Genomic DNA, 60,948 nt, shown 5'->3' on the forward strand with positions numbered 1-60,948 from the left:
CTTTTGGTCGCTGATTTGATGAGAATCATACGAAAGTGTGTAAGTGCTGATGAAGTTTGCTATATCTGCAAAGGTAAATGGGTATCTATCTCCAGAATACCTGCTTCGTCTAAGAAAGAGAGACAAAAGTCAAAATGCCTAATATCGCTGTCGGGAGAAAGGACACTGGGATTCAGAGTGCCCTACGAGTAAAGAGAAGAAACAGAAACAAAACGAAACAGAGAAGAGGGATTCAGAAGAAGAAGAAATTGAAGATGATGAAGAACGTGTGCCAGTAAAGACATGGAAACGGAAAATTGACAATGTGAGCCGATGCGTTGGCCCTGATGTGAAATTTCACACTACCTTCTAAAAGAGAATAGACCAGAAAGAAAACGTAAGTGTCTCTTAGTCTTGACATTCTATAATAAGGATGACTTTTTGTTTTTTACTCACACTTTTTTACTCACCCCTCTCTATCCCTCTGGAACATGTTTTAGTTAGAATTGAAATGAAAGGATGTTTTCCTTCACGCACGCTCTTTAGGCATGCAAGTCGGTAAACAATAGTCAGTCTATTCATCCATCATTTTGTGTCTTGATGTTTCCTAAATCAGACACTGATGCCATAAAATAACGGGTTAAATGGGTTTTGTAGTGTAGGGGGTGGGGTGGGGTGTAGGTGCTTGGCAGAGTTGGTCATTGCAGGTGAGGGTTTAGATGCTTTCAAAAAACTTTTTCTTCTTCACTTTGTGTTAATGGAATATAATGGGTTATTTTCTTCATTCTATGTTGATAGTATATATAAAGGGTTATTTCTTCACTCCGTGTGGATAGTGTATAATGCTTTTCTTCTTCCCTCTGTGTGGTTAGTATATTATGGCTTTTATCCTCTTCCCTCTTTGAGGATAGCGTATATTGGCTTATTTACTTCTTCTTCCCTCTGCGTAGGTTGTAGATATGGGGTTTATTTTTTACATCTCACCTCCATGTGGATAGTAGCCATGGGATTTGTATTCTTCCTCTTCCATGTGTAGATAGTATATTTGGGGTTAGTATTATCTCCCTTCTGTGTGGATGGTATATTTAGGTTTTTGTTCCTCTTCCCTGTGTGTGTGTGTGTGTGTGTGTATTCGTGTACGTTATGTAAATCGTATATTTGGTTGTTTTTTTCTTCTTCCTCCCGAGTGTAGATGGTATATTTGGGGTTTGTCCGCGTTAGCGACGTTGTGTGGATAGTATATTTAGGAATTGTATGCGTTCGGGTAGTTTGTATGGATAGTATATTTGGTTTTGTTTTCCCTCCCTTCCATGTGGATAGTATATTTTGAGTTTGTATGCGTTAGCGACGTTGTGTGGATAGTATATTTGGGGTTTGTATGCGTTCGCGTACATTTGTGTGGATATTATATTTGGGATTTGTATGCGTTAGAGACGTTTTGTGGATAGTATATTTGGGGTTTGTATGCGTTCGCGTACGTTTTTGTGGATAGTATATTTGGGGTTTGTATGCGTTCGCGTACGTTTGTGTGGATAGTATATTTGGGGTTTGTATGCGTTCGCGTACGTTTGTGTGGATAGCATATTTGGGGTTTGTACGCGTTAGCGACGTTGTGTGGATAGTATATTTGGGGTTTGTATGCGTTAGTGACGTTGTGTGGATAGTATATTTGGGGTTTGTATGCGTTCACGTACGTTTGTGTGGATAGTATATTTGGGGTTTGTATGCATTAGAGACGTTGTATGGATAGTATATTTGGGGTTTGTACGCGTTAGCGACGTTGTGTGGATAGTATATTTGGGGTTTGGAATGCGTTCGCGTACGTTTGTGTGGATAGTATATTTGGGGTTTGTATGCGTTCGTGTACGTTTGTGTGGATAGTATATTTGGGGTTTGTATGCGTTAGAGACGTTGTGTGGATAGTATGTTTGTAGTTTGTATGCGTTCGCGTACGTTTGTGTGGATAGTATATTTGGGGTTTGTATGCGTTAGCGACGTTGTGTGGATAGTATACTTGGGGTTTGTATGCGTTCACGTACGTTTGTGTGGATAGTATATTTGGGGTTTGTATGCGTTAGAGACGTTGTATGGATAGTATATTTGGGGTTTGTACACGTTAGCGACGTTGTGTGGATAGTATATTTGGGGTTTGGAATGTGTTCGCGTACGTTTGTGTGGATAGTATATTTGGGGTTTGTATGCGTTAGAGATGTGTGGATAGTATGTTTGTGGTTTGTATGCGTTCGCGTACGTTTGTATGGATAGTATACTTGGGGTTTGTACGCGTTAGCGTACGTTTGTATGGATACTATATTTTAATTTTGGTTTTATTCTTCGATCTGTTGTGTGTGTGTGTGTGTAGGAACGTCTGGATAGTATATTTGTTGGGTTTTTCCTCTTCCCTGTGTGAATAGTATATTTTGGGTTTGTTTTTTATTCTTCACTCTGTGGTGTGCATGTGTGTGTGTGTGTGTGTGTATTGGTCTCTGTTTGTCCCTATAAAACTCCCTTTATCCCTATCAAATACATTCTACCTACCTACCTACAGTAGCGCGTATTCAGGTCAGCCACTTGCAACACTGTTGCCATTTATCCCCTAGTTTCCAGTACAGTGACGTCACTGACGCTGGAAATTTTGATACTATAAATATGGACTTGGGGTTTTCCACTGGTTGTAGCTATACATATGTACTAGAGTTCATAAACAGGAACGTCACTCAAGCTGAGGCTATAAAAAGATAGTGGGGTTTTCCAAAGGAATAACCCACAAGTTGTAGTATAAATAGATAGTGGGATTTCATATGAATTTTAGCTGATTATAGCTATAAATAGATACATGGGTGTTTATCCACGATCGTCACACAAGTTGATATTGTAAGTAGTTACTAATTTTATCCATTTTAGTCTAAACCATTGTAACTTAATTTTCGGGAATATGTTTATTTTCCTTTAAATTCTGGGACAATTTCGTCATTTTAGCGTTACTTTTAGTCACATCCATTTTGTCGTTGAGCATTTCCTTGATTATAGCTATTTATAGCATCATTACAATCATGCAAATTTTTGAACCCCCCAGCAAGATTTCAGGTCTTGGTAATGCTTTATATATAAATCTCACGCTTGTACTAGTGTATGTATGTCTCTGTCTCTGTTGTGTTTGACCCTCTACCATCATTGTCCCTAGACAATCCCACCATGTTCAATTCCCCTTGACGCTATACAGACCCACCATGTTCAATTTCCATATGTTAAATTCCCCTAGTCCCTAGACAGACCCACACTCTATTCCCATGGTCAATTCCCCTTGTCCCTAGAGTGACCCAGCAATTTTTCCTATGTTCAATTTCCATTGACGCTAGACAGTCCCACGATTTATTCCATGTTAAATTCCCCTTGTCCCTAGACAGACCCAAACATCAGTTCCATGTCAAATTCCCCTTGTCCCTAGATAGACCCACACTCTATTCCCCCATGTTAAATTCCCTTTGTCCCTAGAGTGACCCACGATTTTTCTCCATGTTAAATTTCCATTGTCCCCAGAGTGACCCAAGGGGTCCTGTAATGGTAATTCCCATTGTCCCTAGGGCGACCCCATTCACTACTCACCTAAATGCTGAATTCATGAAGAGAATATTTCATTCCGTACCAAGAAAAAATTAATTTAATTTCAACCTCTTTTATCCTATACAATGGTTTGTGCAATTCGACAACAGTTGAAGTGTACTCAAAAATAAGTTATTGGTTTGCAGCAGATATTACATCTTTGGAAAGGACAAAAATGTTTTACTGTGGTATCAGATTAGTTGGTTGAATTAAATAACATACAGAAACAGATATATGTATCACATGCTTACCTCCTTGAAAGCAGATTTTAAGTAAATTGAGTTTCCCCGTAAATACTCACCCAATCACATTAATGTTTTAGGGATATAAGCCTGCTACATCGCGAATCATACCCTACTACAAGACAAAGATAGTCTTTTCCTATATCGTAGAGAGAAAGGGCAATAACTCTTGCCCATTACCTCCCCTTGTACCGCCGTGCGTCGCTAGGTTTTAAGCTGAGCGATCTACTAACGAAGATGTTCGCATGGCGAGGTGGTTGGGAAGATTTTTAAGAAATGTCATTGCGTAAGTATTCTATAAGAAACACAGTTTACTTATTTGCTTTCTCCTTCACACACGTTTCCCAGTCGCAATACTGTTAGGAGAATAGGTAATATGAGAGGGAATGCTGACCATCCAATCTCTACCATGGGTAACCTTCTACGGAATGATGCCTGGATTATCCATGCTAACGATAATCCATTCTCCTAATTACATTAGCAACACATCCTAGGGTCACTTATCTGTGAACCCTATATATGGTGTAGAAAATAATTATTGAACTCTTATTTAGAAAATTTCTCTGGTGAATACAGCGAAGGGCCGATTCGCGAGGTAGTAGGCTTATATCCCCCTAACGTTAATGTGATTGGGGAATGTATTTAAAGGAGAAACAGCATTTTGTTGTCAGAAGGTCAACGTATGACATGCAAAATAGCCTAATGGGTACTTCCACAGCTGTGCTAAATGGACAGAACCACCCAAGCTATTGTCAATCTATCAAGTAACCTGTACAATGTTGGGTGTCTGTATTGGACTGCCTTTACCATTTAAAGTCCTCTATGCCAATTAACTGTATAAACTGCCTTTCATGATAGTTGTCCACGAGCATTCAGCATAACTGTTTACTGCTTACATAGAATAGGGGCATATACTTTAGTTTGAAGAAAGGTGTCTTTTTTCATCCTTGTACAATTTACTGGAATTTGTAATTTTATGCATATTACCATTTCAGAGGGTTTGGCGGACAAAAATTGTATGGCACATCATATTTTTAATTCACATCAACGAAATATGTTTCTTCACATGTTTTGTGGCAATAACCAGTTTTATTTGTGATTCGATTAAAATGTACCAGTGAAAGTATTGTTTAGGACAACTACACTCTGTCTCCAATGATAAGATCTGTTCGCCAGCCTCTCATATTTTGCTGCACAGTAGAAGGAAGGTAGGCTTATTATCAGAAAGAAAATTCCTTGGTAAATACTAGCCAGCATCACCAATCAGGGGTCACGCTACCAGGTGAAATGGGTGATTAGGCTGTCTAAAATGATGTAAACTTCACCTTCTTCAGTTTGAAAAGTGAAAATGACTTCATCCGGTGATTTTTCAGCTACTTAATGCGTGACCATAATCCATGACTTTGGAGATGCTCCCTCGACCTAGCCAGGAAGTTCCAGTGTTAGGTTGCAGCCCAAATCAAAATGTATTATATGCATCAAATAGTACAATATGCATCAAATAGTACAATATGCATCAAATAGTACAATGAAATGCTCAGGCAAATGAATTCTTGCACATTCAGAGGCACATGTTTTAATAGCCATAAACCCTCTTCCTGAGCACGTTATCGAGTCACAATTTCTCCAAGGTATCATTTCATTATGACAATATACCAACTTGTGTTTTGAAACTGAAGCATCTATATATAAATAACAATGTTTTAAGAATAGAAAATAACTTTCTAATTTTTGGGGAAGATTTTCACTGCATTGTTTGTGCTATTTTCTTCATAAAATCAGTTTGAAATCAATAAATACACATGTCACGGAGCAATAATGGAGGAATCGTATTGTATTTTGGAAGTACTTCCTCATTAGATTGTCTGTTTTCGCAAATCATTAGGCAAATAAATTTAAGGAACATTTACAATTCATGAAAAGCAACCGTCTAAAAATTATGTTATGGAAGGTTTAGCTCCCCCCCCCCCCAAACAAAAGTAATTATGAAGGTCGGAAATTATGGGACTATGCTGCATTGTGAAATTTGTTAAGCGCTGTTAAGTCAAGGTTGTTTCTGACGTCTTTAAAATACAAATAAAGCAGCTAAGCCAATAATATTCAAACTATAAATCTGCAGTCCTGGCATTGGATTGTTTAATCCAATCAAAATGTGATGAGTATCTAAAGAAAATTGCCCTTTCTAAAAATAGATGTACACACGTCATGAATGACACCATATTTGTTTTTGACCACGTTAATTTGGTTGGAAACAGGTTTTTATGGACTTTTTTGTTTCAGCTTATGGTTTATGAATACTTACTGTAATGTTTTATAGGCAACAATGAAACGGGGACAAACACTACCGTGGGAACACAACTTTGTGTGTGCTAACATGTAGTTGTCAGAGGGGATGTTTTAAACTATATTTTCGGCAACATGCAATTACAATACTGTAATCTAGGTACTACTATCAGTTCAAATTAAATACAATGTAGAGTTTCTACTAAGCTCTTTTAAAGTCATATGGCTAAAATGTGCTGCGTATCAAATTAATACATTTATATTCTTTTGTGTCTAAAATGTACATACAACACAGGATTTTGTTTAACTTAATGATAAAATATTGCTACAAAAAGAAATGTTAAAACTAAATATACCTATTGAGAAACAAATGACATAGTAAAAAAAAAGAGACCCAAAGAATACACACAGACACTATATATATATATATATATATATATATATATATATATATATATATATATATATATATATATATATATATATAATATTGCAATATACCTGGGGGCTCTAAAGCTGTAATATGATGGATAGGGAGGATGGCTTTTCTGTATCATAAATTTCACATTTTGTTCGTGTCAATGACTTTTAAACATTATGATGTATTAGAAATGTATAGTTCGCGACCTGCCTTGATATCTGTGTTGGACCGTTCGTATTGTATATCAAGTGATAGCCAGTCATGTGGTGGCAAACGTCATCGAATTCATCCACGTATATCGTTAAACACTAATAAAATCTTCTGGAATCTTATTTTATATGAATTTATCACACCCAGAAATATGTTTACCATCCAACTCATCATTTGAATAGCATTAAGCTCGATGACTCCAACAGCCGACATCAAGAAAATACGTCTGCAGGCAAGATGGCCGACACTGGATCACATGACAAGTTTCACACAGTAAATTTTTCAAGTTCACATTTTTGATCAAATTTCACTGGCCTTCTTTTATACAAGTATAAGTATGTTTTTAATATTTAATAGTGTATTCTTCATTAGTATGCTGGTCAATATATTTTCATTGTTATCAGCATTCATTGGTAGTTGTGTACTCTTCACTCAAGTTTAACAGTCTTGGTTACGACTTCAAGTACGTTGACGTTTGACGGACACAACATAATACGTACCGTTTATACATTAGCTAATGACAGAGTGTAAACAGACAAGTGATGATAGTTAAATTGTATATCAACTGTCAGTTTGTGTCGCTGGAAGTAGAGTATATGCTCGGCAGCATTTGACCTGTTTGGCGTCCTGGACAAGCAATGGTTGGTTAAATTTACGTCACATGACTATTTTCAAAGAGTATAAATAGGAGCGAAATTCGAAATTCGGCAGACAGCTGTCAACATTAGCGCTTCTTCAACATTTCTCCACCAAATGAAAAGAACACTGTATTGAGGTAGTTATAATTACAACTTTATTGGATGACATTAAAAAGCTCATAGATACTTATAAAAACAAGACATGTCTAAGAATTTTAATTTCTTTATTCTCAAAATCAGTCTGGAATTACACATATATAGTACAACAATAGGAAACAATTCAATTCATGCAAATTCAACTCACTGCTATTGATTCAAGCTTAATTGACTTTTTGCTATCAAGATGAAACGATCCAATTTATTGGAGAAGAAAGAAGAAGAAAGTAAGAGGCAGAAACGTGATCTATCGCCTCGTACATGAGCTGACGTCTTGGCACAAATTCATGCTAGTGATTTTGAAGATGACACGAGTAAACCAGAATCCAAACCCCCAGAGTCTGCACCCAGTCCAAGTTCACCAGTCAACCCTGAAAAGTACTATGACATTCGAGAGACCAAAAAGTGCTACACTAGAAAATTTAGAACTACGGCTTACAAATACACGGTGAAGTTTAAAGATTTCAAGTCCGACGTACCCTTGGAGAAAGCAGAAGGGTTCATCACCGACATGTGGGATTCTTTACTCACCACACTTAAGCGACAATGTCAACCCAAAGAAAACGATCGCTTGATACTTTCCATACAACACGATAGTTTGAAATCCCCTGTTTGGATCGAGTTTAGCAGCCCTGCAGAATTGACCCTTTCCAAAGTCATGGACAAGATTCAACACGTGCAACAATCCAATGACCAATTTGACATCACCGATGGAAAAGCCACACTGGACATGACCCACGTCTCTCCTCCTCAAGGGACAGGACAACGCAGAAAGACCTTATTGGTCAACAACCTTCGCATCACCAAAAAGAGCCTAGTTCAAATTAACAATTTTCAATACCACATGTGCTTAGCCAGGGCTATCGTGGTGGGACGAACCTATGCCAACAAGAACGATACGGTAGAATGGAAAAGAGACTGGGAAAACATTCAAAAATCGAATCGAGCCAAACAACGAAACGAAGCAGAACTTCTGTTACAACAAGCAGGCCTGTTCAAAGTCACCCTGTGGCATTCCTGAGATGCAAACATTGCAAAATGTCCTAGCTCCACGCTACACCTTGAAAGTGTACCCTCAAGAAGTGCGTGGGTCTCTGTTGTTTCGAGGTCAAGATTTTAAGGATGGAAAATACATTCACCTTTATCATCACGATGAACATTTCGATACCATTACCAGTATCACTGGATTCCTGGGATATGATTATTATTGTGAGAAATGTGACTATGGTTACAACAATCGAGAGCAACACAAACATTGTGGATCGAAATGCTGAGGATGTTTGGCCTCTCAACCCTGTCTGGACGAAGGACAAGAACGAGTGCACTGTCCTGCTTGTCTGCGCACCTTTGTCAGCCCTGTCTGTTACAAACAACATCTCAAGACACACGATTCACAACATAAATGTGCTTGTCAACTCCTGAGATTGTGCCCTACCCGTGGACAAGGCATACGTATCAATAGTACCAAGGCACATGTATGTCGAGGAAAGAAAAAATGTCACATTTGTCACCAAATCGTGGACTTGGAACATCAATGCTACATGCAAAAATACCACCTCCAACCAGTGAAAGATGACGGTCACAAGAAGAAAGGCAATTTAATCTTTTTCGATTTCGAATGCATGCAAGAGACTGGCACTCACATTCCTAATTTCTGCGTGGCTCATCGAACGTGTGAAAAGTGCATTCAAGAACCTATCTTCAGTTATTACCCTCACTGTAGCAAGATTCCTGGAGGACGTGAAAAAATCTTTCGAGGACCCAAGACGCTAGACAATTTGGCCAAATGGGTCTTAGACCCCATCGACAAGACATGGAGTAAAGAGGACATCGAACGTTACGGAGATTGTCATCGTCATGCCACGGTGATGGCTCACAATTTCTCCGGATGCGATGGACAGTTTCTTCTCAGATACTATACAGAACATGGCACCGAATGTCCTAAAGTCACTTTGAACGGAGCCAAAATCATTTTCATGCAAGTGGGACAAGTACAGTTTAAAGATTCGATGAGCTATTTTGGCCATGCCTTTGAGTCCAATGCCTAAAACGTTTGGAATGACAGAAATGGCTAAAGGGTACTGTCCACACTTTTTCAATACGGAAGTCAATCAAAATGCCGTTTTACCCCATTTGCCTGAGGCCCACTATTACGACCCTGACAACATGCGTACCGAACAACGAGAAGCTTTCTACGCTTGGTACCAGGCTCACGCCTCAGACCCTTTTGACTTTCAGGAAGAAATGCTAAAGTATTGTCGTTCCGACGTGGACATTTTACGATGTTGCTGTGGAAAATTTTGAGAACTGTTCATGGAATACGGAGGGGTCGATCCTTTGAAAGAAGCTTGCACCATTGCCAAAGCGTGTTCCTTAGTGTACCGACAACGATTCATGCCTGAAAACACCGAGGCTGTCATCAGTCCTCAAACGACCAACTATGTCAAACGTCAATACTTGGTCAAAGCCCTACGCTGGTTACATTACTTGTGCGACAAGGAAGACAAATTGATTCAGCATGCTCGCAACGGAGGATGCGAAAAGACCATCGGAACGCATTCGGTCGATGGCTGGGACTTAGAAAACCCCAAGATCGTGTACGAGTTTAACGGTTGCTTATTTCACGGATGTCCCGTCTGTTACCCTGGCCGTGGCACTAAAAATCAGTTTTTACAACGAACCATGGAAGACTTGTACCAGGACACTTGTCAGCGACGCCTAAAGTTAGAAGAGGAAGGATACCAAGTGGTGGAAATGTGGGAACACGAATACGATCACCGTTTGAAAACCTATCCCGAATTTAAACGCATCGTGGAAAGTTACCAGTTCATGGATTCCCTGAACCCGAGGGACAGTTTGTACAGAGGACGGACCAATGCCAACTTTTTGCTGTACCAAGCCGACGAAGAGAAAGGGGAAGAAATCAAATACTTGGACGTGTGTTCGCTGTATCCTTACGTGTGCAAATATTGTCACTTTCCTGCAGGACACCCGCAATTGCTGACGGAACACACTGACCTGAACCGCATTCGACAATACGAAGGCTTGATCAAGTGCAAAGTCTTGCCTCCCACGAACCTGTACCATCCCGTGTTACCTCACCATTGTCAAGGCAAACTGATGTTTCCCTTGTGCCGTACTTGTGCTGAAACGTGCAACCAAGATCACCCTTGTCAACACACACAGGACGAACGTGCCTTGACGGGAACCTGGGTCAGCGTAGAATTGTTCAAAGCTATGAACATGGGATACCAACTGTTAGAAGTGTACGAAATTTGTCACTTTCCCAAGACACAACAATACCACAAGGATGACCCGACTCAGAAAGGCATTTTTGCCGATTACGTGGATGCTTTTTTGAAACTGAAACAAGAAGCCAGCGGCTATCGGTCCTGGTGCCACACTCTCGAAGACCAAAAGACATTCAAAGAGAAATATTGGGCACAAGAAGGCATCTCTTTGGATCACATCGAGAAAAACGAAGGCAGGCGATCGTTTGCCAAAGAGATGTTAAATTGCTTGTGGGGTAAAATGGCACAACGACCGTGTTTAGCCAAGAATATTTGACAGAACCTTCCCGCTACTTCCAGATGATTCACGAGAAAACCAAATTCATGAAACACGTGGACGTCTTTCGTGAGGATTTGATCTTGGTCAATTACGAAGAAGATTTGGACTTTGTACAAGACGATCCCTTTGGAAATGTCATCATTGCGGCTTACGTGACAGCCCATGCTCGCTTAAAATTGTACGAAGCTTGAGAACTGTTAGGGGATCGCGTCCTCTACTTTGACACGAACAGTTGCATCTACATCCATCGCCCGGGTCAACAGCACCCTGACATCGAAGGAGACCGTTTAGGTGCCTGGACAGACGAGAACCCCGACGACAAGATTCTAAGTTTCGCAAGTGGCCGTCCTAAAAATTACGGCTACGAACACCGGGACAAACAAGGAGAAGTGCACACGAAGTGTAAAGTGAAAGGATTGACTCTGAATTACCGTACCAGTCGAGTGGTGAACTTTGGAGTACTGAAAGAAGCCTTACACTCTGGAAAGGACGACCACTTTGAAGTGACCACCTATCAGCCAAACAAGATTGTATGTTTACCCACTCAGCACATCGTCAGTCGACCCTTGGAAAAAGTCTATCAAATCGTGTACCAGAAGCGAGTGCGACTTCCCAATCATTTCACTTTACAGTATGGACATCTTGGTATTGGTCTGTATATAAAAAGGGACAATGTCCAAGATCGATAGTTCATTGTGACTACCAAGACCAAGCGAACGAGATGAATCCTTTGAAAGAGACAACATTTCAGTTTGGGGATTGTAAAAAAGTTTTACGTTCCCCTAGTGTGACTAATGTTGGATGGATAAGACCCATGCATTGCGACGGAAAATGTCCGGAAGGAAACTGCAAGTGTCCATGCGGTTACCATTGTTATTGTGTAACGGAGTTTGCAGACGAGTGCGATTGTGAGCCTCGCGATGGGAACGATGCTGTACGTTGTGACCTTAGCGATGCCGTAAAGCATCATGGGAACTTTGTTCTCATTACCCCTATCATGGAAAGTGATGCTGTGCGTGTCAAACATGATGGATGCGAAAGCGATGCCACTCGTCCTCTTGGACACTTTACTGGGTTTCATTTTAAATGCGGATGTCAACCTTCACGTCTACCACCCTACGGATGTCATCCAACACTGAGCAAACTCCTATTGATGTCACCCTACCCTCATCGAGATCCTGTGAAAGACGAATATTCGTTTCCTGTGCGTTTGCCTGAATACTGCGACTTTGAAAACCGTCTTCAATCGTTCAAAGGAAAATGGCCTAAGTATCTGGGAGGACCGACCCACGAGGAATTAGCCAAAGCTGGATTTTTCTACTTGGGCGAAGGGGATAAAGTCAAGTTCTTCAGTTACGGCGTGTCACTTCACCACTGGGAACCACAAAATTCGGCCTACCTAGAACATGCTCGATGATGACCGAATTGTCATTACTTACCCTTAGTAGGACCGAGACATTGAAGTAACTTACCATGTCGTTGAAGAAGATGAAACCAGATTGGCTAGGAGTCAAATGTTGGACATCACCGAGACCAGTATTTAAACTTCATTTCAAAAATGATATTGAATCATTACCTAAAGAACTGCAAGAGAAGATTTACAAGGAAGTTTGGTAGGGGCGTGCCAGGGTGAAATCTCAATGGGTAACTGTAGAACTTTTGTGCCGAGAAATTCACAAAAGTGAAAAACGTCAACCAGTGTGTTGATTTCTCTGGGTCACGTGTGCATTCATCCTATTATATCGCTTTAGACCGTTTACATCAAAAGATTTCAATGAGATTTTTGGACGTTACCCTGAATGGCAGTGGTCAGAAATTACTTACTATGTGGATTACTTTTGCTCTAGGAGAAGATTGTAAATTCAATTGTACGGACTGACTTATTCATGGATACTTTGCTAGAGAACATTCGTTGTTTGCCTGTGGAGTTGAGAGAACGGATTTACCGAGAACTGGTCAAAATGCAAGTGAAACTAAAGAACAATTGTATGCGTTACGTCATCGGTGTTTGAACCACTAGTACCTGAATGCTATAAAAGGAATGATTCGTCTGAAAGTGTTTCATTGGTCAGACCTTCATCAACTATCCCATCGTTCAACGAAATGTTTTGTTACTGATGATTCTATTTGCTACCAGGTAGACTTACTGCAACAAATTTCAGAGGAAGAAGTGCTAAAGGAATACCAACATCTTTTACAGAATGTCACCTTAGTGGAAGAGGAAACTTCTAAACGAACTGTAAAGTGCAAGTTAGTTACTAAACCATTTAGATTTGCTACTGGAATAAAACGATCTCTGACCAGGCAGTACACTTATTGTCCACGACAACAAAAAAGTTTTTTAGTATGACCTATTCATGAATACTTTGCTAGAGAACATTCGTGGTTTGCCTGTGGCGTTGAGAGAACGCATTTACCAAGAACTGGTCAAAATACAAGTCAAACGTAAAGAACAATTGCATCAGTTACGTCACCGATTTTTAAATCATTAGTACCTGAATGGTATAAAAGAAATGATTCGTCAGAAATTGTTTCAGTGGTCAGACCTTGTTCAACACTTTGAGTTAGTGAATGATCGAAATATTCATTATTTTGGTTACTTCGAGATTCACCTAGAGCAACTCATTGAGGAAGACGAGTTAAAGGATTACAAAGGTCTATTACGTGGAATCTGCTTAGCAGAAGAGGAAACTTCTAAACGAAGTTTGAACTGTAGGTTAGAGTTTGGAGTATTTGAATTTCCAACTGGAGAACGAAGATCTCTGGCTAGAAAGTACGTGTATTGCATCCGACACAAAGAGACTATACAAACAGGAATCCATGCCACGACATTTATCACATGTGATTAATAGATTCTGTGGAAGGAACTCAATGACCATATTCAAACCGTGGATCATTACCATCAATTATTACAAGAACTGTTTCCGTTCAATTTGGGTCGACAAGTGGTGTGTGTCTTAGTGACTTGTTTTCTGGGATTTTGTTTACCAGCCGATTCCTTGTGGACTCTTTACGAACAGTACTTACCACCCAAATGGCCTTAAATGTTCACGAAAGACTCATTTTGCTCAAAGCCTTGCGTTTTCATCTGGATACTTCTCGACCTCTACGGGAAAAAAATATTCGTCAACTTTTAGCTACCGAAGACGTGTATGACGATGTGTGTGTAGCTTGTGACTTACACCCCCATTGGACAGATGTACGTGCCTGGAAAAAAGGGGGATTTGAGGCTTGGACCCAAGAAGTGGCCCAGTATGCTCGAGTGTTGTGATCCTTCCTTTCAACGTCCAAAGAAAAAAGTACTTTTCAAACAGTGTTAGTGACAGTACCAGAAGAAGAAGAACTCGTCACTCAAGACAGGACTGTCGTGGACATTCCTGAAAGACCCTTTCGGGAGGACACTTGTGTGGCCTTACCCCCTATAGAACTGGTCAGAACATTACCCAAAACATGTTTTACAGAAACTTGTTTATATTCCACGTTGACGGTTTTCATGTGCCTTTTATCGTTGTACTGAAGCCTTTGGCTTTTATATATTTTTGTATTTCGTGTTCATGTTTAAAACATCGATAAACGTGTCCTGAAAAAAGTATAAAAACTCTTGTCTTGTCTGTTTTCGTGTCACAAGTGACATTCCTGACACTATGGCTACCTCTGCTGTCTCTGCTCCCTCTTCCTCTACTGTCAAAGTCATCGACGAACACTTAGATCGTGCCAGTTGGGAGGCTTTGTATCTTCGCCATCCCTTTAACATGCTCATTGCTGGTTCAGGCAAAACCGAATTCGTCAAACGTTTGATCGAACATAAACATCATTTGATCGATCGGCCTCCTCAACGTATCGTGTGGTGTTACAAAGAGTGGCAATCAGCATACAGATTCTTGCGAGAAAGTCAAGGCAATTCCATCGTGTTTGTGGAAGGCATTCCTAAAGAAGACGACGGAATCGTCTCTGACTCCCGTCAAACCCATTTGGACATTTTCGACGACATGTTAGGAGAAGGCGAAGAAGAAATTAAACTTTGGTTTACACGCAAAGGGCATGATCGTAATGCCAGTGTCATTTACATCACTCAAAATTTGTTTCAACAAAGTAAAGCCCATCGCACCATCAGTCTCAATGCGCATTACGTGGTCTTGTTTAAAAGCCCTCGAGATAAATCGCAAGTGCAAGTCTTAGCCAAACAGTTAGGAACGCCTTCGCTCACTCAGGCGTACGACGATGCCACTCAAACTCCACACGCTTATTTACTCGTCGATTTGAAACCTACTACTCCCGATGATTTGCGATTTCGTACCCAATTGTTCCACCACTGGTGCCAAGACGGAGGGCCTGTCCTGTACACGTTTCCGTTCTCGACTTTACCTCTACAAAAAAATCTATAAAAACCTCAGACACTTTTCGTCTGTCTCACACAATTTGAAGATGACGTCCCTTCAGTCGCATCTTCCCGTCAAATTGATTTGTGCCTTGTATGGCATCAGTCGAGAAAAAAATCCACAAATACGGGCTCGTGTCTTAGAAGCCAGTCTCAAAGAAGTCTTACGATGGTTCACAGTGACAGCACGTCAATTACTGCAGGGATCATTCAGATTCCTCATCAAACCAAACGCTTCTTTGATCGAAACAAAGTCGCTTTGACCCAATTGGCCGATCCCCGCATCGACACTCAGACCAAAAAAACAAATCATTTTGAAACCTGGAGGAAGCGGCACTCTAGGAGGTGTCATCATTCTCTCTCTCTTAAGATGGGATCCTAATGCTCCCAAAGTTCTCCCCATGAAAAAAATCAAACGAAGCTCCAAGAAGAAAAAGAGCCACGGTGTCAAGAGCAGGTCCCCAAGGAGACCCGTGTCTCCAAGAACTTCTCCAGTGGCCGGACAATCCTCTTACCAGTCACCACCGCGGAAAAAAGAAAAGCCCCCGGAAAAAGAAGAAGAGAAAAAGTCCCCAGAAAAAGAAAAGCCCACAGAAAACTACTCGCAAGAGAGGCACTTCGGCCAGGACACAACCTTACACTCGTAAACCACGACCTGCAACGGCGGTGACAGAGTCTCCTGTAGCCTCAGGTTCATCCGCTTCTCCGTTGATGACACCAAGAACTGAAAAGTACTTGGAGACGTTGATCACACCAAGAACTTCTTCGTTGATGACCCCAATAACTTCTCCAGTGGCAGGACCATCCATTTTAGCGGAAGTGGCCCCTCCTCACAAAGTACCTGCTCCCAAATTCAAAGTTCAAGAAAGATCGGGCATGTTACAGAGTTTACTGGATTTGTCCAAGCAAGAACTGGCTCCATTTAGTCCGTTGCGTACCCCTGCACAACGTGTCATGCCTGTCCTCAAGTTGATACGACGTAAAGACAATCAGTGGCGACGCGTTCCAGTATAAAAAAGGTCTGTGACAAAGTAGGGGTATCAGTGTTTTGGTACTCCTGAAGACTCAAAGATGTCACCCTACTAAAAACATCCCTCTTCTAAAAGGAAAGGACTGCCTCCTCGTTTAGTCAAACATGGTAATATGTTGTCTGTCCTTTCCAAATCTTTTCCACCCCTACGAAAAAAACTCATTCAAACAGCCTCCAAAGAGGTCATCGATACCGTGTGCGAATGTTGTTTGAACGTGTTGAAAGGCACGATCCCTTTGTCCAAACACCAGAAACAATGCCTTGGCAAACATCGTCACGTTCTTCGCCAAATGGTTCAAAAGTAAATCCCCATTCGTCAAAAGAAGATGTTGGTCCAACGTGGAGGAATATTACCCCTCTTGTTAGGCCCATTGATGAAAGGAGTCTTGGGAACCATGTTGGGACGAAGATAAAAATGACCTCTTAAGTCCCAAGATCTCAGAATTGACCTTGACATCAAATGGAAGGACGAAAATTAGCTTTAGTGCCGTACAAACGATGGATGGAATACCATCGTTTGCAAGAACAGCGCACCCCGTATTTACCTCCCAATCCCAATTTGAGCGAGATGTCTCAGTTACAACACGAACTGCAGTCCTTGATGGATCGCAAGATTTGTCCGAAACAGAAAAATCGCAAAAGTACGGTCAACTCTTGCAACGACTTCAACTCTTTCACCAGAAAGTTTTAGACGAAACAGCTCTTCCCACTCTGAAAGATTTTAAGATCTTGATGAAAAGTCCAACACCATCACCACTACCACTACCAGTGACCAAGGCAGAAAAAGGAGAAGAAGAAGGGTTTCAAACTCCACAAGAAAAAGTACGCAAGTTAACAACACCACCTACCGCCAGAATTGGATGGATTAAAAAGCTGATGACCACCCCTTCTTCATCAGAAGAGAAAAAGAAGGCGAAGACAGAAGTGAAACAAGAACCGATATCCCCTGTTCAGACATCCTCCTGTTCGACACCTACAGCTGGTCGCACACGTAAAGCATTACAAACCAAGAAAATACCCCACGAGAAAAAGAGTAGCATTCTCCAAGAGTGGGTGCCTTATTAACAAAGAAAATGGAAAAGGTGATAGCCAGCATTTACTACGATCCATCCCATCCTGCAGGTTACGCAGGAGTTCAAAAATTGTATCGTGCTGCCAAAACTCGACTGAACAGTCTCCGTTTACCTCAAGTGCAACGATGGTTACAAGAACAAGCTAACTAAAGTTTACACAAAGCCATTCGACGCAAGTTTTCCAGAAGTCGCACCCTAGTGGAAGGCATCGATCATCAATAGCAAGCCGATTTAGCCGATGTCTCTCATTTGGCCAGCTACAATCGTGGCTACAAATATTTGTTTTGTGTCATCGACGTCTTTTCCAAATTTGCCTGGGTCGTACACTTGACTTCCAAATCGAGCAGTGAGTTAGTGCGAGCCCTGCAACAAGTGTTGAAACAAAGCCGCCATCACCCTCTTCGATGGCAGACGGACAAAGGCACCGAATTTCTGAACCAAGCTTTCCAAAAAGAACTAAAGAAACGTGACATTCACTTTTTCACCACCGAGAATCCTGAAACCATAGCCAGCATCGTGGAACGTTTTCAACGCACTTTGAAAGAACGCATGTAGAAATATTTTACGCATCATCACACTCTGAAGTACATCGACATCTTACCGCACCTGGTGCAAGCGTACAACCAATCTTACCATCGAAGCATTGGACGTGACCCACAAGACGTGACTCCCGACAACGAAGTACTGGTGTCTGATCGTCTATTTGGTACGTCCCCGACGAGGGCTGTCCCCAAGAAAAGTGGAGTGTTGGACGTAGGAGATTGGGTACGCATTGGCAAAACCAAACCCACTTTCGACAAAGGTTACTTACCTAACTGGACTACCGAATTGTTTTGTGTCACTGGACGAATGCATGGCCGTCATCCTGCCGTCTATAAATTGGAAGACATGAACGGAGAAGTGCTCAAAGGAACGTTTTATTTGCCCGAGTTACAACGTGTCACCAAAAAAGAAGACGACGTGTACGACATCGAAAGCATTCTCGAACTCAGAACCCGTAAAGTGGGCAAACGACGTGTCAAAGTACGTTGGAAAGGATATCCACCCAGTTTTGATTCTTGGATCGACGCTTCGCAAGTCGTCGACTATAAAAAGAACTGATCATCATGCCCTTTCACACAGACGCAGCTACGACGACTACTCTTTCACCTAGTTCTTCTCTGCAAGATTTACAAAAACAACCCTTGTGGGTGTGGTGTGGAGAACGTGTGTCTAAAACGGAAATCGTCTTTTTCTACCAAATCTTTGTGGTGTATTGTGTCATCGGGGCAGCCATCGCCAATTAGAGTTTGCAACAAGGAGACAATTGTGGACCATTTTATTAAGCAGTTGCATCGGTTACCTGCTTCCCAATCCCTCCCTGAAATTCTCTTCGAACGGGAACCTTGTGTCCAGTGCCAGTGCCAGTCACCACTCCAACAACAACCCCAACACTATTTTGGGCGGACACACGCCTCTGACTTCCAGTAACCCCTCGGCCAGCCACAGAACTCTGGAATTATGAGCAATAACAACCAATTTTACTTAACCTTACCCAGTGACAGTTCCATGGAGGTGTTTCCCAAGAACACTTTGTGCTGTTACGCGGTCAAATTAAATCAAACCATCCAATTAGATCACGAAGCCCATTGGGAAGTGGCTTTGGTAGAAATCATTCACCGGACGAAACTCCTCAATGTCCTTCCTAATCAAAATTTTTTTACGGTGGAAGTTCATGACGAGCAAATGCAAATGTCCTTGAATAGTTTAAAATATGACAATAAAACATATGATGAGAAAACTCAGAAGTGGACCTACCACTTGTTCATTCCCCCAGGCTATTATTTTAGTGGTCGACATTTGGTCAGCACCATTACCTCCAGATTTAATGTCGTGTTTCTTAAAGCTTTGGAAAGTGTCAGAAAAATTGTCACCATGGAGTACCACAAAGCAGCTCGTCGCTTCCTGATGAAATTTGACGGGGGTACAATCATGTCTATTTTATTTTGTCCTGAATTGTTTGACATGTTGGGCGGGGACATGGACATGAGAATGGCCATGATCGACCAAAACGAATTACCAGTCATTTCCGACAACGATTCTTTTATCAAGTTATTTCGTTCCCCGGTAGAACTGAACCAAGGACTGAATTTGATTTTTGTGTATTCCGATGTGGTGGAGTACAACGTGGTGGGATACACCTGCATACCGGTACTGCGTGTCATTCCGTTTAAGGTGGATTCTGCTACGGTCACTGACGAGGAAGGTGGAAACACTTACCACGTTCACCGCGAATTTGTACATCCTCACTATTTGCTTGTCAGCAAGTCGTATCTGGACACGGTCAACATTGCTATAAAAGGAGATCTGGGACAAAATATTCCATTTACCAAAGGAAAAGTCAAGGTGAAACTCAATTTTCGAAAACGGTTCTCTAACGAGTTGTAAGTCATGTATCCAGTGTACCGAAGGGTTGCTCGACAGCGAGAACACGGTTTAGGAGATATGTTAAAATCGGCTTTTCGTTCGGTGGCTCCGGTGTTGAAACCGATGGTGACACGTGGATTGCACGCCTTTAAAGATGCGGCATTGACACACGGCAAAGAATTTCTCCAAAATGTCATCATCGACAAACAAAACCCCAAAGAAGCTTTCTTGAGAGCAGGCAAAAATGTCTTACTGCAATCAGGCAAAGACCTTTTGGGTCGACGAGAAACTCCTATAAATGCCCTGAACCCTACTGAGTCAGGCATTCCAACTTCTTTGACGAGAAAGCAAGGACAAGGCAGAAAGAGACAAAGAAGAAAATACCCTTTTACTAGACTTCACACGTCTAAAGCTAGAAAGACAAAGAAAAGAAGAACCGTTCGAGACTTAGACGTTTTCGATTATTCAAGTATTGAGACACAGACAAAATGATGCACCGAGAGTCTTGCGCCTGTTCCAAGTCGGAACTGAATCTGTTTGCCATGCCACCCACCATGATGACGATGCAAGAATCCCAATGGGTGGAATTTCATCCCGTCTCCTCTTTGACGGATTCTGCTCCCATCGAGTTTGATATCAAAGGTCAGCCCGAAGATTACATCGATCTGAATAGCAGTTACCTGTATTTGAAAGTCAAAGTGATCAAAACGGACAACGCCAATCCAGGAGGCGATGCTAGAGTAGCTCCTGTCAACAATTTCATGCATTCCTTGTTCAGCAAAGTGGACTTGCACTTGAATAACAAACTGGACAGCAGCAGCATGGATACCTACCCTTATCGTGCCTACCTGGAAAATCTCTTGACGTACGGAAAAGAAGCCAAGAATACTCATCTCGATGCTTGCGTGGTATGGAAACCAGACACAGCAGGTGAGAACACGTTTAACGACACAGCCCCGACAGCAGATGACGATCCTCACAATGGTTTAACACACGTAGAAATAAAATTCTGCAAGGACGAAGTTTAGAACTGATGGATCGTTTGCATTTGGACATGTGGTTACAAGAAAGTATTTGCTAAACGGAGTGGATGTCCGCCTGAGATTGAGTCGTAGCAGTGCCACTTTCCATTTGATGGCCCATGCCAACGAATACAAAACCATCATCCAAGAAGCCAGACTCTACGTGCGTCGTGTGCAAGTGTTACAAAAATGGGAAACGACGTGAGTCACACGTTGAGCAGAACGACCGTCAAGTTACCCAAGCGTTTGATCATTGGTATCGTAAGCAATGCAGCTTTTAACGGAGCCTACAATGAAAATCCGTTCCAGTTTCAACACTTTGGCGTGTCCAAGATCGAAGTCAGTCGCGACGGTAAGACCTTGTGTACCCGACCCTTTGAGCCTAACTTTGGTGCAGCGAAGAATTATTTGAGATCGTAGTTGTCCCTGTACAAAGCTACCGGACAGTTAGGAACCAACACCATTCATGGCATTAGGTACGACGATTATGCAGGAGGCTATGCTTTGTGGGTTTTGATTTCACTCCAGACCAAGGCAGCGAAGTGGGACATTTCCACCCTATAAAATCCGGCCAGATTCGAGTGGAACTTCAGTTTGCAGGTTCTCAAGCTCACACGGTGAACGTCATCCTGTATGCTGAATCTGACAATACGATAGAAATCAACAGTTTGAGATAAGTAATTCTAGATTATTAGAAGTCATGGAAGACTATTATCCCTCTTTACCTAGTGGAGAAGCTTTGGACATGGAATGTGAGGAGACCGTGGAAGAAGAATCTCAAGACAAAGACGACGAAGTTATGATGAAGTCGAGATGGCCAGAACAAGAAGCGCATTTAGTCTCCTGTTTTGCTACAGTCCTAGCAGAAAAAATGAAGGAATTAATCAAGGAAGATTGTTATGGATGTCACAACGATCATCCCAGTCAAATTCAACACGATAAATGTCTGATGCTCAGTCAAGAAGAAAAAATGGACGAGTATGTGGACGAAGCTTGGGGTCTGATCTCGAAAGAAGTTGTATTGCATCAGTGGTATAAAGGCTTGCGTGAACATTCTTGTCCTCCATTAACGCCTCTGGAGATCCGTCGCATCGAAACTCTCGTGAACCAGGGTCCGAAGGCAGAGCTAAACGCCTTTTACTTGTCAGACATTTTCCAAGAGAAAGTCAGGATCGAATTGATCACTTATCATTACCTGTGAAGAAAAAACAACAACACAAATAAATGGATACCTGGGAACTTTATTATCTTTTGAACCACAGTTCGTACACTGCTTCTTGGAATCCTGTCGTATGTGCTAAAGATGAACTCCCTCATCGCAAACCTCAAGATCATCAAGCTTATGTGATCAACATGGACGACAGTCATCTCCCAGGAACCCACTGGGTAGCCGTCTACTTTCCTCAAGAAGGATGTGTGGAATATTTCGATTTGTATGGATTGCCTCCTTTGGAAGACAATATCATTGACTTTATGAGAAGAAATGCTCAGACCACACGATTCAATAATCTGAAATTACAAGGCACAGATTCCTTGGTGTGTGGACAATATTGTGTGTATTTTCTGCATCATCGCAGCCTGGGCTATTCTTTAGAACATTTTGTGACTCATTTTAATCCTTGTTTTTCTGGAAACGATGTGAAAGTAGATCGATGGTTTTGTGACCATTATACTTATCTTTTGTCTCAAGCTAGGAAACGTGGTGTCCATCAATGGCCTAATGACTTTCAACAGTGGAAATCACAATTTCATTCACAACGTTGTCAACCCTGTCCAAAATAGAATATTATTGGAGAAAAAAATGTTTGTTATTGAAAAAATGTTTGATGTTAAAATGTTATGGTTACTTGTTAGTGTTAAATGATTTAGTTTAAAAAAAATGTTGTGTTTTGAAAAACAATGTCTTTGTGGTTTGTTTTGCTATAGGTATCCTGATTCATGCTCTTTGACTTCTCTCTATCCCTCCCATGACACTCATTGAACGTTCCGACTCGAAAACCATGTAGGGATGTTTTCCTTCACATCCGCGCTTTGACCATAAAACCGGGGTAGTCTCTGGTCTAACCATCCATTATCGACTCATCCTCCTACGAAGATGTGCTCCAGACTAGCTAAGCTAAACAAAGTCTACGTGAATTTGCATAGGGTCAGACAAAGTCTGATACCAAAGCCTGAAGAGATAGAGAATGTGAGAATGTTAAAAGTTACTGAAGACCTGATAGAAGAGCTCTTCAAAGAAGAAATTAACAGGGAGAAAGAAGAATGGACAGAGAAGTACAGACTTCAGAAACAGCAGAGACAGCAGCAACAGCAACAACAACAGCAGCAACATCAATCTGAACCTGACAGAGGATTTGTCGACAGTCGTATCAATACCAAAGAGTTCTTCTCTTTCCGAAGAAGCAGACCTTATCCTGGGAGAAAGCCTATCGTCAGAGGAGGCCGCAATCTTAGAACCTAAAAGATGGCCATAGCTTCAAGTTCACACACACACACACACACACACACACACACACACACACAAAACAGCCCTTTTCTTGGCTACCCCAAACCTCAAGAAAAGAAATAAGAATTGATTGCCTATAATAAGTTAAAAAAATAGAAGTGCGTGTATAAGCACATGAATTATTTATCTTGCTTGGAACGTGAGTGTGTGTGTGTGTGTATGTATAAGTATTTTCTTTAAGTGGCTTGTCAACATTTTTTAGAATAGTGATGGGTAGTATAAAAAATGAGTGTTTCTTTTAGGTCGGTGCATTGTTTGGTTATGATCTAGGTAATACAAGTTTTGGGTTATGTTTATTTGCCTTTCAGTCAGGTTGTTAAGGACTAGTTAGTCCTACACCTGAGTGGCTAAATTAAAAAGTACTCTGTGAGTACATAAAAGCCTGGGGGATAAGGTTCCTTTTCCTTCCCCCCAGGAGTAATTAAAAATCACGCAGTGCATGAATAAACAAGTGGTACATGTTCAAAAGAACGAAAACCACTATAATCCAACTAACCACCCAAGTTTTGGGTTTTAGGGGATGTTTTCCTTCACGTCCGCACGTTTTGGGTGATGATCTAGGTAATATAGTTTTGGGTCTTGGGGAATGTTTTCCTTCACGTCCGCGCTTTTCGTACAAATTGAAAACAGCTCGGCAGTCTGGCCACCCTTGTTGATTGATCAACACTACAAAATGAGCAGAAGGCTAACGAAACTTCTTGAACTTCATGTTCACCTGGAATATTGGTTGGTTAGTTGGATTATAGTGGTTTTCCTATTGTTTCTCAGAAATTGTTTTCTAGTGTTAAAGTTAAGTTTGTGATTGATTGAGACATTCCTACTTTGGTTTTGAATAAGGTTTAGGTTAGTTATTGTTGTTAATAGCGGTTATGGTTTGGAAGAAACAAGGAGAGGAGATTCTGTTACGTTCCGCGAATCGGAAAATCTCACAGCGGTTAGCTTGTGCTTGTAACTTGTGAGGATTCTGACCAGGCGTGGTACTAGTGTTTCCTAGTGCCTGTTTTCGGGAACAGTGCTAACAGCTAGAGTTGTTATTATGAGAAAAAGGTAGTGGTTAGTTGTGTAATTTGTCGTATTTATTCTCTATGATTGAAAATCACACAATGATATTTGGTGCTTTTATCATGTGTGGATTCAATCCAGTCAGTTCTAGTATGGTTCCTAGAGACTGTTTAAGAGAATAGGCAGCAAATTGAGTAGATACGGAATTAAGTCCAAGTAAGGTAAAATATATTATAGTGAAATGTAAACAGCACAGTTTTAATTGCCCGCAGGCTTAGTAATTTTCCTACCTTGTACTAAAGTACTTAGTTATTATACGAGGTGGTATGATCCAAAATGGCTGCATGGCGGGCTGCTTGGCTGGATTTCCTTTGTCTGATATATTACTATATTACTATCTTACTTCGTGTTCCTATCATTCCTTTGTGAGAGTTCCTTTGTTCTCTGCACTTCCTTTGTTCATGGCTTGGCGGGTTGCTAATCGTTTCCTCTTCTTAGGATTATTTATTTGCACAAGTTGTCCTGTTCCTTTTTTCTATGTTAACTGATGATGGTGGTGGCCACACTCAGTAGAACTGGAATATGCCAGGCTCATACTGAATGAGCTTGCCGCAGAGGCTATAGTGGAAGAAGGAAAGATGAAAGAGGAGGAGAGAAGAAAATGAGAAGAGGAGGAAAAGGAGAGAGGAATGGTTGTCCCACAGGTACAACAAGGAAATTTTAGAATCCCAGAGACAGAAGATTGGGTTTCTGAAGCCACTCACCCTGCCTCTGCACTCCCAGCGAAAAGAGTGAAAGGAGACTGGAGTAGGAGATGCGTTTGCGGTTCCAGGATGGGGAGGCGCAACCACTAACAGTTGTCTGTGGAGTTGGAAAGAAAAAAACAGCCCTTTTCAGGGCTACCCCAACCTCTAGAAAAGAAATAGTAATCGATTTGCTAATGTGTGTATGTAGAGTAGTGTGAATATAAACACTCACTTTTTTCCTGGTGTGATTGTATGTGTTTATGTGTGTTTGCAAGCCCTAAAAGAACCTTTGTGTGTATGGTAGATTGTTGGGTTTTGTAAGTGCTCAAGTATGTTTGTGTGTATAGTAGATTATGGATATGTTTTTGCTGCTTGGCGTGTGTGAATCGTATAGTTTCGGTTTGATCTGGCTGCTTTGCATGTGTGTGGATAGTAGATTATGGTTATGTTTTTTGCTGCTTGGCGTGTGTGGATAGTATAGTTTGGGTTTGATTTGGCTGCTGTGCGTGTGTGTGGATAGTAGATTATGGTTATGTTTTTTGCTGCTTGGCGTGTGTGGATAGTATAGTTTGGGTTTGATTTGGCTGCTTTGCGTGTGTGTGGATAGTAGATTATGGTTATGTTATTTGTCTAGTCATTACTGTGTGAATAGTAGATAACATGAGAAGAGAAAAGTAGGGGATGTTTTCCTTCACGTCCGCGCGTTTTAAGTGATGATCTAGGTAATATAAGTTTTGGGTCTTAGGGGGATGTTTTCCTTCATGTCCGTGCTTTTTATATAAGAACCCGCAACGTTCGTCGTTTGCACCATTCTACAAAGAATAAAAAAGAAGATGGCTTCGAACCACCTTGACAAAATGAAAAAATTGCAAGACGTTTTGGACAATTTAGGAATAATGGAGCAGATGTTTCTAAGACTGGACAAGGATTGTTATTCTTATAGTCCACATAGAATAAAGATGGAGATCAACAACTTAAGAAAACTAAAGGAAATCATCAGTGATCTGTTGAAAGAAATAAAGGAGGAGAAGGAGGATGAAGAGAAAAGGATAAGGATAAGAGCGTGGAACGAAAAAATTGAAAAGGAAGAAGAAAATGAGAAGAGGAAGAAAGAAGAGGAGGAGAAGCAGAAAGAGGAGAAAAAGAAGAAAAAGGAGGAAGAAAAGAAAGAAAAGAAGAGAAAAAGTGTAGGAGAGAAAATAAGAAGCTGGTGGAGGAATAGAAGAAATTAGAAGAAGAAGAAGAAGACCAAAGGCCCTTTTCAGGGCCCCTTCATATGCCTCGAAAAGACCTTGACTTTCATGCCTACCCCTTTTTTAAATAGAGACCCTTCCCTGTTTAAATTTCCCATGTTCAATTTCCATAGACCCATAAGGTTGGTACCATAGTAAAACAGGTCCTGACCCTGTTCCATTCCCCCTTGTCCCTATAATGCCTATGATGTTTGTCATGTTTGTCCAGTTATAGGGATAATGGGAAAAACTAATGTTCTTTTCCCATGTTAAATTCCCCTTGTCCCTATAATGCCTATGCCTTATTGGAAAAGATTCTCAGGGACTATGGAAAACTAATGTTATTTGCCAAATGTTAATTTACATAGTCCCCATATTCAATATGACCTTTTTTCCATAGCACTTGCCCTAGCCCCTAAACCGACCCCATTCACTACTTCCATTTCTTGCTGAATGATTACGTTAAGATTATGAAGTCAGCGTATTATAGCATTTGTGTATTGCATATGTTACACGTAATCAAACACATACATTCATGTTTTAGTAATATTATCTGCATTTAATATCTTATCACATTTTCATAGTCAAAATAAAAAGGTCCTGACTTTGAGCATTCTTTAAATTTATTATTACATTTAGCACAATTTAGCTCATACCCTCCAGTCTGTTACAATATATATATTTTGCATATATATGTATAATAAAAAGTTAATGTATATTGCATTTCTTGCTTTGCTTCCATGTCTCCCTTTCTGCTCTCACTCCTCTCTATCTGTCCAAAAGAAGTCACATCTCCCTAGCTTGACCCCTGATAACTTCTCATAAAGGTCCCATATGAACAGAACACAATGGAGTGTTGCTGATCAGATAACAATCTACACATTCTGACATTTCTGCATAAATCAAGCTCAACACCCTATTTCATGAGGAATACATTGAAGTGATAATATTAAGAATAAGATTGTATATGAAAACTTTATTATAAAAAGTAAAGCACGAGGCTTTACTCACTGTAATATCATATGTTGTTTTGTGTGTTTTGACCATTTCTAATCAGTGGGGCACTAGTAACGGTATGCAGATTTATTCTTACAAAGCACAAACAACTTGTTAATTGTGAATTGATTACTTTTTAAAAAAAGTATTCAGTCATATCTCTGAGATAATAAAAAAACTTGTGCTAAAAACAAGGTCTGTAAAAAGTACAAGTTCCTCAGTCAGTAGAAGGATAAATAGTGACCAAATAATATAGTCATGTGGACTAGTGTGAAAACGAATAATAGGTCATTGTTATTAACTTCTTTACAACTACAGTAAAACCTGCCCATGCAGTCACCTTTATATAGCAGGTGGCTGGCATCAAGGACATTCACATCCCCCCACCCCGTGAAATATCACCAATAAAAGTAGTGTCACATACTTTTCATAATTGAGAACCAATTATTTCCAAATCAAATAGAGATTTCTTACAACTCAATACAGTGACTCAAGTTTTATTTCAAGAAAGGCAAATATAAAGACATGTCATGTGAACGGATGTGTACTCAAGTGCCTCATCTTTCTTATATTCACCATACTCAAGTCAACTGGTCAAGGTAAGTTTAAATTTGCTGACTTCTCTTTTGCAATTTTAAGATATTGAAAAAAGCCACAAAATAACTTAGATTATCGCTTTTTGGCGGTAAATAAAAAATTTTTTATTATTCTTGTACATTCTCATACCCACCGACACCCTATTTGTTTGAGTGGGGTTGCGTTAATGACCATACAAAATGTTTTCATCATATATGATTAATAGAGAATTATTTTATCTGAATTTGCACAAGTTTATCTAATTTGACATATGGAACAGTTTCTATCAGAGTTATTGTAAAAAAATAGCGGGAGCATCAAGAGTGTGGTTAACTCTTCCTACACATAGTTTATAATACAAAAATCAAATTCAGTTTTCAAACACTCCTCATTTCTGTCAGATAAATGGACTGTAATATTTACTGTAAAGCTGCAAAAAATACCCCCAAACAATGGGTCAAAATATTACAACAGTACGGGTGATGCTAGATTCGATTCATTTATGAGGCTATGGTACAAGTCAAACGTAATTTTACCATATGACACTTGTAAATTAAGGAAGATCCTGGGTAAATTATTCCTTTTAAATCAATGATTATTTATGCATAATTTTCAAATAAATTATTACATATATAGAATTCATTGCTGCATGTGAGTCATAGCACAGCACCAGTGATGGTATAAAACCAGCACAGTGATGCAACTGAATGTTACATCTTCATTATAAATAGCATTAAAATGAAAGTGTGTAAATCAAATCAGTGTATAATGAGCATCATCAATATTGAAATGCTGCATAAATCTGCACATGTAAAAGAAAAAAAAAAACAGATACACACAATGTAAATATCAGATTTTCAGTAAATATTCAGCATTTGAGATGAAAATACTAGTAGGCACTTAATGATTGGCATAATCAATGTAAATCAAGCAAAGATAATGGACCAATGCAACAGTCACAATTTGTATAAGATGTTCTGTTAGTTCAAAAAATATTCAAGGAATATTATGGTAATTCTGCAAGAACACAGAACTAAGGACAAAACTCTTGTACATTGGATAGCAAATAACCGATGGGATCAGAGATTCAACTTAAACAGCATCATAAGTATCTTATCAAAGGTGACGTTTTAACCACTGGGTTCACACTTTCTATATTGGGCTTAGGAATGTTACTTCTAAGATGGTCTCCATCTGCAGTAAACAAGCAGCTCAGCTATCAAGGAAAATGTATGACTTGAAACAATGATAGAAGAAGTTTGAATAAATCTTTGAAAGAAAACCTATTCCACCTGATTTTATGAATGACTGAATATATGATCAATTCTTTGAATAGGAAATTATGCCAATTGCCTGAAATGATACTATTACTAACCAATATGTTATTTAGTGCATGGCACTTGTTCAAGAACTAAGTTTGGAATAGTGAACCAGCATTCAGGTCACCTGTGTACAAGTGCCAGTTTGGTCTTTTTCCTTAGCCACTGCCATTTACTGGTTTGACTCTATACAGATTTGGGCATGGCTACATGCTAAGTTTTACTAAAAATCTTTAAGTGTTACCTTACAATGAATGTAAGATAATGTTTATTAACACTGGACATTTTTCTTTAGTTGGCAAATGAATAAAATTTGTTCTGATCTTTCTTATCAGATAAAATAAGTTTAAAAAGTTAATTAAAAATCCTACCTGTGGACTGAATTTAAGCAGTATATTGCATAATTAGAAGCTAAATAGATTACTAACATTTAACTTGTTCTTTTCGTTCACATCTTCATTACAGTACCATTTTTGACACAATACTTGCAATGTATGCTTAAGAAATTATTATTTCAGTAAATTCTGTCAAGATGAGATATTTGTATAGCACTAATTTTTGTGTCAGATTTATTAGTTGTGTGTTTGCTTTGCTATAGCACTAATTTTTGTGTCAGATTTATTAGCTGTGTGTTTGCTTTGCTATAGCACTCATTGATGTGTCAGATTTATTAGCTGTGTGCTTGCTTTGCTATAGCACTCATTGAATACTCATTGAATGTGTCGTAGCTGTGTTTGCTTTGCTATAGCACTAATTTTTGTGTCCGATTTATTAGTTGTGTGCTTGCTTTGCTACAGCACTCACTGATGTGTCAGATTTATTAGATGTGTGTTTGCTTTGCTATAGCACTCACTGAATACTCACTGAATGTGTCAGATTTATTAGCTGTGTTTGCTTTGCTATAGCACTAATTTTTGTGTTCGATTTATTAGTTGTGTGTTTGCTTTGCTACAGCACTCACTGATGTGTCAGATTTATTAGCTGTGTGCTTGCTTTGCTATAGCACTAATTTTTGTGTCCGATTTATTAGTTGTGTGTTTGCTTTGCTACAGCACTCACTGATGTGTCCGATTTATTAGTTGTGTGTTTGATTTGCTATAGCACTTATTTTTGTGTCAGATTTATTAGTTGTGTGCATGTTTTGCTATAGCACTGACTGATGTGTCAGATTTATTAGTTGTGTGCATGTTTTGCTATAGCACTGACTGATGTGTCAGATTTATTAGCTGTGTACTTGATTTGCTATAGCACTTATTTTTGTGTCAGATTTATTAGTTGTGTGCATGTTTTGCTATAGCACTCATTGATGTGTCAGATTTATTACTTGTCTTTTTTGCTTGCTGAGAATAGGTATAATTTCTTCATTTCAGATCTGCATAAGATAGCCTGTCATAAGATGTCTACTGAACATACTTGATTGTAAGGTGGGTCCAACTGCAAACTGCACAGACCCAGATCAGCTATCATATAATGTGCTGGCAGATCCAGATCTACCAGTATGCAGTTTTGTTCAGGGTAATCAGTAGCAAACTAACAGCAGTTCAGGGTCAATGTGAATCAGACAATGAAGTAGAAGAATGAACAGAAGATGCCATCCAACACCTAGTAGCCCCAAAAGGGAAGGATGTACAATCTGTATCATTTTATAGACATTCTTGAAGGATAGGCAATCGATGAGATCCAATGAGAACAAAATGCAAAATGACTAAAATGTTAGACATTTTATTACAATGCATTCAAATGGACTGAGAGGGTTGCATTTTTTCAAAAGCTCTTATATCAGCAAAACCAGAGAAATGTTGGAGTCTTGATAAAGTTATATAGCTTGACCACTATACACACTTTGAACCATGACCACGAGGATAAGAACTGCAGCAAAGATCAAATAGGTGAGGAAACAAGCCAAATTATGGACCATCATTTTTGCTGCATATCTCGTCCTCTAGCAAAGAGATAAAACAAACAATATGATTAATGTTAGTCCTTTATGGAATACTGCCACAACGTACCAACAAAACTGAAAGTGAATCAACTGTTTTGGGGGATTTTTGTCTGTTTTTTCTCCAAAATCTCTCTTACTTCAGTCAATGCATATCCCAGCTTGTTTTTACCACGCCAGGTTTTACAATTTTGAGCCTTTGGATTGGATGCCCCCATACCTATTCCCCAAATTCTATCCCTTGGACTGGCTTCTGCTAAAATTTTGTCACCTGTATCAAATAAAGCCTTCTTCAACTCCTCATTCTGAGAAAACTGAAAAGAAGAAGTCATCTTTATAAGTCACCTTAAAGTAAAACCTATTTTGACACACAAGCACTTCTACAAAGAATTAAAAACAATTGGCCTCTGATGACAGATAATCTCGATACAGACCATCATAATACTGTACTCCCTCATTATATTGCCATCCATAGCAGTCTCTAAGTAAACCAACTTTTAGTGAGACTTCCTATAATGGAGTACATTATGCTTACAATTTCACTATTACATAATGAAATGTGATCCCTGACCATACCCACCTCATAACATGGGCATTGATATAATGAATGGCCTTATAGCGAGGGAGTACTGTATATGAATTGACCTTTATAACAACAATCTGCCTTCTGTTTAACTAAATGTTTCAAATTTTTCTCTTCAAATTGACATTTTAAATTGGCTTACTTAGAAGTTTGTGTGCGTGTGTGTTTGTGTGCATGCATGTGAGTGTGTGTGATTTGGAATTTAACGTAGTTTTAAAAAAAAATCAGTCATATCGCTACGAAGTCTGCAGTGTGGCAGTTTATAGTGAGGTCTAGCACTGGGGCAACATGCTGCTGACATGTAGCATGATGTCCCACCCAGTCACATTATCCTGACACCAGGCTGACCAGTCCTAACACTAACCTCTTACTGATGTGTGCCAAGTGAGGCAGCTATTAGTACCATTCTGAAAAGTCTTTGGTATGACTCTGCTGGGATTCAAACCCGTGAGCTGCATCCAAGGCAGATGCTCTAACCACTTAAGCCAGAGTGGTCAATAAGTTTGAGACTCTTTCTGAAGGTAGGGAAGTTAGAAAGGATCAAAAATATATATCTCCATGGTTATAAAATTTTACACCTGATAATGTTTTTATTCTGAGTAAAAGTTTTGATATATTTAATATATGAGGGAATCCTCATATTTTCCTTGGAGTAAAACAAGCCAGGAAATCCTCATGTTTTTAGTAAAACAAGACAGGAAATCCTCATATTTTCCTTGGAGTAAAACAAGCCAGGGAATCTTCATATTTTCCTTGGAGTAAAACAAGCCAATGTTCATAGAATTCAAAATATTATGACACTGCATTTTAATCATCTCTGCCTGATTGATGCTCAGGGCAAAATTTATTGCTGCCAATCAAGTAATAAGAACTATAATTAAGAAAACCCAATTTGAGGCAGAAAATTTGATATCTTTCTTAAAATGAGGACATGGTCAACATGATAAGTAGTCTCCCACAACTATGGCTTTTCAAGTTAGTTTACTGTACTCTTCTTTTCTTTCTTAAAGTGCAAAACAAATTTTAAATATTCATTCAAATTTAACATCATCTGAATCAGCCAAGTATTCAGGATAAACACTTTCTATTTTGAGATCGAGAGGAGGTATGTCAGATTTATGACAGGAGGAAAAATCATTTCTGCAACCAAAGATTGCCTAAAGTTGCAGCTTCTGCATATCTGTCATAATGGAACTTAGAATCTATTCTGTATCCTGTAAAGATGAGGTTTTCTATGTAAAAATGATGAACAAAAAGACATATTATACCAAAATTAAATGAATGGTCATGAAATATGTATTATTTTTTCATCCATTTTCACTGGAAACAACTAGTTTCTTTAATTAAATTTTGATTCTAAAACTACTAAAAAGTAGATTAATTATTATTACTCTGTACAAACACAAACATTTTACTTGAACTGGATGATTTGTATTATGACACTACCAGAATGAAATTCATCATAATTGTCATGATGAAAGGTAGTGTTAAATAATTTTACAAGATCTTGAATTTCAGTTACCTCAGTTCAAATTTAAAAGTTAAAAGACTGAGAGAAAACGTATGATACATTCTTAGTAATATGCATACAATAAGACATTAAAATGATTCAGCTATTAGGAATTCAGATATCGGAGCTTGTTAAATAAGAACTCCCTCTCTATAGAGCCATTCATTGTTATTCCATTCCTGTTACAAGGTAGGTATCTTAATGGATCCATTTTCATTATGTAGATGTGAAATTATATGTATCAGGTACATCATTTGAAGGAATAATTCATTTAAACAACAAATATTATTCTACAGTGGTTCAAACAAACAATTTATCTTAGCTTAAAAAAGCAATATGATGAATGTTTTAATATATAGCTTTCAAAAACATTACGTGCAGGACATAAGGAATACTAATGATACTAGTGTTATTAAAGCACAGCCATCCAGGCAGATCAAAAGAATATAGGTAGGCAGATAAAGAAATAGGTAGATGGTGAATGGAGATTAATTATCATTACTTTCTATACATATTCAATGAGGCTGAATGGGACTAAAATAAGTACTCACTAGTCATGTTAATCAGGTGGTACATATATGCAGGTCAAATTATGTAGGAATTTTGTGGAGATTGAAACTGGTGCCTGTTATTGACAAGAAGTCAATAGATTAAGACGATGTATTAGATTAGGACTATTTATTCATATCTATATTGATTTATCAATAAACAGTACTCCTGTTACCTATCAAATATTAGCAACCATTGGGTGACCAGATTTAAAAGTAAAGCAGCCATTTAAAAAAGATGGGTTGCATGCCAAATAAATTGATCACCTCAGCCCCTGAGAGAAGAAATCCATTAAGTGGAGAATTAATGGAAGTGGATGACAAAAAGTGTCAAATTGAAGAGTACATATTAAAAAACATCATGTTATTCTTAAGGTCTGTGTAACAAATATGTCAATAGTCATTATTTGTTTCAACTTCGGACCAGTCATTAAAATTAACTACGTGCAGTTCTATTAATGATCTGTCTACATATGCCTGAACTATAGTTAAAGGGCCTTAACCATGATTTTATTCCGATGACAGTTTAAATTAATAAAACACTAGCCATAAATGTGCTTATCATAGTTAAACTGACACTGATGACTACATTTTATGTGCCTCCATGAAAGTGCCTTTCCAGATCTATACCATTAACTAAGGCAGATTGCACAGGTGATGTATTTGAATTGATCACTTGCAATGGGCTTTAAGCCAGTCTAGTCAATGTATATAAGCCAGTCTAGTCAATGTAAATGCAGATATTTAATGTAGTAACTGGTTGTTTCACAATCAAAATGTGTTATGTGTGAAAACTGAAAATTCATTCTAAATTTTCAGTCACTAATTTTAGTCACAACCAGTAACTTTGATAAATGAGAATAAAGCTGTGAATGATAATGCAGCTGAGACAAAAATGGTTGTACTCTGTAACATTATACATGTGTAACCGACCAATCAGAACCCTCTGTGCATGAGTCATGGCTCCACTGGTACTATCTACAGGTGTCTGCCTCTTTGATAGCACTCTGTGTTAAGACCTCACAGTAGTCATTTGTATATATTAAAGTTATTGATAGTTAGAACACGGCATCTCATTTATGTTTTAACACAATAACACAACATACTCTGTATCAAATGTCAATAACTAACCTTGGCCTCATTGCCTTTCTTGACAATTTCCACTGAGAGATCATTCCACACTTGCTTGTCAAAGTTGCTGACTTTTCTCCCAAGTTTCTTGTGCTCTTTTGGGTCACTTGAAGCCAAAATCTGTTTTGCAATAACAACATCTTTGAAGGTCACTGCAATTTTAGAGGACATACAGAAATATTAAATCAATATCTAATTTGATCAATTTTCCATTGTCAGGAGTAAGCTCCTTATTTTTCTAAATTATGACTATGACCAGGCAAGCTAAAGTTAAAAGTCCTTTGTCCGTCTACCCTACCCCACTCCATAAATGTCAACATCTTTAAAATTCATTTTTCTTTTTTTCTTTCCATTTTGTTGATTTGCAATAATACAGTAACATCGTTCTGCTGTAACACATATTAGTTACTGACATTATATTGTATTAACTATTTGTTACTTTAATATCACATTAGTATGTTTCAATGTTTTTGCAGTATTATGTCTACATTATTCATATCAGCCACATTTTAACAATGAATACTGTTAAGGAGGAGATAACTCAGAATAACTTATTCAATTTCCATTCTATGACAATATTTATGGTCAATATTGCTTACACCAAACCTTGACATTTGTTCTGAACCTTGTGATTGACAGAACTTCAGGAATCTCCCAGTTAAATACCTCAATAAAACTTATGGTTGTTCATGACTTTCCAATTAATATGTCCTCTATAGTCCAATTAGGACAGCCATCTGTCCAAGAGCTTGGGGCCTAGGGGTTCAGACTTGGGACAATACAATCATAGCTTTCTGTCCAAGGGCTTGAGGTTTAGGACCATATGATGAATGCTCTCTGTCCAAGGGGCTCAGACTTAATACAATCATAGCTTTCTGTCTTAGGGGCTCAGACTTAGGACAATACAATCATAGCTTTCTGTCCAAAGATTTGGGAGTTGGGACCATACAGGATAACTTAAACCAAAACCAGACATTACAGAAAAAGCAATATTTCTCCTATAATGACTGAATACACAAAAACAACAGCCAAGTGGACATGCTGCATCAAATATTACAAACACCTCATAAATGTGTTTTGCTAAAGTTATTTTTTAAAGAAAATTTTCACAACATATTCTTAAAAATTCCAATATTCATTTAGATTATTGAAAATATGCTGATTATTCACAAATTAAACAAACCTCAAATATACATAATAAAATAGATAATTGGCTAATATTGTTTCGCTGTTGTTGAGACTGAACCCATTAAGATTTCATTCAATGAAAATAAAAAATAGTTTTTCATCAATTGTGATAGAACATAGAATAGTGAAATAATGTAAAGTATATCCAAAACTTTGATCTAATTATTCCTAACTTCAGAGATCATGTAAAAAAATGTGACAACAATGTTACATTAATTAATACACATTATCAATTTGAACATTAATTTATACACACTCAGTTCATATTTTGAAGAAATTAGTTCATTTCTTTTTGGGTAATCCCTGTATTTCTCTAATGCTAGGAAAGTCTCTCAGATTTCTTAGTTGCATAATTTTCACATGGACATCATCTAACTCTGTATTGCAAATTTCTGTTGAAGATAAATACTGGAATCGCATTCATGCAAATAATCATGAAATATGTGTTCATCCTTGAGCCAAAGCTTTGAGTTTTGTCTTAGAATTTTGAGCTCACTACAAGCAATCAGGAAATTTGTGCTCATCACTAAACCAAGCTTTGAGTATCATCTTAAAATTTTAAGTTCAATACTTTGTTTTGTAATCATGCTTCTCCATTATGAACTCTGTGATATAATTTGATCATGCTTCTCCATTATAAACTCTGTGACATAAATGTTTTGAAGCAATGTCTTTTGTTTGGTTCCCTTACTCTATTTGATCACATGTGCAAATAATTAAGTTAAACTCTACTGTACTTTAATGATGTTAACTTCATGATAATATTTAAATCAGTGTTTCAATGGTCAATTCAAATGAGTTGACTGTCAACCATACATAAAAGTGACCTCTAGCTTTTATGCAAATAGAATTACTTGATTTGAAACAACTGGCATTTTAACTAGGATTTCACAGAAGTGCTTCCAGGCACCACTGTGAATGTTGAATGACACTTTTGACTTATGAACAGAAGATGGCATGCCACATTTTGCAAGATTATAAGAAAAATAATAAATACAAATTTTACTTGCCAAGAATTCTTTAATTGGTATTTAATTTCTTAATGTTACCATAGTAGGCATTTACCAACATTTCCATTAATCAACATTTCATAGAATATTACGTTACTTTCAACATATTGGGAATTTTTTAAGAAGAAAATTGAACAAAACACATTATTTCCTATTAAAACATACATATTATGTGATGCTTATCTAACATTTGTATGCACTCATCATTGTTTTCAATGATAAAATGAACAATTTTAGTCACATTCTGCAAACAGGGCCATGTTAGGTACAATTGTGGACATTTCAGGGTACCCTGATATACTGACTATACCTGCTTACTTATTAGGTACAACTGTGGACATTTCAGGGCACCCTGATATACTGACTATACCCGCTTACTTATTAGGTACAACTGTGGACATTTCAGGGCAGCCCGATATACTGACTATACCTGCTTAAATATTAGGTACAACTGTGGACATTTCAGGGCAGCCTGGTATACTGACTATACCCGCTTACTTATTAGGTACAAGTGTTGACATTTCAGGGCAGCCTGGTATACTGACTATATCTGCTTACATATTAGGTACAACTGTGGACATTTCAGGGCATCCTGATATACTGACTATACCTGCTTACTTATTAGGTACAACTGTGGACATTTCAGGGCAGCCTGATATCCTGACTATACCTGGTTACATACAACTACAAAACAGCTCAAAGCCAGACCTGTCATCACATAATGTGCTGGCAGAACTGGGTCTATGCAGTTTGTCTTAAGTAATTAGTACATGTACAACAAACAACACAGACCCTGACCTGCTGGTGCATTATGTGATAGCAGATCAGGATGAATGTTATTTGTAGTGTTGCCTGATTTATAAGCAAACATATAAGGAACTGGATAACAGACTGTCTTTTAAAATTATTTGTGAAATGCATTTGCATTTTGTTTATCATTTATTCAGCCGCATTCTAAATTTGTGCTCTTATTAAAGACTATTCTCAGAATAATTACACATGTTCTCTTTTGTTTTAAAGCTACATCAGAAGTAGTAACTTGAAAGCATATAAAATTACAGTGGAACCCCATTAAAACGTGATATTTGGGGTAAAAAAAATTGAATTGTGTTAATGGCGGGGTCACATTAATGTGGAGTTTTACAGTATTTTACTTTTTTCAGATAACAAACTCATTGGCACATATACGTGTATTCCTGTCTAATGTATATCATGAATATGGTATCAACACCATTTACTACTGTGTCATCGTGGAATTCAGTTCATCCATAATGCTGTAATTCCATTGAAAAATTGCACACAGATTGACAATATTCAATAATTTGTCCCAGATCATTGTGTCTGAATTCAACATCTAATATATAGCATGAACAGGTTATTAACACAGTTTACTTGCAGTCTGATATCATACCGTCAGGGCTTGCAATTAATCCATAATACATGTAATTCCATTGCAAAATCTGCATACATATTTAAACTATTCAATCATTCTGTCCACAGATTATTGTGTTGAAATACAATGAAAAAAATTAACAGCAAAATTGGGTTAAGAAACACGAAGCACGTGTACAGTTTATTACGTTCTAGGGTCTATGAACGGTATCTGTACAAATTTCATACTGCTAAAATTGTCTCATATGCGTTTCGGTGTACATTTATCCATTGTAAATTTCCAATAATTAGTACTTGTACGCATATTCATCTGAATGACTACAGCAAGAATAATTAACGATCAACACATGCTTTCAGCGTGCATATAACTTTTACTTCAGATTTTGTGAATATCGAAAGAAACGTGTGAAAACTACTAAGCTAATCATTGCACAAAGTGCATAGAAAGACTTGCATCTGTGAACTTGCTTTTCGATAATGGTAAACCATTTTTATAAAAATTAGGAAATTAATAATGAGTTCATAAGCAAATACCATACACATGTAAAACTCGAGAACTAAGTGCAGTAGTCCTGCAATGGTCATGAGTCACTTTTATAAAAAAAATGTGAAAGCTGAATGCATGCACAATTTCATACCCTTTCAATTTCCAGCTATTAATATAGTGGACATTATTTACTGGTCAACTGATTGCATCTAATAAGACCACTAAGCCCAGCCAACATGTTGGCGGTTTTCGTTTTATGATGTTTATTAAATTGTGAGACTCTTTGATCAACCAACACATTGTCTGCTGCTTGGTTGTGTATGCAGTTAAAGAAGAAACACATGTTGGCTATTCTTTGAGCAACGATTGTATACAGAATTAGTTGAAGACAATCACAAAGACGACTTACTGGCTTTACTCATGGATCAGAAATAAATAAAATTTCTGATAATGTTTATTTTGGCACAACACTTCAAGAACTTGGTGAAATTGTTAAATTCCAGAAGCTAGCCATGATTGTATTATATTAAAATTCATATGCAAACTCTTCTCCAAAATGATAACAAACGTTATACACACAATTTCTCGTACTTACAAAAAATTATTTTTTTCCTAGTATGAGAAAAATACAAGTACATGTATTTATAATTTCAGGAACCACACCACAATCATATTTAATTTGAATTCATATGTGATCTCTTCCCCAAAATGATAATTAAATTTTTATACATTATTTCACGTACTTTGAACAAAAAGTATTTTTTTCCGGTACAAGAAAAATACACGTACATATATTTAACATTTCAGAAACCGTGTCACAATCGTATTATATTTGAATTCATATGCGATCTCTTTCCCAAAATAACAGTAATTTTTTTTTACACTATTTCACGTATTTTGAACAAAAAAAATATTTTTTGTGCAAACGAATATATGAAATTTTGGGAGCCATGCAACGACTGCATTATATCCGAATTCACGTCATCATGGGGCGCATTATGGTGGGGTCACACTGTATCTGTATTCATGATATCATGCCATATTAATATCATAACAAGATGACCATATGTATATGGACATATCCTTTTAAACATAATAATAAAATGACAGCATGTTTTTGGGGCCACACCATAGGAACATGACAACGCATATATGGGCCACAACATTTTAGCATCATAACAAAGTGGCAATACATATATGGACTACAACATATTAATATCATAGCAACACATTCATGGGCCACACCACATTAATATTATAGCAAGATGGGAACACATATGAGCCACAACATATTAACAGCATAACAAAATGACAACACATATAAGGACTGCACCATATTAACATAATAGCAAGATAGCAACACATATATGGGCCACACCATCTTAAAATTGTAACAAAATGAAAACACATTTGGGCCACAACATATTAACATCAACATCATAGCAAGATGGCAACATATATAAGAGCCACATCATATTAATATCATAACAAAAAGACAACACATATATGGACCACACCATACTAACATCAACAAAATCACAATAAATATACATATATGAGCCACACCATATTAATGTCATAACAAGATGAGAATACATACATGGGCCACATCATATTAACATCATAACAAGATGAAAATACATACATGGGCCACATCATATTAACATCATAAGATGAAAATACATACATGGGCCACATCATATTAACATCATAACAAGATGAAAATACATACATGGGCCACACCATATTAACATCATAACAAGATGAAAATATATACATGGGCCACACCATATTAACATCATAACGAGATGAAAATACATATATGGGGCATACCATATTAACATCATAACAAGATGAAAATACATACATGGGCCACATCATAACATGAAAATACATACATGGGCCAGATCATATTAACATCATAACAAGATGAAAATACATATATGGGCCACACCAAATTAACATCATAACAAGATGAAAATACATACGTGGGCCACATCATATTAACATCATAACAAGATGAAAATACATACATGGGCCACACCATATTAACATCATAACAAGATGAAAATACATACATGGGCCACATCATAACAAGATGAAAATACATACATGGGCCACATCATATTAACATCATAACAAGATGAAAATACATATATGGGATACAACATTTTAACATTGTAACAAGATGACAACACATACATGGGCCATCACTATTGCTGAATCTTTAGACAAAGAGAAAAATAATCATGTCTTGCAACTGTGAGATGAGGTTTTTTTCTGGTTTCTTATGCAATATAAAGATTTTATTTAGTTTATTTAAATTTTTTCTTTTAAGATATTTCTTGAATAATGTGATTTACCTGCTTTCTGATGATGCATATATTGTTCCATACAGTTGTAAGTTATACCATCCACAACAAACCTGGCTGGATGAAACTGACTAAATGGGGATTTGATGCCATAGAAAAATTCATATCTGCTTACAGCTGCACTGCCTTTGTTGCATATTCTTTCATCAGAATCTGTGTGAAAACATGCAAAACAAATTAAGAATTTTTAAATTACTACTGACTTGATATTCTACAGAGCAAAGTATGGAATACAATTTTAATTCCACCCCACCCCCCAACAGAAATGTACTTTTTATTTTCTGCTTTGTAGTATAGCGTATCTCCATGACACGTGCAGTTCATGTCATGTGATTATTAGAAACAGCAAGATAACAAAATATAGACATTTACTTTGTCATAATACCTGAAAATGAAAGACCACTTTGATTTAAAATAATAATAATAATAATAACAATAATAATAATAATAATAATAAAAATAATAATATAAAGCATTCTTGTCATTACTACTAGGATGAATGTTTTTCCAAAGCTACTTTCAGTACATTTTTTTTATTTCTTTCATGTTCTTTTGACTTAATAAAATTTTGCTGAGAAATATAGAGCATCTTGTGCTGTTAAAAATAGCTAAAATAAAATAAATTGTAAATGCTACAAGGGAAGAATAGGATAACAAGCAGCATGATCTAAGGCAGACAGCTTCTGTAAAATAAGTTGACTGAATTTAATCTCTTCTAACATCTACTCCAAGTAAATATCATTCTAATACATGTCTGTGCCAATTGCTCTGCTGAAAGAAGAACCATCCTTTTTACGAAAAGTAATCTGTAGGAATTTTAAGTCATAACAAAATTTTCAAGAATTTCTTTCTAATGTAGCAGATGCATAAAGCATATTTTTAAAAATAACATAAATTATACAGTAAGTTTTATGCTATCATCTTGTTGTCAGTGCCCTTGCAGAGATACTCTATCTAATATTACTAAAATGGTTGAAGTCTCACATATTGATCATGAGTCTAACCTAAATTTGAAAAATTGTTGTCCAGTTAATTTATTTTCAACTAGTGCAGAAAAGAAGAATAAAAAATGAGGACTTTTTGGTGAGTATTTGGATTGGAAATTGAAGTTCAAAGATATTTTGTATCATTTATATATGAACGTATCCATTTTTAATGCAGTTCAAGGGTTAACCAAACTTGGACACAGCCCTTGCAATATGTAGTGTCACTTGATACTGACCACACCCTTGGACCAACTTATTCTCTGCTTCCTTTTTGATTTATCTAATGATACTGGCACTGCCACAAGTAACAACAGATAAATCATACAATTTTGGAGACCAAATTGTAGGTCCACCATGATATGTCCGTACATCATTAATTATAATCCCATGAAGCTGGTGATTGGACAAGGGCCATGGATTAACAATACAAACTTATGCAATCTTAACAGTTGTACAATACTATGACATCTGATCCAAAAAATCACCAGAAACACAACTCCCTGCTATTTCATCACATGGATAAGATAGCATCATCTATAATCAAGTAATGCCAGATCCAGTGGTGTACTGAGCAAATGAAGTTCACCAAGAATGTTTCATTATGGTTTAATTACTTTTCCCCATAATGAATCTTTGGCAATAATATGGAAAAAAATTAAGTGATAATCTTTTACATAAATAAATGATGCATAACCATATTGAATCTTATTGTTTTTTGTTGTTGAGGGTTTATTCTAATTGCCATGAAGACTGTATTCATTTAAAAATATTATTCAGACATTTTTTGTTTAATTATGACAGTAATAATATAAACTCAAGACTGTAATGGTTAAACACACCTGTACGTTTCTGAAAGCAGTTCAGACTTGGAAAAATTGATAGATCAGGCTCAGCTTCCACAAAACTGCTCAAACATGAGTTCAATCTAGACTGCTTCTTTCATCGGTCATTATTTGGAAAATGCAACAAAAACACAGTGAATAGCCTGAGTTTAAAAAATAATACTCCATGGATTTGCTGATCAGGTGGATAAGCAGCTCCAGTTGATATCATTACTACTTGTGTGACAGTGTGGCTACAAAACTTCGGACAGAAAATGTAAATATACTGATGCAGCTAATATCAAATCAGTCATAAGCTGGTTGTGCATGATAAAAACACAAATCTCCATGTCTACAAGCATGTGACACTTATATATGAAGCAGTGGAAATATTTATAAACTTGCTGCATTAGCCCTGGCAATTTACCAATGTTTTACCTTTTGTAACTCTTCGTTTCTTTGGAGTTGTATTCCGTCCATCACCCATTGCTGATCTTTTTGGCATCTGTAATTTCAATGATAATCGGTAATGATACAAAACAAAAAGATCCTTCTCAGTTGTAAGGACATCTAGATGACATTTTACCCTTTATGTTCACTTGAACAATGGCTAATAATAATAATAATAATAACAATACAAAGACAGGAGACGATAAAGACATTAGGGATTGTTTGCTGTTCAAATAAGAGTGTCCCAGTAAATACCACTAAGAACTTCTAAGAGCACTAAAAGGCATTAAGTAGTCATAAAAGCAATTATTAAATAAAATACAATGAAAATTTCTGTGAATTACTGTTACTTTTCATATATAACCATTATTTTAAGTGATAATAGTGACAGGCAAATTTCACAAAAGACAACCCTCAATGTATTATGGGTTATACTATTTTACTTACCATGTGATTTACCTTTCTTGGATTTCAAAACCAGTGATTCAAAAAATGAAAACCCTTTTTCTCTTATCTCTGTATTTACATACATTGAAACAGAAATGCAAATTTGATATGCGAGTATGCTCCATGTTTCGTACTGTATGTACTATAAGTTCAAGAGATCTTTGGCTGCATGGTAGAAAAGAATCGAGTAATGTGCTGCTTCCTGTCATTTGTAACCAGTCTGGGAGGTACAAAGGTTTACAGTTGACTGGTAAACGAGATTTGCAACTTCATCCATCCAACATTGAAATGAGATTTAATTAAAACTGGTATAAAAGCACTGAGTCAACAAGAAAAGTTGTGACATAGTCGTTTAATTGCAATTCTCATCCAAGGCATTTAACTTGACAAGCTCAACATGATGTCATGTACATAGGAAAATTACAATTATACTTGCTTAATATACTGGTGAGAAGTCTTCACTTTTCACACGGCAGTAAAACCATAACCGCATACGAGTTTAATAACCACAAACTGCATCATGTTCTGAATTGATTGACCACATCAAAAAGAGACCGTCGCTATTACAAAAAACATTTGCAGACACTCTGACACTGAATGCCATGTACATTTCTTTGCACAACGATGATGATGATGATGATGAAAGAAGAAGAGGAATGATAATAATGATGATAAATTAAAAGGTTAAGTATGCTCCTTGTTCAGTAAGGTTGAGAATTCAGAACAAGTAAACTTGAATCAAGGACGAAGTCCAGGACTATGACAATCTCCAATACAAATGTCTACATTGACACAATGTTCTGTATACAAAAAGTACATTAAAAGATTGCTAGCACCAAGAAATAGAAATCTAACAGAGACCGTTTTGTTACAACTCTATGGTCATAAACTAAATAACAGACAGAAACAAAACAATTAAGTTTTGTAAAACTTAACAAACAATTTAATTATCAATACTATAAAATGAAAATGTAAGAGGAATTTACAGTATGAACTGAGTCCAAAATAATCCTACAACATTCTAGTCCAAAAGAATCCAGTGTTCCAAATGAATTTCAGATTCTAAAATGTATTGGTCTACCAGGAGTCCTGATGCGTCACAGACAATGGATCACCATTGACCGCGGAATTGCGCACTCGAGTTTGTTCGGATCTTACCTTTCGGTCAATGGTGAAATCCAAGACTGTCCGAATGCAAATATCGCGCTGTGAGTTGGGATGATGTCCATACGTCAAGATCGGCGAACAATTATTGCATTTTCTCCATTATATAACAAACTGAACGAAGTGTGTCGAGCCGTTTTGAAAACTGAACTATTCTTGATTACGACTGGCCTAAGTTGGAAATTAGCAGACGCAATTAGGATAAACTAGCAGTGTTGGAACTGCCGAGGAGTGCGGACCGGTGTTTTCCCTTGTGTTATATTATTACAGGTTAGAACCCCCATCCCTTGATTTTCTTTGTAACGAGCCCCAGTGATGTCAACAACCAAGACTGGGCGACAAACGTTGAGTTAGACGTAGAATTTGGACATATGAATTAAGATGGCATGGTGTTTTGGTGGTCTATGCATTCATAGTATCGGTGAGTGCGAAAAAGAATTGTGGGAAAATCAACAGTTTGTTGGTGCGTCTCACATTTTAACTTCCCACTATCGTTACTCACAAAATTCAAGACTGAAGTGAAAGTAGAAGTTCTAGAACAGACTTGAGACCAGAAGGTTACATATGTACCACCCTTATAAAATCAATTAGTATAAAATTACACAGTTTATAAACATAAGAGGAAATAAATAATACAAGCCGGTTATATAGGGACTTATTACCTTGGTGATATTGCTAAACGTGCTGAAATAAAGAGCTTTTGTCCACACGTTGTGCAATGCAGTCATCTATATCCTGCAAGCGTTTGATTGACCAAGATCTAGTTCGCTGAAAAGCCTTTTTTTGATAGAATTGAGAAGTGTCTGCCCTAGACCGATGTTTCCGTGTGCCCCCCTCCCCCCCCCCCCCCCAAAAAAAAGAAAAAAGGACCACAGTGGCTTAATAGTATTAAAAAAAATAATTTAAAAAATGTATCTCTGGTTTTAATCAGACTGACCCGCACGGCTATCGATCAATGCCTTATTGACGAATCAAAATATTCCGAATGATGTAAACTCCGCCAAAACGTACCCATCAATTCCGTTGGTGGCTGAGTAATCCACCTGCAAAACACCATAAAAGCAAGTTTTATATATATATATATATATATATATATATATATATATATATATATATATATATATATATATATATATATATAATTCTGAAGTCAGTTTGTTTAGCAATGGCAGGCACAGCTAGCTGACAGTACAATATAGGCTTTTAGTAAGATAATTTAAAATGACTACTAGCATAAAGAGATCGTACGAATAGCACAGTTCAGTCCTGTACGATTTTACAAAGATTTAATTCTGCTAAATGATACGCAAATTGAATTTTGAATGACAAGTCCTGTGTTTCTTTTGGATTTCATTTGCCTGCAGTTTCTTTGTAGAAAATTTATGAATATTTCCTCATCTCAAAGAACATCTTCGTGGGATTTTTGCAACGTGATTTTGAAATTATATATTGTAATTTTATTGACAAGGAATGCATACCATAAAAACTGAAATGTCTTGATTTGTTTTTACCTATGAGTAATATATTCATGCACATTTCATAATGTACCTCTCCGACATTCCTTATCCACATATTAAATCTCTATCTCTCTCTCTCTCACTTGGACACTGAGACGAACCAGACAGAAGTGAATTACAACAATCCAGTCTTGAAAGTACTAAGAAAGACATAAGTTCACTGTATTAGTGGCATCAACTAAAAGAAAATTGCATATGTAACTGACGCGTTTCAGCTCCAGATATGCAACCTTGCATATATGTTCATCATATGGTGGTGTAATGAGAGCGTACTGTTGAGAGTGATACCTAGGTTTCACAATGACAGTGTGAATTTAATGCTGACATTGCTGATACTTGTTGTTTGAGGCAAAGGATATAAATGAGAAAGTCTCTGCATGGTCCCTACTGTGCCTATTGAATAATACAGTCATGTATATGTGTAACTTAGAAATTACAATTGTAATAATTATAATAAGGCCAGACAAGCAATTACAATAAGCAGTGCCAGATTTATGCATAAACTAAACAAGCTACAGCTTAGGGCCTCACAGTCTGATCTCACAGTCTGAAGGGGCCTCTCAAATTTATTTTATACCAAATAGGGTCTATACAGCTTCCCATAGCTTAGGGCCTTGCTCTGTCTAAATCCAGCACTGATAATAGGACATAGAACACAATTAGTTTTACTATATATTATCTACACATGTTTCTCAGTACTGAACTTTGTACTGTGTGACAATCAATACAAATCATATGTTAATCTAAAATACTTTCAAAGATGATTTAACAGTGAAGTTCATTTCAAAGGTTCACCAGCATTTTTGTTTTTGAAAGGCTGGACTGTAAACAAACCAGCGTGCAATGGAACACAGATTTAACTTCCGGATCATTACCAAAGACCTTATTACTCACTGTACAATGTTACCGAAACGAAACACATAACAACCAAACCATAAGATCATATTCTAAAGAATAAACAATTGCCTTTAAATCCATACCAATAATGCCTAAATCTAACTCTTGTATCACCACCAAAAGGAGACAGGAAAAATGCACTAAAAATAGACTGGGACTACATTCATGGTACTGAACTGGAACTATTAATTGTGGTCTGTTTTCAATAAGGCAAGATAAAACATTATTTGTTTTGTTTTGCTTACTTTACTTAAAAACCAAAATACTTTCTTGCAAGATGTTAACACGTCAAAACAGAGTATGGTTTAAATAAAAAGAAGAAAAAAACAAACCTGGTTTGATCTCAAGAAGTGATATTAATTTCCAAAATAATTTCCAAAAGCTGCTTAGAGTTATTCCCCTCCCTTAAGCATAGCGTCTTAATGTATTACCATAGGATTGTGTCCGTTAAAGTTCTGAGTTTTTATTTCCTGCATATTAGGGTTCACAACTCACTTTACATTAGCGTCAGGGTTTGTCCCCTTATACCAAGATTCATCATGAAAGCCCTTTCAAAACTTTATTATTAATGGACTGTAGGCTGTAATTTCTAGGTTACATTTATACAGGCGAGTATTCATAATTTCGACATGACATCATCCCTGTCATTCAACCAATCAAACACAAGACTCATTCGAGTAGGTGATTGACTCAGTTTTATCCTTTTAGATCTTTTACTTCCATAGGGAAGAAAATCCTTCCAGCCAGCTACTTTGTTTTAAAACTAAATATTTATAACCAACAAGATGTTGAAATATATTTCTAAGATTGTCCAAAGTTCATTTTGAGAAATTCAGTGTTGATGAAGTTAGACACTTCAAGGCAAGATGAAGAATAAGACCCGAGTAAACAACATGTCCCCACCCCACTGGAAACGGGTGTCAAGCTTGTTGTATCGCGCGTGTCTAAATTATCAGTTATACAGTAGGCGCTGTTCATAGGGCCTATGATACCACTGTTACTGAAAAGTGTATGCCCAAAGAGTTAGTCATGTTAGTGGCAGTCATTTTATTAAAGAAGTGTCCAGAGCATACAAGGACCTTAATCCGGTCCTGATTCAGAAGTAGGCTAATGTTCAACATCTTACAGGAATTCTCTATCTCTCTCTCTCTCTCACACAGGCACACACACACACACACACACACAGACACACACACATTCAGAACATCCCATCTTGTATTTTGATGCTCTTATTTTGATGCAGTGTCATCACATTCCCATTGCGAGAGAACATATCTTTAAGTGACATCATAACATGTGTTTACACTTTTCAATATTGATCTGTAAGGACAGAAAACATGGAAAATCCAATCATTACCAGATGTGAACCAAAGCAAATTAATGTACAGCATGAAAATAATGTCATGTGACTAATTCTCGATTTTCTAGTCATTAAGTCATCATGCAGATCTGAACTATCAACTCTGACGGGCCAAATCAACACCCCTGCATAATATGCATTTAGTCTGCTACTCATCATGTGATTACAATCTTATTCGGAGACAATAACTGCACCAGTAAAACTGAGTAGAATTAAGTGTACAGTCAGAATTCGCACACCCTCACGATTGTTGCACCCCCAACCGATTGTAAAAATAAAAGGCACGTCGAATCAAACTGGAGTTTCTTAAGTAACATCGTCACCATATTTGCACAGGCGAATCTATATTTTCAAGCTGAGATATGATCAAGTTCACCATCTTTGATAACCTCAATAATTCCATAAATTTGAATTTCCATAATTTTGAACACATGTACACAATAGTTCTTCCTTTATTTTCTTTTTGTTAAAAATGGTTTAGAAATATCAAAACTATACATCGTAAATATTGGATGCAGATGACACAGGTTTTACTGAAATGGACTGAATAGTGATTCCAAGAAAAGTTTGCAATTAAATATGACTTCATGTCAAAGATAAAATGACTAAGACTGAGAAAAAACTTGTAAATCACCCACATAAGTCTATCTACTAGGAAATTTTAGTTTCTGTTTGTAACAAAAAACATTTTATATATATATATATATATATACATAATCTTGTATCACACACTTACAAATGTGACCCACATTTGTTATACATTGCTTATACTTGAATATATATTTTCCTGCACACTCTCACGTGAAAACAAATAACCAACAGTACGATGCAATATTTTTAACTGGATAGAGAGGTTAAATTTGTTCTGTTGAGACCCAGCATCTAAATCAAGACACGTTATCTCAGATGGGTAAAGAAGACGTTCACGTTACTGCAATAAACATGAGTCTGCTGTTGGTCTCTCTAACATCCTCTAGTAGACAACAAAATCAAAAACGCCTTTCTAGGTTTTCTAGATTATTTTTATTGTTCACTGTTATATGGAACATTAAGATAGGCGATAATCAAGCCGACTGAATGTTGGGTACGGTTTGCTTCACGGCAGGTACAAATTGATCAAATGGGCGGTAGATTTTGGTCAGTTGCATCTCCTCCAAAATAAAGCCAATTTTGATAATTCAGGGTAAAAATTACAACAACAAAGAATTTGATACTTGTATAATTTAGAGAGCAACTACCAATACAGCTAAATTCTCTTGCATATATTGAACAGCAAAAGTCACAGAAGCTTTTTATATATATGTCTTGATCTTTCTTTCTGACAAGTTTTGAAGACTGATTAGATTTGTGTGTTTACATCTCTCTTTCTCTAGATCAGTCAATCGATCGACTGCTCCACTGGCGTAGTGATTAGTGTGTCCGCCTTGGATGTGGGATATTGAGGGCTTGAACCCCAACCGAGTCATACCAAAGACTTATAAACATGGTACTAACAGCTGCCTTGCTAGGCGCTCAGCACTAAAAGGTTAGTGTTAGGGCTGGTTTGCCTAGTGTCAGGACAATGTGACTGGGTGGGACATCATGCTACATGTCTGCAGCATGATGCCCCGCTGCTAGACATCACTATAAAATGCTACACTGCAGACATCGTAGTGATATGACAAATTTTTTTAAAGCTAAGTTAAAAATTCAAATCTCTCTCTCTCTCTCAAAAATGTGCGGGTTTAATCTTAATGAAAAATGTGGTGTGCATGTTCACCTATACTTAAATTCACTGTCCGTATTAATGATGTCAATACTCTTTTGGAAGAGACTACCGTGGTCTCATAGTTCTTGTTAGAAATGACCAAATTATTTATTTCCATCTCTTTTTATGTGCTGATTTGTCGGTTTGTTCTTAAACGCCAAACGACCTATGGTAAATTAGACCTAATTGATTGGGTCAAAGGTGCACAGATAAAAATTCATTTAAATGCATTTCTCTGTGCCGCTTTGAAATTAACTATTTGTACATACAAAGAATCGGATATTTTGATGTTTAGATAATTATGTGCACGACAGCAAAATTTGATAAACGTTAGGGATGTCAGCAATGTTCGGCAACAATTGGAAAGGAAAAAATTCGCACCTCCAACAAATAGCCTGGGTTACAAAGGCTCTGGGCACACATTTCTGCTATTGTGAGAAGTTCAGCATTATTTGTCAAACGCATTAACAAAACAGTTGCGTTCAGTTAGTTGTGGACAATATTATCACATGCATTTTTTTATTTTCTTTTTACAAAATATTACTACAGAAGGCAGGAATTATATGAATAAATGTATAATTCTGGCCGAAATCAGACTAAACAAGGGACCCTAGTTTACATTGTTACCATCGTGTTGAATCGGTTTTTAGTAGTTCTTTCATGCTTATGTACAATGACCAGGTGACTGGTCATTTGGAACAATGCCCGAGTGGAAGAAATACGGAAAGGTAGTGTGAACAATGGAGATATTTCCTCCAATTTGGTAAAAGTAATAACGTTTTCCAATTCTCTAGTGGATGGAAATAAAGCTGAAACACCCTCACTTGGCAGTTTGATTAAGGATGTGAAGTTTTACCTTTCGAGCTTTATTTATAACTGACCTTCACTGGGTCCACATCTTCTACCCAGTACGTTGAAGTGGTGACGTCATCTAGGTCAGTCATGAAAGTCCCAAATCTTTCAACCAGCATTCAGGTAACATAAATATAACAGCATACAAGAAATGATTCCGAAAAACTTATCACAGATTTATGGAAAACGCTGGATAAATGACATTACTCGGGTATTAAACGGGACCTAATTAGGACTGAACAGATTTAAAATCGGAGTTGGTAGTAACCAGAACTGATCAAATCCCGTCGTACTGGTTTAATTAGCACATGTTGCATTACCTAAGGGTAAAGTAGATTCCTAAAATGTGGACAAACTTCTCCGTCAGACCGAAATCACTCGTCTTTATCCTAGATCAATGCAGTAATGTTTAATCTGTACTATGTACGTAAGAATGTGTGCAAGAGCTCATTAAAAAATATCAAGATCTGATTAATTCCCGTCTTTTACACTGCATTGGGTCATATGGAGGCAGTACAGTCTCTTTTGAGAATGTCCAGGAAGCTGATGCACTAAAGCCCCTTTATTTGAGTCAGTCCAGGAAGCTGATGCACTAAAGTCCCTTTCGTTTGAGTCAGTCCAGGAAGCTGATGCACTAAAGCCACTTTATTTGAGTCAGTCCAGGAAGCTGATGCACTAAAGTCCCTTTCTTTTGAGTCAGTCCAGGAAGCTGAGACACTAAAGGAATAATTATTTCCTTGAAAAACAAGATTATAAATTCCTCTATCTGACCTCAGGCCACAATTAGCATTTCTGTAAGAAAAACTAGTACCTAATGGAAAGTTTTCCTCTGGAAGGCTTCAGACTTTTACACGATAAAATCGTAGTTATAATTATAACTCTTTTTCTAAAGTGATAATATAAAATGTAGTAAACAACTGGTAGACCAGGCATTTCAAGGGGAATTTTCAAAGTTCTAGACAGATTGAGATAGACATGTTTGCAACAAAACCAAAATGAATGAAACAACCCAAGTAGTAAATGAGCTTGACTTTGCACAAGGTCAAGTCCAAAATACAATTAACCATATAATATAATGAAAAATAAAAAAATAAACTAACAAATAAACAATGCAAATTAAATATACATAACACTTTCTTTTACTAATTACAACGTGTATATCCTTCTGAATATATAACTTGGAGATCTGAAGTCAGCCTTTCCCTCAAGGAAATGTTTCTTTCTAGGGTCAGTGGTGCCTGTTTCAGTGGCCTCAGTTCCCCAAGCACACATAAGATTACCTTGACCCTGAAATAGCTTGGATATTTAAGACATGGTTCCTGGTACAGTGCTCATTGTACATCCTACCCATAGGGGGCAAGACAGAGAAGGGACTGCCCCTCAAAGACATCGGACGGAGTCTACAATACAGACTCAATGGTGATTATATTTATATTATACATGATTGTGTACATGTGTGCATTGGTTGGTGCATATATCTTTTTCTTGCATAACGCAGGTCAAGAAAAGAAGAAAAAGCTGTTAGAAAATTATATTTTGTTCCAAGCAGTAATCAAATCCGCTGATTCGTAACAGCACTCATTTTCTCATTCCAATACACCAGCACTCTATTCCACATGGTCATGCACCCTTTTCAAAAGAAAGGATTTGAGCTGTGTTGGAACCAAAGTGTTAGGCAATCATAAATGACCACCCATCTAAAATCACATACAGCTGATTTATATTTAGAAACGTCAGGTACACACACAGAGAGGGAAGCACATATTCCTGGAGCCTACATTGTATATATGGATACATGATTATTGAACGAAATTTATTTAGAATCATACAAACATGGTCAAAACAGGTTAGAGAATCAAATCTGGTTGGAAACAAATTTCTTTAGTTGTGCTTGACCTTTGTCCATAATTGTGGGGAGGCGATTTTTGGCCTTCCTGACTAATGAAATTTTAAAAGCATATGTTTACTTGGATTTGAGTTCAAGACCATGGTTTACCCCTTGGGAAAACCATTGTTCACTTGATGTTTCTCATCTTGTTTACTACAATTTAAGTAAAAGACCCGACCTTGTTTACAATTTATAATGTTCTGGAAATGTTTACGAATTTGGTAGGAAAATGACCTACATCCTGGTGATGTTATTATATCTTTGTTATCTTTTATACATACGGTTGAAGTTTTATATAAAATCTTCATTCCTATTTCAATATCAGTCTAGTGGAATCACTCCTGGTTGTGTTGTTCTAATTTTAAAAGAATTATTTAACTTATTGATAGGAATTACTCACTGTTTTGAGATTGTGAATTCATTCAAAGACATTTTGGATTTTATCACTGTCACATATCAAGAATATTGATATATCAAACTATACAAGGGTATTGGCACATTCAAGATTGGAATTCAATCGGAATACTTTACTTTTGGCCTGAGATAGAACATTTAGGATTATTTGGGATTTAATTAAAAATACTATAAGTTCCCCTTAAATTGTTATTAGACAACTAAGAGAATCAAATTATTTGTTGAACGTTACAAAATTTTTGGTTTTGCTTCTTCTATGACTTAGTTGAAGACAATAGCGTCTAACATAAATTGGGGTCTCTTCCGGGATATGAATGTCTTTAAAATATTTAAGTGGTATTAAAACTTGTTTTGAAATTTTCATTGTCTCTGGTAAGGACTTTAACATATTAAGAAATCGTTAAAGAAACCAACATTCATGCACAATATTATCTAAGGTATTCAACTTTGCCATAAGTTCTAGCCAGGAAGAGTTAGAGTCTAGTTTAATTGTCTGAGTTTGGCAGACATTTAATACTTCGAAAGGAAAAGCATGTTTAACAAAGTAAGAATTAGAACAACGTTTTTGTCCAACATTGGGTGGAAAAGGGAAATTTGGATTAAAAGTGCTTTTCGTTTGATTAGTAAATTTGTCTCTGGTTTTGAAAGGAAATTAAAGGAAGTACTGTTGAAAACCAGGTAGAATTGGAATCATCAAACTATCAGCTTTGGAAAAAATGATGGAATTACAATTTCAGAAAGCGGTGAAGGAAAGGCAAATACAATTAGAGACAGAGAGAGAGAGAGAAGGGGTGAGGTGGTGTGGAAAGAGATGCAAATGCAAATTTAGAGGGAGAAAAGGAGCAAGAAATGCAGAGAGAGAGAGAGAGAGATGCAGTTGATAACCTCAAACAACCGAGAGTAATTGAAGAGTTTAAGAATTACGTAAAGAGTAATGACAAGATCTACGTTAATGAGCAAAATCCAGCAATTTCGAAAATACTGCTCGCATTGCTGACGATTATTCTTTTGTTGACAAAGTTTCGTTTGTCAATAGGTCTCCCTATCAGTATTTTGTTTCGTTAAAATTCATGTTAATGTGATATGAATACTTCCTAATTTCAATCTGGCAAAAGTTTAGAAATCAAACTTCTGATAACACTGGCCAGAAATCCTTATCTCTTCCTACGTGAACTTATTTGTAGCAAGAAACAGCAATTATTTCGGATTGATACAAGTTACAAAAGAATGAGAATTAAGACAGATCTATGCCAGATATTCTCTTTTCAGAGCGGTCGTGGTCAGAGTTTTGTATTGATGGCAATACATTTGTTGTGTCAGACAAACCAGAGTCTAATTTTATTATAGAGAATTATGAACGATTCATGTGGAAAGGTTCTATATCAACTATTGGTGATTTTGCCAAGCCTATTCGTATTAAAATAGTACAGGACACGTGAGCTTTGCTGAGTATTTTATAATCAGGTACTTTACCTTTATCTGAGAAGTCTTATTTCTAATGAAAGTTTCCTAAAGTGTTGAGAGCGACTTTGTTGATGTTCCACTCCATTGTGTAAGAGACTTCTTTACCCATTGATGGTATTCATTTATTACTAGGCAATGACTAACCAGGGTTATAAAAGACAATCAAATATTGTCGAACAAGAATAAGATCCTGAGATGTCCTGTTCATTTCATAGGGCTATTAGCGAAAGTGAAGCCATACAAGTCCCAGTTTGTTATTTTGTAAAAACTGGGATCCATATGATAAAATGGAGAGCACCAAAGGTATCCACCGGTGAAGACTGGTCGGTAAGCTATCAGATGGTTGTGAGTTTTGTTGAGCTTTTGTTATAGAAGTTAAAGTCAAGGTTTTCTCTGAATTCTCACTGCCTATCAGTAAAAAGCAACCGATGCTATTTCTGGGTAAGGGTGGATATTATCGGAAATTTTTCTCTAAGTTTTGCATAATTGCAGAACCTTTGACAAATGTGTTCGGTAAGAAATTATATTTTCGTTGGTCTGACAAATGCCGGGAGGCTTTTGATAAATTAAAGGTTATGCTTAAGAGTGCACCAGTACTTTCAGCTCCAGATTTCAGTCCATTTCAGTGAGATGTCTGTTGATGGAAGTGATGTAGACGTTGGTGGACTATCGAGTTTTTTTAAATCAGCACCCTTGAAATTGTCATAAAATTAATCCTATATGAGGGATCTGTGTCCAACAAAGGATAAAGTTTTCATTAAAAAAAAAAACATGATAAATAGCTAATTTCAAATATTTTGGATCTACTTGAAGATAGCAGTGTTATAAATTGCATAGCTAATAGATATTTACCACCCTTCAAGAACATAACATACACCACTTTTTAACCCAGCCCACTCCCATTTTTTAAAGTTATAAGTTCGCACAAAAACAGGGAAAATGTGTGTCTGTGTGTGCGTGTGTTTGTGTGTGTGTCTGTGTGTGATACTGAATTTTTTACAGCTCTGTTTGCACTGATATTGAATATTTCTGGAACTAGTTTCCGCGGAATTCCTCGGATTCTGTGTCAGTACGCTGTCGAAGAAGTTACCGAGTTGGGTCTCCCTGAACACAGTGATGCACAGTAATGGACAGTAGTGGGCTGTAATGGATAGTAATGGACAATAATGGGGAAAAATACAATATTGCGAAAGAAATTATAGCAATGTACATTAAATATTATAATATTTATTGTACGGACCTAAATACATAAATCATAAATAATAGATGTGGTTGTTATATTGTCTTATTTGTGCTCATAATATGCTTTAATTAAAATTATGACAAATGGAACAACTCTCTCTCTCTCTCTCTCTCTCTCTACACACACACACACACACACACACATATATATATATATATATATATATATATATATATATATATATATATATATATATGGATTTTTGGAGAGGATATTTAGTTAAAAATGAAAAGGAAATTTAATAAATGTACCATTAAAACTGAAATAGTTCATGTCAACCAGATATCTAATGAACTGGTAATTTTATCATTTTGAAACGGTAGATACTGATTAAAACGAATCAATCCAACATGTACTCCGCAATAATAAATGCAAGACATATGTATGCATATAACTATCGTTAAGTAAGTAAACGCAAAGACTAAAATCAATTTTCAGAAAGTCTCGGTTTTACAGTTTCCTGAAATTACAGATCATTGCAATCAAAAATACATTTGGTCTCCTGAAAAGTTGCAAGAAATTGAAATCGAGGTTATATAATTACAACTCTAATAATAGGACCATTATAATTTGTTTTGAGAAACTTATCGAATAGACTAGAAAACAAGCAATTAAATCCTTATAAAATAATGCATTACCTTTTGATGTCTTGTGATACCCATCAAGTAATGACATTTACCTCCAAGCGAACGACACGGACGACAGATGTATCCCTCATCGATGGAAGACCAGATCTTAAAGTGATACCCATCAAGTAATCACATTTGCCTCCTAGCGAACGACACTGATGACAGACGTATCCCCCTCATCAATGGTAGACCAGGTCTTAAAGCCTTTGCTTGTTATCACTTCCTATGAAGAGTGGAACCAAGAATCACATACCTGAATCGAAATGTATATAGAGTCGCATGTAGAGATGAACGAAGAATCACATACCTGAATCAACAAGTATACAGAGTCTAGATGTGGAGTGGAACCAATAATCACATACCTGAATCAGCATGCATACAGAGTCTAGATGTGGAGTGGAACCATTAGTCACATACCTGAATCAAATGTATGAAGAGTCGCATCTAGAGTGGAACCAAAAATAACTTACCTGAATCAAAATGTATACAGAGTCGCATGAAGAGTGAACCAATAATCACATACCTGAATCAAAATGTATACAGAGTCAAAAATAATAATACGACGAAGAATGACAATAACAGCAACGACATCAATAAACACGTCAGCATATAATTGTAATGTACATGGTATTGTTCTTGTGAAGAAGACGCTGGTTGGACTCACTCGTACTAGGACACTTATTGAATTAGGGAAATATGAAACATTGACGGCAACATGGGTAAGGTTTAGATGTAAGGAATGGTGATTCCTGTCACTTCACTTCTTCTGTTTCTGGAGTAGTATAGTCCGTTACTTTGCAACACCAATAAGCAACGCAAAGTGTGTGTGTGTGTGTGTGTGTGTGTGTGTGTGTGTGTGTGTTCATTTGAAGTTCACATTTCATCAAAAACATTGAAGAAAGGAGCCAGTTGCAAAATACAGTTAGAAAATAGGACAAACAACAGGCTAGCAAACGAATTGGATTGAAGTGTCGTACCTTTATAAAAATCACTTTTCTGCTACAACAATAATCCCATGAGCATCACCTCCCTTCTTCACTTTGCCCGCCCCCCCCCCCCCTCCCAAAAAAAAAAAAGAGGCTGGGCAGATTAGAATTTCTTTTGAAAGGATTGGAAATGTGAGGCATGCAGATAGTTATACTACACTGGGACTTGAGCCAACCAATCACAAAACAGATACTAGAAACACCCGGCGAATCAAAGGATTATTGTTTATTTCTGACCATGTTCTCTTCTGTTCTGCGGGACCCCGAGTGGCCGAATGGTCTAAAGCGCTGTCCGTCACGGATCACTGCCATTTCACCTCTGTCTGCGTGGGTTCGAGTCCAAGGCTCGGCAAATGTGGATATGTGAGAAAGCTTGCCGGTAGCTTCTCGTGGGTCGGTGGTTCTTTCCGGGTTTTTCCCGGTTCTTCCTCCACCATTAATACTGGCCGCCATATATAGCCTATCTTGTGCTGAAAAATGGCGTTAAACCCTATAATAACAACAAAAAAATCTTCTGTTCTGCAATGTTTAAATGCATACATTTAAAATGTATTATTTTAAGATTATCAGCTGTACTTTATGTCCATATATACGTAGGTCATGTGGGGATTATATTCAGATTACCCTCTCCCCTCGTTTTGTTACGATTGGACTATCAATAATACTCATAATATGCTCATTTTGGTGAGTGTGTTCTGATAGATGTTCTGAACTAGTAGAAGCAATTACAGCAACCTGGGAAATATTTCTTGTACAGATATAGTGATAGCCCTAAAAAGGGCCGTTGTGGTGCTGCACCGTACACACGTTTTAGCAATTGTTGCTAGTATACTTCGTTACAGCCTTCGTTCCCTCGCTAACAGCGTGTTTGGCAAGTTCCCTTGGCAGAATGAGACGGACAGAAGTATGTATTTCTCTGCTGGCAATGGTAGACCGTTTCTTGTATTGCGCTAGCCTAGATGCCTCTGATGCTATTCTCTCAAAGACATCATTCACGAAGTTGTTCATGGTAGACAAAGCCTTAGTGGAGATGCCAGCGTATAGATGCACCTGCTTCAAAACTTTGTAGTTGTATATGTCATACGATTCTCATCTCCTTTTCTTCTTGTGCTTCTTATCCCCAGATGGCGGCGATATCGACTTCGTTATCGCCTTTTTCTTTTTGACACTCCTTAGCTCCGTCCGATCATGTTCAACTGGTAAGAACTTAGAAGTGACACCCTGGCTTTCTAAAAGTGTGTTTTGGTGCGGGTTTCCTCTATCCCTCCCATCAGTTTTGTAAGTTTTCGTGTTTTTTAAAATAATAACAGTAATACTATAAGTTTAATTTGGTCAGGGTTACTCTCCGTTTTGTTCATCAAGTAGTTGAGTTTGAATTATCCCAAAGATAAGCTCGGTGAATATACTTGCTTCCCTTTGACTAGGCTGGCAGTGGGCCTGGTTTCTAACCTCCTTGCTTAGAACGTAGGATTGTACTACCATCTCTTTGGACTATTTAAGTCCAAGAGTTGGACTCTATTCCTATTGGTCTTTGTAAATTTGTATTTAAAGAGTAACTTTGCCAGAGTCATTTTTTCCTTGTGTTGTGCATTAGTGCATGCATTGTTTTAAGTGTTCCTTTTATTTGTAAGGACAGCTCTAACTAGATCAAATCTATTATAGTTGTTTCCTTATCTACCTATGTGTGTTAAAAGAACATTTTGAATACATGCATTTTTTAGCCGAAAGTAAAGCATTTAGTGTTATAAAATAATAAAGTGTCTAGGTGCTTTGTATTTTGTAAATTTAGTGACTGCATGCAGACAAGATGGCCGCTATCGCTTAACCGGCTTGAAGCAGCTGTTCGTTTTTTAGTGCCGTTTTCATGATATTTGTGCTTGTTGCCTGTTTTCATCTTCGTTATTGTGTTCATTATGTATTGGCTGTTAAATTCATATGTGTTTCTTCATCTCCTTGTTTTGGAAACGAGAATAATTAGGCTTTTTCTCAGCTGTCTTGCTCCACTGTTTTTGAACAAACCGCCATCACGTGATACTCGCCAGTCAACCCGTTTATGCTACGATGGACCTTCATTAATTGCTTTAAATGATCACTCCATGGCTTTTGACACTACATTGTGCTCTAGACTAAAGGAACTGGGACTACATTCATCATTACCTAAATGTAAACAGAAGCGAAAAAAGAAACGTTGTTTCAAAGCTGGCCGGCGTAGAACAGGAAGAAGAATCAACGACCAGAATGTTGACATATATTTCTTGACAGAAACATGGCTAAAAACATCAGGCGATGCGCCCAAGTGTGCGGATCTAACACCCACTGGTTACTCCATCAAGTCGTTCGCCCTTTAATTCTCGCGGAGGTGGAATTGCTGTCATCACAAAGAACTCCATGATAAAACGTCTTGACTGCACCACAACATTCAATTTCGATCACACATCGTTTGAACTAGTCCAAACCACACTCACACAGGAGCAAAGGTCAGTCCATTCTTTCTGCCTATACCGCCCTCCTCCTAGTAGAAAAAACAAGCTGGCT

The 60,948-nt window shown here is 37.4% G+C and overlaps 1 protein-coding gene across 4 annotated transcripts; it reads right to left on the reverse strand.

Annotated features, from left to right (window-relative positions):
- Window positions 1-31,094: 31,094 nt before the first annotated feature.
- LOC149806529 (protein irg-1-like) lies at window positions 31,095-46,376 on the reverse strand. Of its 4 annotated transcripts, none has more exons than XM_089954201.1 (5): window positions 46,354-46,376; window positions 43,794-43,860; window positions 41,540-41,701; window positions 35,100-35,251; window positions 31,095-31,641 (listed from the first exon to the last, which is right to left on the reverse strand). In XM_089954201.1, the coding sequence occupies exons 2-5, from the start codon at window positions 43,858-43,860 to the stop codon at window positions 31,417-31,419; spliced, it is 606 nt and encodes a 201-aa protein (XP_089810327.1). In that variant the 5' UTR covers window positions 46,354-46,376; the 3' UTR covers window positions 31,095-31,416. The 4 variants fall into 4 exon arrangements, with proteins under 4 accessions (XP_089810327.1, XP_089810324.1, XP_089810326.1 ...); XM_089954198.1 differs by lacking the exon at window positions 46,354-46,376 and adding an exon at window positions 46,079-46,229; XM_089954200.1 differs by lacking the exon at window positions 46,354-46,376 and adding an exon at window positions 45,411-45,690.
- Between the last annotated feature and the right edge of the window lie 14,572 nt (window positions 46,377-60,948).

The sequence above is a fragment of the Sinohyriopsis cumingii genome, chromosome 1 (genome assembly GCF_028554795.1).
Source record: "Sinohyriopsis cumingii isolate HCF-2022 chromosome 1, ASM2855479v2, whole genome shotgun sequence".
NCBI classification, from domain to species: domain Eukaryota; kingdom Metazoa; phylum Mollusca; class Bivalvia; order Unionida; family Unionidae; genus Sinohyriopsis; species Sinohyriopsis cumingii.

Bases quoted from the DNA above. Each gene is read 5' to 3' on its own strand.
- LOC149806529 (XM_089954198.1), bottom strand. From the start codon at position 46,144: ATGACTGCATTGCACAACGTGTGGACAAAAGCTCTTTATTTCAGCACG. The intron at 43,861-46,078 runs GTAATAAGTCCC...TTGAAATTACAG, and splicing joins CGTTTAGCAATATCACCAAG to ATGCCAAAAAGATCAGCAAT. The intron at 31,642-35,099 runs GTTAGTTATTGA...TCTTCTTTTCAG, and splicing joins AGAAAGGCAATGAGGCCAAG to TTTTCTCAGAATGAGGAGTT.